At 40.6% G+C, this 72,089-nt stretch overlaps 1 long non-coding RNA gene and 1 pseudogene across 2 annotated transcripts; one reads left to right on the top strand and one right to left on the bottom strand.

The window, feature by feature from the left end:
- The first annotated feature begins 31,996 nt into the window (after window positions 1-31,996).
- Window positions 31,997-60,101, top strand: LOC309857458. The gene is made up of 5 exons (XR_014307721.1): window positions 31,997-32,090; window positions 33,257-33,394; window positions 50,640-50,784; window positions 50,923-51,143; window positions 59,342-60,101. It is a non-coding gene; the product is annotated as an uncharacterized lncRNA (long non-coding RNA).
- On the bottom strand, window positions 40,574-41,294 carry LOC309857460 (PRELI domain containing protein 3B pseudogene; annotated as a pseudogene). The gene is made up of 2 exons: window positions 41,070-41,294; window positions 40,574-40,996 (listed from the first exon to the last, which is right to left on the bottom strand). The product of its transcript is annotated as a PRELI domain containing protein 3B pseudogene (transcript).
- Window positions 60,102-72,089: the final 11,988 nt, after the last annotated feature.

Below are 72,089 nucleotides of genomic sequence, written 5' to 3'. Positions count from 1 at the left end.
ACTAAAGAGAATGAATCTCTGTGAATTGTTTGAATCCATTGCCTGTGATAACTTGTTACAACAGCAGATAGGAAACACACAAGTGAAGGAAGTGCAAAGAAGGGATCACATTTTCAGCCGGAGCAATAGAGGAGATTTTACTGAAGGAAGAAACATTTGTTGACCTTGGGTGGGACTGTGACCTTCAAGTGAGGTAGTGCCATGAACCAACGGGCAGAGCAGTGGCTGTGAGGCATGTGTTGAGGTTCTTGTGAATGGTTGCATTGGCCAACCTGGGGACGTGGGAAGAGGAGCTTGGTGACAGGACTGGTCAGGGATGGCAGGACCTGGAATTGGGAAGCTGGGCTCGAGGTGGAGTTACCCTGGAAGAGTATTTGGGAAACACATCTGCAATCGTGTCTAGTGGGAGAGGGAAGGGGGGAAGAGCATTTAAGAGGAGGAAGAGATGTGGCCATGGGCACTGAAAGGTGGGGTGGATGAAAAACTGGAGGCCTGATAATGTGTAATTGTTCATTTACTCATTACAGAGAAATCTTCTCCAATGAAGACATACAAATGGTATCAGACACATGATAAAATGTTCATCATCACTAGCCATCAGGGAGATTCAAAATAAAAATACATTGAGAAATCTGTCCCAAGTGTTTTCTGATAGTGTCTCTCTGACTGTCATACCTAGCCATCCCTCCTCCCCTTTTCACTTATGATAACCCTTGTCTAGATTCAGATCTGGGCACCTATCAGAAGCTGACACATTACAGCATGGGGAGAGGGAGACATACCAGCTAAATATTCCCACACATCCAGGTAAAGTCACCATAATAAGAAATGTCAGAAAGCGGGGGGACAGGGGGGCGGGAATGTCCTCGTGCTGCACATTACAACGGTGACAAGGTGAGTTCACTCTACCTGAGATCTTAAATCATTGGCAAGTGATTAAAAAAATAAAAAACCAACAAACCAGAGATCAAGGCCCAAATGATGCCATCTTGAGAATTTGAGAATTTGTCCTTATTAAAATGTCTTTGGGAAGCTTTCAAATGCTCCCATCCCCTCTTTCCAGGTACCAGGAGCCATATTGCAGAGCTGTGGCTGTCTGCCTGGTAACCCACTCTGAGATCTGGGGTGAAGCTGAGGGTCTTCCTGCCTCAGGGCCCAGATGGGGAGCATGAAGCCCTGCTTTCTTCATTTGAACCTTCCTTAATGAAGCTTCTAGGGAATGCTCCTTCCAGAAAGGCTCAGAAGCAACTAAAAGTAGACCACATGGGCCCCGGTCCTGCCCATCCTACCCTAAAGAGCATACCTTGAGTCCCCTCCTCCCAGGTGGAAAGGTAACTGCAATTGACTAATCGCCCTCGGGTAAAGAAAAATGCATAAATGTCAAGGAGACAGTAAGAAGCATATCTTGTAAGAATGTTTCCATGATTTTCAGGAATTTATTCTTCAAGTCATTGTCCATTATGCTCTCATTTTCTACTGTTGCATTCTATACAGATCCTTCCCTTCAAATTTAAGACAAAGAAAGCCCTTATCTCAGTTAATGTATTTTTTGTGTGGTTTTTCATTTCTAAGATAATTATTTCTAACTTTTTTCTATGTATACTTTACATTGTTAAGGAGGATGAAGGATGCAGGATTTTATGATAAAGTGTAGCACATTTTCTGCCTTGTATGAGAAGACCCAAATCTCCACTGTGCTCATGTCCTGTTGTGCCCACCCACATGTGTTGTCAGAGGGATGACTGTCTTCTGGAGAGAATCGGTTTGGAAAAAGAGTTCTTTTGGAGATGACTTCCACAGCTGAAAACAAGTAGGGAAATCTACTTTTCAGTATGAAAGAAGAGTTCAGAATGGAGACAAGTGCCTCAACTCCAGGGAACAGGGTATTTCGAGGGAAACCCCTCAGAAAATGGTAAATCATAGAGGAGTTTCAGTTAGTGTAAATGGATGAGACTTCTGGGATTACGGGATTTGCCAGAGCTCGCAAACTTGAAAGTACTGAGTCATCACACAGAATGAGGAATGATGCCGTTTGTCAGCAGAGACACGTAAGGAACGGCAGCAAAAATGCTTCCGAAAAGCCCCCCATTTGAGAGAAGACAAAGTTGTGCCTGGAAATCAAGGCTCTTGGGATGAGGTTGGTGATGCTTGGGCACACTGGCTCTCACAGACACAAAGCCCTGTCATGGGTTTGGGGGCTTTCAGAGAAGCCCAGGCACCCATCAGCTGTGTGGTTCATCTATTCTCGGGGCTTCAGGTACCTGGTCTATAAAAATAGGTTGTCACGTACAGACAAAAGGTTGATAACCAGCATCTACAAAGAACTCCTCAAACTCAACACACACAAAACAAATAATCATATCAAAGAATGGGCAGAAGACATGAACAGACACTTCTCCAATGAAGACATACAAATGGCTATCAGACACATGAAAAAATGTTCATCATCACTAGCCATCAGGGAGATTCAAATTAAAACCACATTAAGATATCACCTTATACCAGTTAGAATGGCCAAAATTAGCAAGACAGAAAACAATACGTGTTGGAGGGGATGTGGAGAAAGGGGAGCCCTCTTCCACTGTTGGTGGGAATGCAAGTTGGTGCAGCCTCTTTGGAGAACAGTGTGGAGATAACTCGAGAAATTAAAAATAGAACTTCCCTATGACCCTGCAATTGCACAAGTGGGTATTTACCCCAAAGATACAGATGTAGTGAAAAGAAGGGCCATCTGTACCCCAATGTTTATAGCAGCAATGGCCACGGTCGCCAAACTGTGGAAAGAACCAAGATGCCCTACAATGGGCGAATGGATAAGGAAGATGTGGTCCATATACACTATGGAGTATTATGCCTCCATCAGAAAAGATGAATACCCAACTTTTGTAGCAACATGGACGGGACTGAAAGAGATTATGCTGAGTGAAATAAGTCAAGCAGAGAGAGTCAATTATCATATGGTTTCACTTATTTGTGGAGCATAACAAATAGCATGGAGGACATGGGGAGTTAGAGAAGAGAAGGGAGTTGGTGTAAATTGGAAAGGGAGGTGAACCATGAGAGACTATGGACTCTGAAAAACAATCTGAGGGGTTTCAAGCAGCGGGGGGGGGGCGGGGTGGGAGGTTGGGGGAACCAGGTGGTAGGTATTAGAGAGGGCACGGATTGCATGGAGCACTGGGTGTGGTGCAAAAATAATAAATATTGTTATGCTGAAAATAAATAATAAATAAATTTAAAAAATAAAAGTTTAAAAATTAGGTTGTCACATGACCTTTAGCTAACGTTGCCTCCAGCCATGCTCCTTCTCTCCTCCTGCATCCCCATCTACCTTCTCCTGCATTAGAGGAGTCTGTACCCAGTGTCCTCCCCAGTAGCTGCCCTGACCTGCAGAGAGGGACTCATGGGAGCATGGGTGCATTAAAGAGTTAAACCCCACTCTTTGTGAGCCCCGGCTCTCTCTGTTCTGGACCAGTGTCTCTGAGCAACGTTTGTTTCTTTCCCACAAGACACACAGGTTTCCTCCCTCCCCTTGATCACCCCAATTTCCTCCTCTACTCCTGAGGACATGAGTTTCAGACTTCACTCTCTCCTGTTTCTTTTCCCCTGGAGTGACACGTGGCCATCAATGTCCTAGAAATACAGAGTTGGTACGATGTCAGACTGCTGCTGGCAGATCAGGCACTCAACAGTGCTAAGTGGGAAGATGTGTTGCTGAGCCTATACATACTCTCTCCCACCACAGCCCTTTCTTCATGGACCCTTTGAACAATGGCTGTGGTGGCTAGGGTCCACAGAACAAGTCATCCTATGTACTCACTGATTAAACGGCTCCTGTGCTGAGCATTCTCATGGACATAAATGTCTCCCCAATTTTTAGCCATCCAGAGAATTCCATCCATAGACCTTTCCCCAGTTTCCCTTGCCACCAATTTTCCAAATGTGCTCAAGTCCTTGACCATGCAGTCAAAGTGTGGACAGCAGCCCAAGAACTGGTATAGAATTCCCTGTCTTGCTGTTTTCCATTTCAGGAAAGGGAATTCCTAGGCATGCTGCTTGATGTTCTGTGCCCTGGGAGTATTTTCCTTCGTGGACGTCTTGGACAAGGGCACAGGGAGGCGACGTTCCACTTCCAGGTGGTGCCTGAGTACAAACCAGGAGCATCTCTGAACCAGGTCCAATTTTTCTCTTCTTCTGTCACCTGACCACAGGTAACTCTCCATGAGGAGGCCATAGGCACATAATGGGAAGGAAGGCAGCGGGTCAAGAGTGGGGAACCATGCACCCTTGGACAGCTTATTTGTGTAAATTACATGCCCAGGACTGCCTGGGCCCAGCCATGTTTATAGCAGTCCTGCTGCACGATGGAACGCTGCTTGAAATATTTTAGTTTGTGGCATGGTGGGTCAGATGACACCCACCTGATGGCTGAGTGTCACCATGTGTCATGCTCAGGTCACCTGTTAAGTCAGTAGCCCAAGATTAAGTAACTCTCCTAAGGCCCTCTAATGGGCCTTCAGCTGTTTCTCAAAAGGAACAATTATCCAAAGAGGATGGTGGGGCTTGGTCCCCAAACTTTAAGGTCCTGCACGCAGGTCACCTATGAGAATTGGCCAAAGCTCCAAATAGCTATCCTATCTGCACTCAGACCGAGTGGCTGAGCAGCTTGCAGAGCAGCCTAGACCTGATGCAGAGCCTTCTGTCATTCTGGGTTTTCACTCAAAATCAGCAGTTTTTTGGGTCACTCAATAAATGAATTGGAGTCCCACATCTAAATGAAGACTGTTTTGCCTCCAAAAGTCAAAGGAGGTCATGGGCATCATATCTCATTCATGGCTGTTGGAGAGGTCAGATACAATAAGTGACAAATTAGAAGGGACATCTCATCATGCTCCACAGGATGGGACCCTAGAAATTTCACCGAGGTCAAGGCCTCTGAAATTGTCTGATGTACTTCCCATCCTCTGTTGTACTAACATCTTCCCAATAACTCTACAGTGGTTGCAGCTTCTTGTTCACGAGGTCCAGTCATCAATGTCATGGGCTCATGTGAGCATGGTCTCTTGTGTGGAAGGGAAAGGCAGTCAAGATCACTGTGAATTAAACCATGGCACAGGGCTGGAGAGTTGATACACCTCTGTAGTAAAGACAAGGTATTGTTGGCCTGGCCAGCTGAAAGGAAACTGCTTCTGGTGGTTTTTACAAACAGGTTGGAGGAGAGAGCATTTTTTAGGGTGATAGCTGTAGACTCAATTGTGGGGGACATGTTAATTTGTTCAAGCAATGAGGCTACATCTGGTGCAGGGGGGTCTAGTCACCATCTGGGTAAAGTTATGAGAAGCCATAGTCATTATTCAGGATCCATCTGTTTTCTGCACAGACTTAATATGCAAGCCAGATGGAGAGGGGTTGTCCGTCACCACCCTGCACCCCTCAAGTCCTTGGTGGTGGTGTTCATGTCTGCAGTCCCTCTAGAAATGTGCCCTAACTTACAGTTTTCCACTAGAGACAGTTCTAGTGGCTTCCACTTGGCTTTCTCACCATAATAGCACTTATTAATAGGCCATGAAATCAACACAGGGCTGCTGCTGGCTGCTGGGAAGGTCTTCCCAACTATGTGGTCCAGACCTGCGAAATAACTACAGGACAAACTTAGGGATCCACTGGGTCAAATATGAGATCAGCCTTCGACTGTCTGATTTCCATATGCTCTTACTCTTATAGGACAACTGGGATGTTTCACGTCTCCTGAAATTCTTGTCAATTCAGAGCCTGTGTTCATAGTCTCTGAAAAGTCTGATTATTTTCTTTTTTGTAATGCATAGTAACCCTGCAGAGGGCTGGAGGTTCCTTTGGGGAAGTCTGGGTGAAGCATTAATAGTAAAAATTTTTGGCATTGTAGCAGAGTCACCCCTCTTGGCTTTCCATCCACTCAAGGTGTCTTAGGTTTGCGAACTGGCTCAAGACTGAGGAGCCATCGTTCTCTGTTTCCAGGACTCAAGTTAAGGTCTGTTCACTCGACTAACATTGCTCACATAGGTCGAGTATTGGACATCCCATTTCTTTCCTTTCTAGAATGCAGGGATCAAGTGCCAATTACTCTGTTGGCTCTGCTCTCCACAATGGCCTCAGGTCCACACAGCTTTGGCTGTGGGGTGCTACCCCTGGCTCATGCCACCCCCGATCCAACCAATTCTACTGCATGCCAGTTTCCTTGTTATAGCCACAGTTCCTGCTGGAGAGTCCGGCTCATGGCAAAGAACAATCACAGAACCCCTCAAGGATGCAGCCTCCACTCACTAGTGATTTCTCACAGTCCTGGTGTAAGGTCTGGGGTCTGGTCCTTCCCAGGGTGGGTCAGAATGTCTTTGTGACAACTACACTCTACTTCCCCAGCCTGCTGCAACAGATGAAGTCTTTCTGTCTGCTGAAATCCCTATGCCAGAATTCCAGTCCCTGGTGTTATGGTCTTGGTAGGAGGTCCTTGGTGAGATGATTAAATCAGGAGGGGGCAACCATCATGGATGGGATTAAGGCTCTTTGTAAAAACACTCCAGACATCTTGGGAGAAAGCTGGCAGTCTGCAACCTGGGCCCTCGCCAGAAGTTGACCATCCTGACCTCAGACCTCCAGACCCAGTGACTGTGAGAAATAAATAAGCCTGCTGTGATTACGGCCCCCAACCATGCTGCTTTGTCCACCAGCCCAAACTGCCTACCAGACCCCCTGAGCTTTGAATCCCCCCCTTTGTAGGACACCAAGGCTGGCCTGGTGCTTTAGCTTTACTGAGCAAAAGCCACCTTTTGGGTTATGTTTCCGCCAACCAACCGTTTGGACAAACCGACCCAAAGCCACCACATTAGATGCAGACTCTCTGCTTAGTGGGTCCATCTTGGCAAATGTGTCTTGATCTGCCTTCCTGTTCCTTCTATCCTCCAGCCCCAAGGCATTTGGGATTGCTTCCTTCAGGCTCAAACTTTTGGAGGAAAGTTGGCTTTCTGTCATGTTACTTTTTAATGGGACTTAACATAGCAGGTGATTGTGATCTGTGGATTCAGCTGAGTTCAGAGGAGTCTGGTTGTTTGCTAGTGAGATCAGTACTCAGTGAGATTAGTACATCGCTAATTAGCATATGCCAAATGCCTTGAGTAGGTTGGGTTACGTTCAAATACAGCTTCAAGTTTGGACGAAATGTTAATACTAATTGCCCTTTAACTCAAATATTGGTGTCAGGCTTTAAATTCCCCTATAAATTCCCCAAAATACCAATTCCCCTAAATTGGTAACCAGAAATGGATGCTGGTTTCACTTTAAATCCAAAAAACCATCTGCTCCACCCCTCTGGCTTTGCTTAACCCCTAGGAGCGGAACACTTCTCCCAGAAGTAGCCTCTGTTCGGGAGCATGGATTACGTGGCAGCCCTGCCAGGAACCGTCAGACACATCTCAATCCCATCCCATTTGAAACACAGCCAGGATCTCACTCCTGGCATTCCTGTCTGATTGTGAAGCCAGCCGGAAGCCCAGCAGAATCCCTGACAACTTTGTTTCCTGATATCCAGTCATTCTGGTCTCAACCTAAGGGTGGTTCAAATCCAGCCATTAAAGCCTTTCTCCCTGGATGTCGGCCAGATCCAAATTGCCCATTCTCTGTGAATCCTGCAGGAGACCCCTCCCTGACCCACCTACACCCACATTAGACTGATGCTATTGATTCTCCACATGGAGCATGAATAGTCTTTTCAAAATGTTCATCAAAGTTATCTATTCTTGTCATTTTTTAAAGGTTTTATTTATTTTTTTGTGTGTGTGTGAGAGAGCATGAAAGTGGGGGAGGTCAGAAGGAGAAGCAGACTCCCCACCAAGCAGGGAGCCCAACTTATGGCTGGATCCTGGGACTCCAGGATCATGACCTGAGCAGAAGGCAGATACTTAACCAATGAGCCACCCCAGGGCCCTTCTTAATACATTTTAATGGCTATCCATTAAACTGTTCCTGGGCTAAGGAAAAGGACCCTTAATGAAGCCTTAGTAAGTCTTGAGGGTAAGATACTGAACTTCACTTCTGGCAACTTTCCCTAACATGTACAAGTGTGTGCACATCTCTCTCTACACACACACACCCCACAAACACAGAACTAGAATACACTTGATAAATGATGTATAATGCATATAATTATCTACCTCATGTAAACTTATATACACTCACATGGGTAATATATAATTACATAAATATACGATATTATAATTTTATGATTATATGTATAATATATGTTTAATGCAGAAATATATATAATATATCATGCATAATAACCACATATACCTATACTACAAAAAAATTAAACATTGTTAATTATTAATGTAGTAATTCATGTCTAAGGCATTATTAAAATCCATTATTTGCTTCCTGGCCAAACTACGGATTATAAAGACTTGAGATATGCTCTGCTTCTTCTGCTCCAAACAATTGGTCTGAGAGGTGTGCTTCCCTCAGTTTTTGGGACTGAGACTTATTATTTAGTAAACTGGGATTTATGACAAGGCTGTGTCCCTTCAGAGAGAAGTCATCTGCTCTCCTCCGTGGTAACCGTGAAGATCACACTTTCATTGAAGTAGAATTCAGATAACATGTAATTTATTATTTTAAAGTCTACAACTTACTGGGATTTAGTTTAGTCACAATCTTGTGCAACAGTTACCTTTGTGTGGAGCCAAAATAATTTTGCTGCCCCCAAAGGAGATCCCAAACCCTTAGGCAGTTACTCCCTTTTCCCTCACCCCCATCTCCCCCTGGCAAGCATGGACCTGCTTCCTGTCTCTGTGGATTCACCAGCTTTAACTATTTCTTATAAATAGAAACACATAATATGTGACCCTTCACATCTGCCTTCTTGTGGTGATCACGACATGTTTGAGAGCCATCCACACTGGAGCACTTATTTTACTGGTTTTTTTTTTTTTTTTTTTTAATGGCCAAATAGTAGTCTGTTGTGTGGATAGACCACATTTTTTGTTTATCCATGTCCTGAACATAGGAACTGTGGGAGCTCTTATTTTTACCTCATTCCACTTATGCACCAGTCTCTCCTGGGCCATAGGACATGTCCAAATTATCGCTTCCTAATTAAAAAAAAATTCCATTAGTTGGATGGAGTAAGTTAGTCACCTTTCTCTGCACAGAGGCCCACAAACACTGTCCTCACAGTGCTCCCCACCCTTACCCTGTTTCTGTTCCCTTCTGCACAACACACTCCTCTTAGTATGTTTGTGTGTGTCCCTAAAGATGCTGCAGCTGTGTACAACATGGGGGCTCTGAGCATGTGCTTTTCCTTTTCCAGTTCTGCTCCAAAAATCTTATTCTCTGCTTTCTCCCTTCTCAGTGCACTCTGGGTCTACTTATGTTGTTGTCAGTCCTTCTTCCCACTTGGGGCTTTTCCGCTGCTGCAGGTTCTGTAGCAAGCACTGAGTGCTTCTGTCTCATCAGTTCACCAACAAAAAAAAAAGTAGGTTCTTTCTAATTCCCTGCCACAACACACCGAGCCTGTTTCTGTGTCTCCCTATGGACGAATTTAAGCATATCTCTAGATAGAGGCCCAGGAATGAGATAACTGGTCACAGGACACACTTTTTGTCACTGAATGCTCCCTGGACTCCTTTCCAGAATGCTCTGTGATTTGTACTCCCACAGAAGGGCTCAAAAGGCTGTTTCCTTCCACCTAGGCTGACATATGTTATTATAACCCCCTTATTAGTCACTTCATTGTATGTGAAGTGTATCTCATTATTTCAACATACATTTCCTGGCTTACTCGTGGATAGAACATCTTTTTGCCAAATGGATTTTTAGTGTTCTTCTCTGGAAATTGCCCATCATTTGTGGATTTTGTGTCTTTTGTGGATTTTTTAAGATTGGGACCCCTTAGCTATGTTGTTGCTCTCATCCTCGTAGCTCATTTGTAATAATTTTTGGATATAGGATGCCTGGGGGGGCTCAGTCAATGGAGCTCCTGCCTTTGGCTCAGGTCACAATCCCAGAGTCCTGGGATCAAGCCCTGCATTGGGGTTCCCTGATCAGTGAGAAGCCTGCTTCTCCCACTTCTTCTGACCCTCCCCCTGCTTGTGCTCAAGCTCTCTCTTTCTCTCTGTCAGATAAATAAAATCTTTAAAAAAAAGAATTTGGGGATATGGTAGACTTTGATTTATTGTATTTTAGATATGTCTCAAAAATAAAGTCTGTTTTATGTATGTAGTACCTTGCGTGAAGTCTCTCTTAACACTCTGTGGGTGTTTATTGTTGATTAGAAGTGCTTAATTGTCTTGAATGTTTTTATTGTGTTTCTGATGTTTTTCCTACCCCTTGGTTAGTTTTACATTCTCTTCTTTCTTCTTTTGATCTTTAATCTATTTGGAGTCCAACTCTCTATCCAACAGCTGAATTAATAAATAAACAATGGAAGGAGAAAATCACCCTTACAGAAAAATTCCAATTAATGAATGTAGACCAAATGAGGGGAATAGAAAATCACCATTAGCACATCACAGCGATATTGCTGCTGGAAATATCCATGAACAAATGCCAAATATTGATTAATTACTATGTTGGTTTTAACATATGTCCACAAATTATTTGATATTCCTCTTTCCAGGAGGTGAAGCTTGATTTCCTTTCTGCTGAGTGTGGGCTACAATTAATGACTCATTTCTAATAAATAGTGAACAGAAAGGGAAAAATATTAACTCTAGTGGAGAAACAGGTGGGCGCCAAATTGTTGAAGGTTCATGTGACCAGAAATAAGTCATGTGACCGAGCTAATGGAAGGACTCAGGCTTATCACCCCTGTGGCATCCTTCTAAAAATCTGTGCCTCCCAGATCTTCCCAGAAACCCCATCTGATTATGGGAGGACCCTGGACACACCCAAACCCCAGGACCCTTTATGAAAAACTTGACCTGGACTCTTCAAAACATCGGGACCAGCAAGGACAGATTGAGCTGCTGTCTCTTCGGAGAAGACCTGAGACTACATACCGTGCAAAATCGTAGGACACAAGGGGAAAAATCAGTTAAATTCCAGTCAAGTCTTCAGCTTGGATGATAATAATATGTCAATATTAATTTCTTAGAATTGGTAAATGTACAATGATTATATTAGGTAACATTATGGGGAAACTGGGTGAAGGCTCTATGGGAACTCTGTGCTCTTTGCAACTTTTCTGCCAAACTAAATAAAAAGTAAAATTCATTTCAAAATAAAAATTAAAAAAAAAAAACCACAAACACTTTACAGATGACATGATAAACTAGAGGAAATGATTTTTCATAGTAATGTGGTGTGGAATGTATATTTATGACTGACAAATTTGACTACATAATAATCTTTCAATAAAAATAGCAGAGCAAAAAAAAATACTCTAATTAAAACTAACAGTTAAAGAACAAAGTGGGGGTACTACAAGACCACACGTAGAAAGGGATCTTGGATGCAGAGTACACTGAGCATGAGGCAAACCCACAGGTAAAGAGGTACTTCCAGTGACTTTGAACCAATTTTACTTCAAAGCCACTGTAAGTGTATCTCTGCTTTACACTGTCCCTGGGTGCTGTGCCGGGTATCCCTGAGCACTGCACAGGGTGAAGATCTCCGATGTATGAGGACGTTCTTTGGGTGACATCCAGTCACAACACCTGTGTACTATTTCCTTACTAATCCATTCCTTAAAAATCCAAGTGAAATACATCTCTTCGGTGCTCAGGCAGCCTCTGCCCACAGTCTTCAATTCAAAGCCTCATGTGGTAACTTATTCACTTATGTCCTTGCTGTGAATCTCTTCAGTCCATCCAAAGCATTGCTCAACAAGTAAACATACAACATTTTGCCCTACAACATGGCTTGATCAACTTACTGCCCTTGTCCAAGCGTTGGAACACTTTCTGCTGTGGACAAGGCCACTTCAATGCTGGCCTCCAGGGTCCAGCCTGGTTTGCAAGGTCACCTAAGGGACCCACAGTAGGGAGGAAAGGGGCCCACTTATCTCAGACTTGTATGCAATTGTTAAATACTCTCACCCTCTGCTTTTTAATTCCTAAACAAAGGTTTGAAAGGATTTTCTAAAGAGACCACGTCCAAAGGAATTTAAGACTCCCCTGGCTGAGTCTACTCATTACTCCCATTAAAACTGGTCTGGTAAGTAGGACTTCAGGCAGTTACAAGTGTGGGTGCCTGAGGGCAAGTGAGGACCCCAGCAGAAGCCCTTGAGCTGCAGCATGAACTTGAGCTTGAGAAACAGACAAGCACAGGAGGGCATCCTAGGAACCTGGTGTCAGCAGATGCATAAAGTCAGAACAGCTAGCAAAGACCTGGAACATGAAAGTTCTTTTACATGATGCCCAATATCATAGACATTCCCAATGCACTGGGAGTGTTAGACAAGGAGAGTCACCAAAATAGGGGCAGAGCAAAAAGTGCAGTGAAATGCAGGGAATCATGTGATCCCCTTTAAGTAGGGAGCAACACAACTGCTTATGCATATCATTGGCCACAACTGTGACCATGCACAGAACCAGAACGGGGTATCCCTCCTCCTTCCTCCATCCCCTCTTGCCTCAGTCAGTGATTTTCAGGTTGACTCCCACAGACACTGGGGGTCCCTGTGGTTTTCCTTGGCAGTGGGATGGAATGGAGGTGATAGATGAAGGCTTGAGCAGAACCCCGACATTTCACGAGTGATTCCGTCAGAGAAATGCCTTGTTCATCTCTTGCTGTCCTGAGCTTTGGGAAGGGTTGCTTCCCAAAACCAGAGACGGAATCTCCTGCCCAGGCTGGCCCCATTTCTGTTCTCTCATTACACAGACATGTGCTGATCCCGAGGGTGAAAACTACATATCTTGCTGTAGAGAAACTTTCCCGATTCTTCTCTGGACGAGACTTCACTTAGGGACGAGCCAAAGTGCAAACCTGGAAGCAGAAGGTAAATGGAAGGATTCTAAGGGTTCTTCCCCAAATTTATGAGTGGGCAGCTTAGTGCTGGCTTCATGCTGAGGTGCTTTCCTTCCTGCACAAGTGGAATTTGTGGAGGGATTGAATTCTCCAGAATGGAGGGTAAGGACCTCATTCTCCCAAGGAGCTTGAGCGATTATGTTATTCATTTAGGACAGAGCTAATGTCCTTGGCTAAAGCTGGTGGTTTAAGACACCTCCTGGATGATTCCCCCATTAACAGGTATCTGTGAAGAGTGAGCTTTTGTTAACAGCACCCGTTATGGTATGCACTCCATGGGTTTTAACCAACGTGCACAGTCACATACCCACCAGCAAAGCCATTTCCTTTGTCGCAAAACATCCATCGTGCTTTGCTTCTGTCATGGAACCCTCCAGGCACCGGCAAGCCCTGACAGTAATGGATCTGTGCTCCATCCCTTCTGCTTCCCCTTTCCAGGATGTTGCAGATGGACTCAGAGACTGGAGATCATTTCAGGCCGGGCTTCTTCACAGTGAAATGCATTGCTGAGTCATCCACATTTTTGCCTGGGTCAGGTGTTCCTTCTGTTAATGAGTCATGTTCCATTGTATGGATGCAGCACAGTTTGTGAACTCACTCCCCTGCTGAAGGACTTCTGAACAGCGTTCACTGTTTCAGGATTAGGACAGAAGCTGTATTTACAACCCTGGACATTGGTGACCTTTATTAACTTACAAAATGAAGCCAGTAAAGGAGTTTATGTATCTCCATGCACCCCACTTTCCCAACTGGCCTTCCTGGTCACCAGTGGTCTTTGATGGAAGGAAGATATAGGGAAATGTGATTTGACACTACTTGCTTTCTGACCCCTGAGGGAAAGACCAAATAGTCCTGGAAAGCCTGAGGGAAAGAGAGAAAGGGGGAGAGAGAGAGAGTAAGAGAGAGAGAGGGGTGAGGTGGCAAAACCATTCCCTGCTCAATGCAGTGGGAGCTATAGCAAAATGTGAAGGTTGAATTCTCTTTCATGAAGGGAAGAAAAGTGCTCAGAGCGTAGAGACACAGAAAATTCAGACCTTGAAGTCATCTAGTCAGTTGGACTCTGCTGTGCTTCTCCCTTCTGGAATACCTGCCATCAAAGAAAAAAAAAAAAAACTTCCTAGATGCAGGGTAATGAGATATGCAATGTTGAAGAAGTGATATAGGTAAAAAAGCAATAATGTAAGACAACAGAGGATGATTGCATATAGGACCTTGAATGGGAAAATGATCCAAGCGCTCAACTCATTTATTCTGATGTAATTTAATGAAGGCATGAAAAGTCTTTGGAAAGTTCTAGTGAGCCGAGATACTGCAAATTAAATATAAAGTGGAAATGCTAGCACATTTCTCCGCAGGAGACTGGATGTTTGATTTTGAAAATTAAAAAATACTACTTCCTGCCTAAACTAGACACTTGGTCTTGTTCCACCTCCTGGGTGTGGCATCCACTCCCTGGAATGTGACCCAAATGACATCTCTTCTTCCTCCAGCGCTCCTGGCTGAGGCTGCTGGCCAAGCCTCCTGGTTCCCTGGGTTTAATCCCCAGGCCGCTTTTGCCCTCACTCCTCTGGTGGTCCTGCCTTTTGTTTCTTACCCACATCCCACGGCACCTTGGTCCTTACCACACTGTACCGTGAGATGTGTGAGCCATGGTTCTGCTATGTCTCCTTTCAATCTGAAAGCCTCCCCTGGCTCCCTGTTACCTAGATGATGAAGCCAAACATCTCTTGGCCCTTGGCCATACAGACACACAGCGAAAGGCTCACTGAAATTGTTCTGTAATACCGGATTGCTTCTTGATAATCTCATGCAAGAGCATGTTCTGTGTTACAGGCTCAGCTTCCTTGTCCAGGCCTGTCACCCTGGTGGCTGGATCTCCTCTCCTTGCCTGTCCTTATTCTCCACGAGGACCCCTTAGCACTCTCAGCATGTATGCCTCATTGCTGCCTGGACGGGAGGGCTTGTAAGACCTGGAGGAGCACAAGATGATCAACATAGTCTGAAATAAAGCATGGACTGTGTGGTGTTTAGAGACCAGGTGTCCCAGCAGATGGCGGGCCATTGTCCTCCCTTCCCCATCCCAATCAGATGACCGGGCCACTGTGGACAGGCTGCCAGGTTGCAATGCTCCATCTGGAATGCTACCACCCCAGGCAATCCCTTCCTAGCTGTCAGAGCATCTTCCCCAAGCTGTTTTCACTAACAACGCCTTGGACACCAAAGGTCATGGGCGTTTTGTACACCAGGAACCCAGGCTCTGACACCAGCTAGGTGTGGAACAATTCAGACCCATTCTGATGTGAACTAACCCTGAGCTGGGGCAGACCTCCCAGTCCCACCAGACTATCCCCCACTTCAGAAACCAGTCACAAGTCCTGGGCCACTCGCACTTCTGGTGGACCAGCTTTAGCCTAAACATTCTAGGACCTGCTTTTCAGATTTGAGAATTTGCTAGAATGGCTCACAGAACTCAGGAAAGGGCTCTGCTCACTACTGTCAGTTTATTGTAAAGGCTCCAACTCGAGGATAGCCAGGTGGATGAGAGGCACAGGGCGAGCCATGTGGAGAGGGACAGGGCATTGCCACACTCTCTTGGGGGACACCAACCTCCATCATCTCCATGCCTTCACCAACCCAGAAGGTCTTTTTGGAATTTTCAGGGAGGTTTCATTACATAGGCACAGTTGATTAATTTGCTGGTCATGGGTGATTGACTCAACCTCTAGCCTCTCTCCCCTCCCAGGAAGTCAGGAAGGGGGGCAGAAAATTCCAGCCCTTTAGCGACATGGGTGGTCTCCAGGCTGTCATCCTCCATCCTGGGGCCACCAGCCATGTCACCGGAAAGCAGAAGCTACTCTCATTACTCTGACGATTCCAAGGGTCTTCTGAGCCCTGTGCTAAAACACAGGGACAAAGGCCTAATACATGTTCCACATGTTCTCATGGTTTCTTGGCTCAAACCCTCCCATGGTGCCCCATCTACTCGGAGTAAAGGCAAAAGTTGCCCAGTGGCCTTCAAGGTGCAGCATGACCTAGCTCCGCTCAGATCTCATCTCCCACCGTCTTCCCCAGTCTCACTCTTTATCCACTGCCAGTTGCTGCTGATCACACATAGCTGACATTCCCTGCCTTTTGGGCCTTTGCACCTGCTCTCCTTTTGCCAGAAGTAGGCTTCCCAGTTGTGTGAGCAGCTGCCTCCCTCACCACCCAGGACCACAGCTCGATCATCCCCTTGTCGAGAAGGTTTCCTTGGAAGGAGACAGCAGCCTTCTCCTGGGCACTCTCTTCCCTCTCCTCTAAGTTTCTCCCTGCTGCTCACCATTTATGACACTCTGAGTCCCCTTGCTATCCATTGCCTGTCTCGCCTCTGCTCCCAGCATTGAGAGCCCGGAGAAGCCCCCTCTGCTGGTCTCTGGGTCTCCCATGCTCTTGCATGTAGTGGTTCTTTCCACTTCTGTTGGCTGGAGAGTGTTACCCCCCGACCACCACCGTTTGCTGGGTGGGTGTCTGTGAGCATCTGTGCTGCAAAGAAGGCAGGAGGGAAGGAGCGAGGCTGCCTGGGCTCAGCCCACCATGACCAAGTGAAAGCCGGCTGATACCCAGTGATGTGGGGTGGGCCTGAGAGAGGAACCCCAGGTCTTCTGGCTCCCAGTCCCATTCAGTGGACTCCACCGTGGTCAAGGTACCAGCACCAGCCACGCTCAGGACTGAAACTTGGACCCCATCCTCAGACTCCAGATTCAACCTGGTAGGTTTTCCCGAGTCAGTATTCATGTCCTGAACTGAGTACGTCTTACTTGTCAGTGGGGACAGACACGTCAGCCACCCCTCACAGGGGCCAGGCCTGCAGACGGTTCTGGCCCAAAAACAGTGGATGGAAAGGGTGCTGGTGTCACACGAGAGCACAAAGGGTAAGGGAGCTAGTCTGTGGGGACACAGCCCATCTTTTGTGCGAGTGCTGCGATGTAGACTCAACTCGGTTCCCTCATGCCCTGTGGCTGGCTCCCTGGTTCCAGCCAGGACCGTTCCTCGGTGAGCAGGTGGCCTTGCAACTGCTGCCGGTTCAAGTGATGAGCACGAAATATGTCGTGTATCCCTATGCTCAAGGTTTTACAATCTTTCTTGCAGTAAATACAAAACTCCTAATTTTTTTTAGACCTCAAAACATAAGAAATAATAATATGCCTATTCCAGTAGACAGCAAGATCTTGGTATTATTGATCCCAGTTTCTGTTATTTATGATGCTTGCTGTTAAGTTGGCCAGTGGTTTACCAAGTGATGTCTATGATACATTAAGCACATGAACTATTTTAGGCCACACCATTCTTGCTCTCACACTAATAGAGAGGTCAGAGAGGTGAGCATCTCATATTTTGCTGTTAACAACCTGCTATCACCCCCTCAAATAATATGATTTTTAGTTGTCCAGCACTTTATAAAGAGAATGTCTGTCATCTTTCAAATTCATCTACAAGTGTCTACTAACCACTTTCTCCACCAGATAGTGTACTGAACAGCCCCTGGTCAGTGGTCCTTGGAGTGCTTACTCTAAGAGTGATCAATATTGACATATCTGTAGACAAATCAATCAATAAATGAATTCAAAAGGGGACAGGTTCACCCAAAATTGACTTCTGACTTATGCACCACGTATTGTTTTCTTTTTACTTCAGTGTGTTTGTGTGTGCGTGTGTGTGTGTGTGAGAGAGAGAGAGAGAGAGACTTTAGATCTGTTCTTCATTTAATCCACCCATATGATTCTAACTCATTAATTAAATATTAAACTTTCTAAGCTGTTATATGCCATGCACTGAATATGCATTCCCTGTAAATTTAGAATACAAATGTAACAAGCCAGATAAATTAAGGAGTCATCACTCACATAAAATCATTTGTTTCTTTTGCTACAAAAGAAAGCAATCCTGCTTTGGGGCCTGGGAGGCTCAGTGGGTTAAGTGTCCGACTCTGGTTTCAGTTCAGGTCGTTGTTTCAGGGTGGTGAGATCAAGCCCCGAGTTGGGCTCTGTGCTCAGTGTGGTATCTGCTTGAGATTCTGCCTCTTCCTCTCCCTCTGTCTCTCCCCTACTTGCTTTCTCTCCCTTTATCTCAAATAAATAAATAAGGTTTAAAAAAAAGCAATTCTGCTTTCTTCACACCTCATCAGAAGATACTAATAACTGAATAACTTGTAACCAGGAACATCTCGGACCAAAAAGCTAAGAGGAAGCCAATGCGGGCAGACTGGTGAAATGATGCCCCCATGCCTGGGACAGAGGTTCCGTCATTTGAGAAAAAATATCAGAGGTCAAGAAAGTGAAACAAAATAGAAATGCACATGGGCATTTAAAATAAAAAAAAAAGGAGGACTTAGGATTAGTTTTTGATTTTTAAGAATTGGTTGCTACCAACTGTGGAGAAATGTGGATCCCTTACTTATCTACTTATTTTAATAAGAGCACAGGCTCAGGGTTTCATCCCAGAAGCAAAGCCTCAGAGAGTGGTCCAGAGGGAACCTTTTGCCCCACCCAATCCCTGTAGGCACGGAACCATCCCCCTTACAACAAAGGCATGCACTGCAGAGATTGTATTGGGAATGGCACTGGGGGGTCATGGGAACCACAAGGTCTGGCTGAAATGCCATTCCTAACAGGGGATGGCCATTCCAGGCACCCCAAGAGCTGGCTGTTCCCCCCTCCCCCAAATTCATGTCTGCCAGCTCCAGGCACTGGCTGAAGTACAGGGGTTGGCCAAGGCCAACAACTACCTACCTCTGGAGACAAAAGAAACCAGCAGAGCTCTGGCACTCATCCAGAGTCAGACCACGGGAGGCTTCCTGAACATGAGACACAGAGTGGTTTTCTTCAGAAGACATCTGTTGAATTTTGTGTGGAAGGAGCCTGTGATGCCAAAGCTTCTGAAAAGCAGAGTAAGATCTCCTATAGGCTCAGGGTCTTCAGGAAAGAAAGACCTGTGGCAGTAGGTGCCTGAGATAAGACCTCTATGGGGAGGAGAAAGTAGACACTGATGGTCTACACTTGACCTTAGCCTGAGGGTTTCTGCTGCATTTGGTGGGAGACCTCTGGTATGGACATTTGCATGAGATTAGAGTGACAAATTTAGAGACATTGAGTGGGGGGAGTGTTGAAGCGATTTCTTCACTGAAGACTTTTGAGAGATTTTGAAGCTGTTGTCTTTTTGGCTCAAAGGAAGGTGGAAAAAGGAAGTGGATCTTCTCAACCCAACCAGATCCACCATGGGTTCTCAACTGAAAGGACTAGAGGGGAACTGAAGGTTCACTGAATCTCACTGATGGTTACCCAAACTGCCACCCAGTTCTGATCGAGTGTAACTCTGACTGGTGTAAGGCTAAATACCCATCTGAGAAAAAAAAAAAAAAGAAATGTAAGATGTTCCCTGGTGCATAAAGGAAGGAGAACTCTGTCCTCCTAATGTCTCTGTATCATTTTGTTTAGGAAATTTGAAGTTGTAAGTGCTCTGTCCACCTCTACAAGGTGTGCAAAAGCTAAATTGGGACTCTTGGCATCCCAAGAATGTCCTTCTTGAAGATCTTGGAGGTATCTCTTCAAAATACAAACACCAAGGAGTATGACACCCCATCTTTCTGTTTCAGGGGGGTTCAAGTTTCAACCCTTAGCTCCAAGTGGTAACTTCCTGTTTGTGTAAAAGACACCGCAAGTTCTAATTTTCTTTTTGATAGTTAGGACAATGTACAAGGATGAGTATCCCTGGCTGTTGCAAAGGGTGGGATTCTATTCTGCCTTTGCAATATCTTTAGTAGATTGTCTAATGGTTATACAATATCAGTTTAATGCTTACTCAATAACAAAACTATTCTCTTGCTTTTTATAAAAATAAATTGGGGAAATATTTTCTGGGTTGGCAGCAGGCTTTATTTTGGTGTTTTCCCAAAACTCGATGTGGGGAACCAGCCCCCACACATCCTCTGACATTGAAGAACCCCTCCAATAGTGGGGAACACCCCTAGGTCCTCTAAGGATGTAACTGGAACACTCTCAGCATAGAGCCATGCAAAGAGGCAAGATGATGGAGCTGCTAAACAAGAGAGACAAGGGATGATAGAAACAGAATCACAGATGACCTAGCTGTTAGCAGTGGCAGACAAGGGCTTTTAAATAACTGACTGATGTATTCAAGAGACAGATGGAGAAGATGGAAAATGGAGGGTTTTATCAGAGAATTGGAATGTATGAAAGTCAAATAAGCATTCTAGAACTGAAACCATACAGTATCTTAAATTATGATATCAGTGGATGAAAACAAGAGTAGATTGGACAGGATTGTTGCACCTGAAGACAAATCAATAGAAAATACCCAAAGTAAGTAGGCAAGAAAATAAGCATGAGGCAAAATAAAATTATAAGAGACATGTAGAACATGTTCAAACTTTCTACGGGATGTGTAATTGGAGTCTCAACAGAGAGAAGAAACAGAATAAAGCAGAAGCAAAACTCACAACATTTAAAGAAATACTGGCCAAGGACTTTCCAGAACTAATGAAAAAATATTAACCCAGAGGTATTTGGTGAGTCAAAATGAAAGCAACAAAACAAGACAAAACACCAGACCTTGGTCTTTTTAAAGACCATTTAAAATCAATGACAAAGTGAGGCACCTGCCTGGCTCAGTTGGAAGACTGTGCAACTCTTGATTTCAGGGTTGTGAGTTCAAGCCCTGTGCTGGCTATAAAGTTTCCTCAACAAATAAACAAACAAACAAACAAAAAAACCCTGTGAAAAAAAAAAAGAAATCTTTAAGACAGCTAAAAAAGAGCCAGAACACTGAAATATTCCTTTCCTTCCTAACTACTTCATCAAACCATTTAAAATATAAATACAAATGGAACCACCACACTGAAAAACTCTTACTACTGTAGCAGAGGTTATATATACATGCTTGTAGAAGACTGTTCCTGTGGAGTGAGGTTTGTTATTTAATTTGTGAGTATATTTTACTCTTATGAATATGGTTCTGAAAGCAGGACCTTTGGATGAGAAGGCAAAATCTTAAAGCAAAGAGGCACTCAGCTGGAAAGTCATAGACATCAACCTCCAAGGGGAAAAGTTCAGAAGAGAAATAAGTCTGGTGCCGAGGAGACAGCAAGAAGAAGCTGGGAGTCCAGATGCCTGAGAGCACTGGAACTAAGAATGGTTACATTTGTAAACACACTGACAAGGAAACGTGTATGGTAAGAAGGGTGTGGTGTTTTGGTTTTTTCCAAATGAATAGCCAATTGATCTTTCACCTTTTGATTCATTCACCCCTATTTCACCGATTTGAAAGCACATTTTTATTGTATACAGATGTATCCTTTGGTGTGGCTGTTACATTTTTAGGCCCTGTATTCCTGTCCCCACTATTCTACTGGTGGTACACAATGTGGATGGGCATACCATAGGACACCACCCTACTACCCCACACTGATGATTTGATTGTTCTTCACTTTCTGCTTTCTGCTGCTGTGTATAAACTCCTTGTGAATTGCAGTGGTTCTAGTAACATTTTGTCATGTCACGCTTTGCGCCTTATCCTGAGCACTATTCCTTTATTAAAACCAGCAAAATGGGGGCACCTGGGTGGCTCAGTGGGTTAAAGCCTCTGCCTTCGGCTCAGGTCATGATCCCAGGGTCCTGGGATAAAGCCCCGCATCGGGCTCTCTGCTCCGCAGGAAGCCTGCTTTCTCCCCTGTCTCGGCCTGCCTCTCTGCCTACTTGTGATCCATCTGTCAAATAAATAAATAAAATCTTAAAAAAAAAAAAAAACCCGGCAAAATGGTTTTGGGTTACATCCATGTTTATATATGTAGCTCTGACTACTTTTTAGTATCTTATATTCCATTCTATTAAAATAACTTAATTCTGTTGAAAGGCCTCTTGTTTCTAATTTTTCACAATTATGGAACAATACTATTTTGGACTTTGAGTATTTCATACAGAGTAGAGCTGAATCCTCAACCCACAGTGAGAAATAAGGTTTTAGTGACTGTAAATACAAACATTTGTTGATTCGATCAGTATTTATTAGTCACTTACTAAGTAGAGGGCATTGTACAGCAGTAAATAAAACAAAAGTTCTCTTCCTGAGATTCAGTTCCAGTGAGACATATCAGGGTTGTCAGAAGACAGAAAACATAGCAGTGATTTGAACAAAAACAATATGATAGAGAGCATTGTTAACTTGATGTACAGTTGTTAACTAGGGATCTGAAAGGGTAAAAAAACCACTGTGTATTATGAAGATGGCAGGAATCTGAAAGGGAAGAATAAAAGTCAAGTGTACCACTAAAGTAGCAACTGCCAGCAGAAGCCACCAGCTCTAGACTGGTCAAATGGAGGGAATGGGAGGATCCCTCAGAGCTGAAGTGCAGGCCTCCGAAAGGAAAATGTTCCACTGATGTGGGTGTCCGAGCCCAGAGCAGGCACCTTATGGGATTAGGGCCCATACTGGCTGAGGAGAGAGTGCTGGCTCGCTGGCACTGGTTTCTCTGATGGCGCATGATGACAGCAGTATCCACATGTTACCAAAACCACAAATTGAATTTAGCTGCTGCTCTCAGAAGACCCTGTGCATGACTGGCATGATACAGTATTGCTAAGGTGCTGACAGCTCAGGATGCTGATAGGTAGCCCACAGGAGACAAAAGGGAAGAAGCATGTCCCTTTGCCCCCCTCCATCCTTGCAGCCCTCAAGGGAATGCTGTTGGCCAGCATGACAGCCAGTAAAACCCAAGTGTGGTTACAGTAGAAAAAGGCGGCAGGCCCAACCTAGTCAAGTGATTGAAATTAACATGAATAATATTGATGTTTGGTGTCACTCAGTAGTATTGAATTTGTGTGCCATCTAATAGGAGACAATGAGAATACAGCCAAAAGTGTCTAACCTGAGTCTAAGCAGGAGGGACCATCAAACAAACTCATAGTGAGGTGCACTCTTTAAAATAGTGGCTCATAATCTCCAAACATGTCAAGTTCATGCAAGTCAAGAAAACTGAGAAAGTGTTCCAGGTTGAAGACTGAAGAGAGATGAAATCACAACGTGTGATCCTGGATTAATCATTTGGCTGTAAAGGAAATGATTCAAAGAATGGGTGAAAAGTGAATGGTGTACAAGGATTAGGTGGTAGGTGTTAGTGTTAGTTTCCTGATTTTGATGTTTGAAATGTGTATATATGCTTGTTACTAAAGTATCTGGAGCATGTCGACAATGTGCTCTCAGTAATTTGGAGAATAAAAGGTTATTTGCACTACTGTTGCAAACTTTTCCTAAGTTTAAGATTATTTTCAAAGAATAATATAATTTGTGCTTGATAGATAATTCACCTAATCTTTGTTTCTTTAACTTCATTAATAATGTTATGCTATAAGTTAAAATTGGTTAATTTTAGGCTTGGTTAAAAATTAAACTGGTTCTAAGAGGCTTCTCTAGAGGAAGCTCACATATCCTGAGCAGAAGAGCCTGGACTCTGAGCTGTTTACTGTGTACTTAGAACTCATATCTCTTCCATGTGTTATTCCTCACACATGGGTCTTTGGGTCACTTTTTTAAAAAAGTAAAGGGAGGGGCACCTGGGTGGCTCAGTGGGTTAAAGTCTCTGCATTCAGCTCAGGTCATGATCCCAGGGTCCTGGGATTGAGCCCCACATCAGGCTCTCTGCTCAGTGGGGAGCCTGCTTCCTCCTCTCTCTCTCTCTCTCTCTCTCTCTCTGCCTGCCTCTCTGCCTACTTGTGATCTCTGTCAAATAAATAAACAAAATCTTTAAAAAAAAAAGTAAAGGAAATTGGAGGGCATTGGCAGCTGTGACTGGTACCCATGTTTACTCCTGTGTTGGGGGTCTCTAGGCTCAAGCATTTTGTTCCTGGGCTGGCACCAGCCATTGTATTAGGAGGAAGAGGCATTGTGAATGTCCTGTGTGGATGAAGGGAGTGGATGGGTTATCTATGGTAACTGTCCCTCTCTGAGCCCTCTGTATAGTGACTAAACATACGTTACTGAACACTTACTTCGTGTCAGGTCTTGAGCTAGAAATAGTCAAATTTAACTCATAGTGATCCAGTGAATGAATGACTGTAGTAATGACAATGAGAATGTGAATCAGGGAGGAGAAACCACTGTCAGAAGCCTGTGGAATGTAGGAGCTAAGGGTGGGAACCTCCTAGAATCCTTAAGGTGACCAAAAACTCTAGATCCATGTTGTATAATTGTACATCTTAGTTCATTCAGGCTGCTATGACAAAGCCCATAGACTAGGTGGTTTATAAGCAACAGATATTTATTTCTCCCACTTCTGGATTCTGGGAAGTCTAAGATCATGGCACTGGCAGAATTTGGGTCTGCTGAGGGCCTACTTCCTGATTCATAGAAGCCCCTTTTGTCCCTGTGTTCTCACAAGGCAGACCTGGTAAGGGATCTCTCAGGTTTTTTCTTTTTTAAAGATTTTATTTATTTATTGAACAGTGATCACAAGTAGGCAGAGAGGCAGGAAGAGAGAGGAGGAAGCAGGCTCCCCACTGAGAAAAGAGCCCAATGTGGGGCTCAATCCCAGGACCCTGGGATTATGACCTGAGCCAAAGGCAGAGGCTATAACCCACTGAGATACCCAGGCACCCCTGGGGTTTCTTATATAGGGGCACTAAACCCATTCGTTGAGGGTTCTACTCTCATGAACTAATCATTCTCCAAAGGCCCCACCTCTAAATATTAATACATTGGAATTAGTTTTGCCACATGATTTGTTTTAGAGGGAACAGCTGATATGGGACATAAACAATCAATAGTGTCATTTCTTCATTTTTATTATTTCTACTTTACAGATAATACTGGAGTGGGTTCTTTTTTAAAATTACATCTATTCCTTTCTTTTCCCTTCCCTTCCCAGCACAGGGACAGCAGTCCCATTGGAGGTCAGTGAGGTAAAGACCTCTCTTGAGGTCTATGAAGAGAGAATGTCCACACAGAGGAGCCGAGTAATACAATTGTTCCTATCATAGATACATGGGACACTGGGAGTTGGTGGCTAAGGAGACTGTAGAGGAAATTATTGGCATTGTTGGAGATGGATCACATTGAGGGGAAGATGAATGCATTGAAAAGAGGAGCCAAGTTTCTTCCTGTTGAAAGTATTTATAAATATAGAAAGGCAGAAGACTGAACAGAACCCCTAGTTGTTGAATCAGAATTGGAGGTATTGGTAGGAACTGATCATTTTGTAAATATACATGCACTGTTAGATCCATTTATGGGTGTATGTGTACATATGTGTGTAGACACATGCACATGTACATGCAGGTATACGTGTGTGTGTGTGTGTGTGTGTGTGTGTGTGTGTGTGTGAATGTCCTCCTTACAGAGGTTTCCTAGCTCTTTATGCTGAGATTGCTTAGGAGCAACTCCATCCCAGTAGCAATGAGGCCTGGCTTTTAGAGTTTGGTTTCTAGATACTATTTTCCACTTGAAGGAAGCAGAACCCCTTTGTAAATATCTGATTCCAGGCCTGGAATTGGAAAAGCCGATGAGCCTAAAACATATTCCTGTGAGAGAAGGCAAGGAATGGCTCAAGGAAAAAGGGGGGGGCATAGCAAAAGTACATAAAAGCCATCTTGAAGATGCTTCTATTGGCCAAATATGGAACAACTTGATCATAAAAATGAATAGTAACTTTGGAATATAACCTGCATTATAAAATGGAAAGCTATGAATCCATATTGATACAGAAAAAAGTGGGGAGAAGGGAAATTTCTTCCTTACTAGTAAATGTATGAGGAATAATGGAAATGGAAAACCAGTATTTGGTAACCATCATAGTGATTGACTCAGGTGAGATTATTAATAGATACTTAGATTGGTGAGTGGATGAGGAACAGGTTATTGGCATAATCTCAGAATATATATCTCCACAATTAGCAATTTCAAAGGACTTAATGGTGCTATAATGGCAGGGAATCCTGGCAGATACCAAAATGACAAGATGATCCAGGCTAATGACACCATGGTCATCAGCACTGTGTGGCCCCTGACATGGTACTGACTGGTCCATCTTTTCTGCGGTGACTACCGAAAAAGCATGACCTAAGTCTGATAATGAAGAAACAACAGGACAGATACAGACTGCTGAGATCCAGGACTAGAAAGGAAACACTTTGTTGAGACAATTGTTGAGATTGGAATGGGGTTTGTGGATTTGACAATGGTGTTCTGTCAAGGTTGATTTTCTGACTTGCTTATTTGGTTGGTGGTTCTGTAAGAAAGTGTCTTTGCTTTAGGAGCATGCCTAGTGGAGCCCTTCGGAAATGTGGTGTATGACGTTTGCAGCTCTAACTAATATACTCAGGAAGAGAATAATGCTGATAGAATAGTTGATCAGACAGATATGAAACAAATGCAGGGAAATGTTAACACTTGGAGAAGGTAGGAATGGGGGATATGGGAATTTTTTGCACTGTTCTTGCAACTTTCCTAAAGTTTGAGATTATTTCAAAATAAACCATTAAATAATTAGTTTCTCTGGACTCCCCTTATACATCAGTAGTCTTCTTTGCTGTAACCATTGCTTTTAGTACAGTGTGTAACCTTTTACATATTCCTTTCCTGTATATTTAAAAGCCACATATATGTACATAGAAAGAATATATGATAAGAATACCATGTCTAAGATTATTTTTGTTGTGCCAATTTTAAATAGTATAGCAACATTCATGAAGTCTGGTATTTATTATTAGAAATGTTAAAATAATACAATTGCTGAATTATCAATTGTTATTAATTAATTATTAATAATTATTATAAAATGTTAAACTAACTTCCCAAATGAAACTGTGCCTCTGGTTGCCATGTGGTAATGATATTTTAGCTAGTAAGCCTAAATTTTATAATTGTTGGTATCCCGTGAATGAGCCCCACTCTTACATAAGTGCATAGGAGGTTTTATGGGTGATTTAATGATTTGGGCTTCTTTTACAGTACAAATTAAAATTGAAAATATTTCTTAAAAATCTTTAAAAGTCATCTAAATGAACCCCTGGGGATAAAAATATATGTTTATAAAAAATAAAAAATTAAAAAAAAATAAAATAATAAAAAAAAAGAAAGCCATCATAAGGCAAACCACACATCAATGATTACTGCAGACAGATGCTCATATTGAGATATTAGTTAGGTTTACAATGGGAAACATAGTAACTTTACAGCAGAGGACCCTGGCAGACATGACTTTAACAGAGTGGTTAACATACTTGTTATATGACATGGCAACATGATGAAATCCCTGATAGGATTCTCTGACAAGCACACATCTCTCAAGTGGTATATTGTCCCACACATACATCATCCCAAACACGAAAAAACATCAGGCAAACATAATGGGGGACATTCTACAAAGTAATCAGGAACTATTCATCAAAATGTCAAGGTTGTGAAAGACCAGGAAGATTGAGGAGCTGTCCCTTCAGTCAAGTGACATATCTCACACAGACTTCTGGTGTCACGTCCTGCAGCTCCAGCGGGTCCTCCCTTCTGAACCTGGGATCATAGTTTTTGATGGCTTCTGAGAATGGTGACATCCTGCAGGTTTTGACCACTTCTTGGGAGATAAATAACAAATTCTGATCACAGAAATGCAAGGTAATCTCTTTTGGGGGGTTCTGTCTGTGTGATTTAACTCAAGAGAGAGAGAGAGAAAAAGCTCAGGTAAGAGAGTTTGGATTACTGTTCATTGTGCTGGGACCTGAGTCTGTAGGAAAAATTCATTTGGCACAGAACCTTTATCCAGGTTCAAGATCCACTCAAGATCTACTCTCTTCACACCTTTCAAAAGACAATGCAGTATTGTTAACTATGATTACCATGCCAGACATTATGTCCCACAGCCTTATTTATCTTGTAATTGGCAGTTTATACCCTTTCAGCCCCTTTGCCCATTATACCCACTCCCCACACCCTGCCTCCGGCAACCCCTCATCTGTACTATGATTTTGGTTGTTTTTGTTTCTGTTTAAAGATTCCACATATAAGTGAGATCATACAACATTTTTCTGTTACTGTCTGACTTATCTCATTTGGCATAATGCCCTCAATGTGTAGCCAATATTGCAAATTAAAGATTTCCCTTTTCCTGGCTGAATAATATTGGTGTGTGTGTTTGTTTATGAATGTATTTATATATTTTCTTTGCCACCCATCTGTCCTAAGTGAGCACTCTTCAAGTTTTTTTCCCAAGGCAAAAGGGACTGAGGCAGGTTTGCTGGCTCTGCTGGTTCTGCAGTTCTTAACAAGGTCTGCCTGCCTATTAATAATTGTACACAGGTAGAGGAGACTCATTCTGGGTCTCTTAGCATATAGTGTTGGGTTCTACAACTACCACCAAGGCATTTTTGTTCAGGGATGGATGTCAAATTAGTTTTTAAAAAGAGAGAGAAAAAGGAGGAATCAACGTCTTATACTACAGCATCATGTTGATGTCACTCTCTAGAACATTTTTGTTTTCCACTTTTGTTTTACATAATCTTTATGCCCAGTGTGGGGCTCAAACTGGATGATTCTGGTATCAAGAGTTGCCTGTCAAGCAGCCAAAACAAGCCAAGCACACCTCTCTATGTTTTATTTTTAATGTGATCTTGTCTTAAATATTCTTATAGAAACCAAATTCTTAATTTCAAGGTATTTTGTAATCAACCCCCCTGTGTAAGTTAGTATACCTCTGCATTACACAGTTTCTTTTTGTTGGACATCATAGCATCTTAGCATTCCACTATATGGTCTTAATTTTATTTTACTTACACAAACTAAAGGACATTTTGTTTCTAGTATTTGTTTTTATAAATTAAGTTTTACAGAATCCTCTTAGTTATAGCTATGTTGTTATAGCATAGTTGCACTAAATGTAGAATTCTCTACTGTGCATTGGGATATTGGTGCTTGGACTGTGTAAACCACATTTTATACTTACCCTGATTCCTGTTAGGCTTTTCCCTAGGAGATCCTACAGGAAGTTTGGAGGACAGGGTTACTGGAGGACCAACTTCCTTCTTCCTGTTTGCAGAATAGTTCCTTAATAGCACCCCAGCAGTGGCTCTTCACCTTGGTCCCTAGTGGTACACTACAGCTTCTTTTATTGAATTATTTAAAAATTGAGATATAATTCACAAGTCCTTAAATTCACTCCCTTAAGAGCAGAAAATTCAGTGGTTTCAAATATATTCACAAAGTTGTGCCACCAACACTAGTATCTAATCCCAGCAGGTTCTCTCACTCTCCAGCTTCTTTTAGCTCTCTCACACATGTAGCCATATTGGTCCCTCTCTGACAGGCAGCACCAGCTGAGCAGGCCCCCCCTCAGAGGCATTATCCTCCCCCACCATACATTTCTGACAGGCCTGCAGGAACTGGATGGCCCCACTCTGAAGGTCTGCATTCCAGTTCTGCTGGGTTCTTCTCTCCCTATGTACGATAACATGCCCCAGGCACCTCCCCTGCTTCAGGTGTGGAATCCTCTCTTGAGGGCTAAGTTTGGATTCTTCAACTTCTTCCATCATGTTACCCTGGGGCGGTAGCTGCCATCTGCCATTATCCCTGTTACCCCGGTGTTCACTTTTGCCTTTAAAATACCTGCTTTATGGGCGCCTGCGTGGCTCAGTGGGTTAAAGCCTCTGCCTTCGGCTCAGGTCATGATCCCAGGGTGCTGGGATCGGGCGCTCTGCTTGGGTGGGGAGCCTGCTTCCCCCTCTCTCTCTGCCTGCCTCTCTGCCTGCTTGTAATCTATGCCTGTCAAATAAATAAATAAATAAATAAATAAATCAATCTTTGAAATTCCTTCAGAATTTGATAAAAATGAACCTCCAGTGAGTTTACCCTCCAGTGAATTAAACCCTCAGTAAAAGTGAGTAGGAATATGTATTTTCTCAAGCACACACCCTAACTCTTTATTACTCTTTTTTAAGAAAATGAGTCTTATACTTCAAAATGGAATTTTACTTATTCATAATTTCCCCAGATTGGAAGTTCAGGTCGCTTGGCTGGGGAATAAATAAGTGAAGTGTGGTGAATTCATACCATGGAGTAGGACCTGGGAAATAAAAGCCAAAAGTGTATTGGTACACAAAACAACATTGATGAATCTTAAATGTATTGTACTAAGTGAAAGATAAGATTCATAAGATTACACATGGTAAGATTCTATATATGTGACTTTCCAGAAAAGGCAAACTGTAGGCATGAAGAAGAGATAGTAGCTGACAAAGGAGAAGAGTGGTGAGGAAGTTTGATTTCAAAAGGGTAGCATGAAGGATTTGGGGGGGCTGTGATGAAACAGTTCTGTATTTTGACTGTGGTAGTGGTTGCACAGACTTATGCCTTTGTCAAAATTATAAAACTACAGAATGAATTTTTGTGTACAAAAATTTTAAAAAATTAAATCTCAATGATATCTTACATGTTTTTATTTAAGCATTTGCATTGTTTCAATTCTGATAATGGACTTTTATATCCATTTGTCATTCATTTTCACTTTATATATTGTCATTCATTATATTAGTGCTTAGTTCTGTACCCTATTATAAAATTTTCGTTCTGTTGATTTAAAGATCTCTCTTTAAATTAATACATCTTTTCTCTCAAATAGTAAAAATGGACTTTCCTGGTTTATTTGTTTTTAGCTTTTAAGAAAAATAGAACTGAGTTGTTATTTTTCTAATGTATCAGATACTTAATTTATGGTTTCTAATTTTGGTGACACAACGTGTCACCTGTAGTTTTATTAACTTAGTGTTTTATTTTAAATCTTGAATCCATGTGAACTGTACCATGTATGATCTATGTATATAACTTTACACCAAATTGTTAGGAAGGGATTGCTGTTTGGAATATTCCATTGTTTCCTCAGTACTTTGAAGTGCTACATTTATTATACTGCATTCAAAACATACACCTAATCATGGCTTTGTTTCCATGAAGTAGATGGCAAACTATCTTTAGTCGAGTAAAATTATGCGCATTGATACTTATTAGGAATTCTTTTCGAAATGTTTTCTGTTCCTTTGGATTTTTGCTTATTCCAGATGAAGTTGAGAGTGCTTTTGTGAAGTACACTTAGGGTATACAAAAATCAAAGAGAAAAAGATGTATATAAAAGTTTATGAGATTCATAGTGGAATGTTTTCAAAGAATATTGATTCTCTGAAAGGGATCTTTCATTTATTCAATAACCTTAATGTCGCAGAGGAAAGAATATGTTTATGTAAATGAATATATATATTTTGGACTGTTTTATGATTTATCTACAATTTTCGTTTCTTGCTTTCATGACTTTTGATGAACTAGTTTTCTTGACCTCACCCTTGTCCCCTGGCTTTTCATTTTCTGAGAGAATCGCTGATGGTGTCAGATACAATTTTTTTAAGCATTCTTTTATGGTTTTTTTAAAAAAATATTTTATTTATTTATTTGACAGACAGACATCACAAGTAGTCAGAGAGGCAGACAGAGAGGGTGGGGGAAGCAGGCTCCCTGCCAAGCAGAGAGCCCGATGTGGGGCTGGATCTCAGGACCCTGAGACCATGACCTGAGCGGAAGGTAGAGAGGCTTTAACCCACTGAGCCACCCAGGCGCCCATAAGCATTCTTTTACTGTATTGGTGGAATCTACTTCCTAGCATTTGAAAAAGTGAAGGTTACATGCAGGTTCCTGTTCCCTGACAGCTCTAAACTGCACACTTGCAGAGAACTCAGCTGTAATCTGTAAGCTGTGGGGAGTCCCGGGCTCTAACTGCTTGGAGAGCTATCTCAAGCGCCCCAACCTTTCTCGGGCTCGATAGAAGATTGCACTCTCAGCCAATCTCGCACCAGGGGTAGCGGGGAAAGGTAGTTCAATTGGTAGCACTGATTGCCGGGACTGCCAGGTTCTGAGCAAGCCTGTTTCTGCGCATGCCTAGTTCCGCCCTCTGCCTCTGTGCTCCCTTCCACCGCTCCTTTCCCCGTTCTATTCAGGTCTCACGTGGGAGGCGATTCCTGCGCCGCTGAACATCCGCGCTTTTCCGGGGCCAGTCCCTCCCAACGAGGAAGCGACAGGTGAGCCCGGAACAGCTGGACAAAGGCTGAGGTTTGGCGCCGCGCTGCCCGGGGTCGCGGCTCTGGCGTAGGGGGTCTGTGCCCAGTAGTGTGGAGGAAACCTGCGGCCCGCCCACGGCAGGATGGGGACCTCCGCATCAGGACTAGGGGTCGGAGACCCCACGTGATCGGCCCCTGCGCGGAGCGTGCGGGGCTGTTCGTGGAGCCCCTTTTGGGAGGCCAGAGGAAGAGGGCGTGTGCGCGTGCACCGTGGGCGTGCGGACCCCTTGGGTGGGGGACGGCGCTGCGGGGAGGACGTCAACGCGTGCGCGGTGGGTGCTTACGTGCGGCGGTCGGGAAGCGGGGCGCGCCCACCCGGGCTGTGCGGTAACCGCCGTGGCTGTGCGGTTACCGCCCGGCCTAGGGGAGACCCTTCCTTCGCTCTCCCTTTATTCTTCCTGGAGGCTGAGCTGCCCACTAGCCGTGCCCATCACTGCATCCCGATGTGCGCTGTTAATCAGTCCTGACTTGCCCTGGCGTTCACGAAGCGTCTTCAAGAATTCTCTGCTTTTGTCTTATTTAACTGCCAAATAATAATAATAATAATAATAATAATTTTTTAAATTAAAAAAAAAATAATTCCCCTCTTGAAGGTTAGCGACTTGTTCAGAATCCCCTTGTTAGTGGCGAAGACTGAAAGTCGTGTCTCCTGACTCGTGAGAGAGAACTGTCTGCTTTTACAGGCAAGGAAAAGCAAATTACATTTAAAAGGTCCTTTTGAAAAATGGCAACAAACATACAGAAATTGAAACCTAGACCTTTCCTTAAAGCACTGCTTTTTATAGCTTTCTGCGGAATCACTAACCAAGGGTTTAGTAACAGTAGGGAAATTGATAAACGGGTTAGTCGGAGTATTTTTTGAATAGTTTTGGTGAAGAGTTCATGTTATTTCACTGGGTGTATTGTTTGGTCTGAACTGGTTTATTTAAAAATTTGTGTGTGTGTGAGCATCAGGGGAGGTTTAAACTGTTAAATCCTCAGGGAGCAAATATTTACATTTACCCAGTGAAAAACGTTATGTCCGGGAGCTGCTACATGATAATATCAGAGTCATGTTATATAAGGGGTGTTTCAGCATCCGAAGGTCGGAGGTACCGACGTTCTTCCTGTCTGTTGGGTGTGTGTAGTTTCTAGGGCAGGAGGATTCTGGAGCTGCTAGGCACGCCAGATCTTCCATGGCCCCTTCCCTCTTGTAACCCAGAGTTGTCTGCATTTTCAGAGTTGTCTGCGTTTATCCAAGACAGCGGAAAATGAACAAGTCCCAGGTAAGTTATTTGTTCATTCCCCACCTTTTTTTTTTTTTTTTTTTTACAGTGGACTTTGTGAGATTTGTAGGAGTCCATATGTTAAGATGGGGAAAATTAGTAATTGATAAAAATCTAACTTTACAGAAAAATATAAAGTAACATCAGGAGCAAGGGCAGGTTGGCTTAGAGATACATACTGATCATTATATATCTTAGAGTTTCTAAGGTAATCCACAAATACATCTCTGCTGTTTCTGATATCCACGGAAAAAGGAAGACACTGTATTTGGATACAGACAGACCCTTTCTTTTTTTTTTTTTTTAAACACAAAAAGTTCTTGAAAGGTATAATTTTTGGTCTTAACATGGGGACACATAGTGGGTAACCTTCCAGTGACCGCCCTGAAAGGAGTGCCTAAAGCCATTCCTCACTGAGAGTAATAGGGTCCAAGAGATAGTTAAAGTAGTGCATTTATAATGGTCTTATTTGGTCCTGCTATAAAAGCTGGTATGTTCAGAGGAATGAATGGCCTGCATGCCTGTTAGAAAAACTCTCCGTGAGGACTTTAGCCAGCTTATGTATTTAAGTTGCACAGCCAATGGTTCAGAGGTAAATTCTCTGGTAAGTATGTCTGAGCTTCCCAGTCAAATTCTTCCCATAGAATTCTGTCCTGGTCTTTCCCCTCTGCTATTGGGATCTACCCAGGTAAAGGTGGCCAAAGATTTAATTGTAATTGCTTTCCTTGAAGAACTGCTGCATTACTCTACTGCAGCTCCTGGATCAAGTCTTCTTGTATCAGTCTTCTGATGGCTCGCTTGTGGAGTCTTCCTCATTGAGCTGTATGGTTCGATTCCAATTTTTTATCCTTTGTCTACTAGCTTTATCATCATATCAATACGCAAACATTGAAAAGATAGGTAGAGAGTTGAATAGTACTGTTCATTGTTTTGAATACTTCTAGAAATGTATAAATTATCTTCATGTATATGCAATGGACATTTTCCCCCTCAATTGACCAGTAATTTGGGATCTATTCACATGTAGTTTAGCCCTTTTAATGCTCTATTTTTCACACTGTATGGTACACTATATTCTAAATACTATATTTTATTGATAGGCATTTAGGTAATTTCCACTTTTCATTAATATAAATGCTGCTGTGAATATACTTGTTCTCTCTGCATAGATGCAAGTGTGTCTCCAGACTCTGGAGCAGTGCTTCTCAAAGTTAGGTTCTTTGACCAGAAATGGCAGTATCACCTTGAAACTTGTCAGAAATGCAGATTTTTATGTATGTTCCCAGACCTTCTGGAAGAAAAATTTGGGGGCGAGGCCCAGCAATCCATATATTTTTTAAAGATTTTATTTATTTATTTGACAGACAGAGATCACAAATAGGCAGAGATGCAGGCAGAAAGAGAAGGAAGCAGGCTCCCCGCTGAGCAGAGAGCCTGATGGCAGGGCTCCATCCAAGGACCCTGAGATTATGGCCTGAGCTGAAGGCAGAGGCTTTAACCCACAGACACACCCAGGCACCCCAGCAGTCCATATTTTTAACAAGGTGTGCATATGATGCTCATACACATCAAGTTTAAGAATTACTGCCCTATAGTCCAATCATTAGTATTTTTGAGTTACAGGATATGAGCATTTCTAATTTTTCTAGGTAAACTTATTCATTAGAAGACTACTTTCCCTCTCTTCTTTCCAGATATAAAAAGTATTTGTACACTAAGGGGTGAAAACTTTAATTTCCATTTTTCTGGTTGAATTTTTTTGACTTTCATAAATCTGGCTTTTTAAGTTCTTTCAGGCTATGGAGTTTTGTAAGAATTCTTACGTATTTTAGGTGGTAATCTTGTTTTTTCTTTTAAGATTTTTTAAAAATTTATTTGACAGAGATCACAAATGGGCAGAGAGGCAGCCAGGCAATGAGAGAGGGGAAAGCAGGCTCCCTGCTGGGCAGAGAGCCCAATGGTGAAGCTCATTCCCAGGACCCTGGGATCATGACCTGAGCCGAAGGCAGAGTCTTTAACTCACTGAGCCACCCCGGCGCCCCTAGGTGGTAATCTTTCATGATAATTTTTATCAATTTTCTTCTCTCCATATGCTTTGTCTTTTAATATAGTAGTATTATTTCTGGAAATTTTACATTGTGATACAACCCTTTTGCCTCTTCTATTTTTTATTATTGTTTTCCTGACCCTGGGGGCCTGATGACATTTTTCTGTTTTCTGTCTTTTTTCTAATAAGACTTTTTAAAAATATTTAGTACCTTAATCTAGAATTTTTTAGTATAATGTGATAAGGGATCTGATTTTATATTTGAGCATCTCTAAAAAATAAGCAGAACAATAAAAGGACTAACACAATACACGTGAGTGGGAGTGCCTGCTATGTTTCTTCTCCATTATGCACGTTGCTGACTTTGGACTGGGTTTTTTTTGTCATGTTCACAAAGTATCCTTGGAGTCTTATTTTATTGAAAATTAGAATAATTTTTCCAAATGCTTTCTTAACATTTAATGGGAATGATGATATATTTTTTCTTTTTAGATCTATTATATTTCCATATTTCTTAAAAACTAATCTTTATTTTTTTAAAAGAAGCCCTACTTGGTCAAAGAGTGTTACTCTTTTGATGATAACTGTAATTCTGTTTGTCAGTATTTTTTTCCATAACCTTGTCACTTAAAAAACATTTAATTTGATTTCACTCATATGTATAATTTAAGAAACAAAAGGGATGAATATATGGGAGGGGGGAAAGGAGAGGGAAACAAGCCATAAGCGACTCTTAAGGACAGGAAAAACAGGGCTGGTGGAGGGAGGTGGTGGGGATAGACTATATGGGTGATGGTATTAAAGAAGGCACTTGTGATGAGCACTGGGTTTTGTATGCAAGTGATGAATCACTTAATTCTGCTCCTGAAACCAGTATTGCACCGTATGTTAACTGACTAGAATTTAAATAAAAATTTGGAAAAAGTATTTAATTTGTTCCTTATTATTCCTAGTGGCTTTTCTAATTTGTTTGGACTAATATTTATCACAGATAGTATTTTATTCTTCATGGAGCCAGCTTTTGGTTTTATTGATTTTCACTCTGTTTTTTTCCCTTTGAAAAAAAAAAAAAGATTTGGGGTTCCTGGGTGGCTCAGTGGGTTAGGCCTCTGCCTCCTGCTCAGGTCGTGATCTCGGGGTCCTGGGATCAAGCCCCACATTGGGCTCTCTGCTCAGCAGGGAGCCTGCTTCCTCCTCTTTCTCTCTCTGCCTGCCTCTCTGCCTCCTTGTGATCTCTCTCTCTGTCAAATACATCAATAAAATCTTAAAAAAATTATTTATTTGAGAGATTGAGCACGGGCATGCATGAGCCCAGGAAGCCGAGCACAGAGAGAGGAAGAGGGTGTATTATGCAGATTCCACGCTGAGCCTGGAGCCCAATGTGGGGATCAGCCTCACAACCCTGAGATCATGACTTGAACATAAATCCAGAGACCGATGCTTAACTTACTCTAGCACCCAGGCACCCCTCCACTGTTATTTTTTTTTAAGATTTTATTTATTCATTTGAGAGATCACATGTAGGTGGTGGGTGGCGGTGGGGGTGGAAACAGACCCCCCGTCAAGCAGAGAGCCCAATGTGGGGCTCAATCCCAAGACCCTGAGATCACGACCTGAGCCGAAGGCAGAGGCTTAACCCACTGAGCCAACCAGGCACCCTTCCACTGTTATTTTTATTAACTTCTGCTTTTACCTTTATTCTTTCCTTCAGTTATCTTTGGTTATAGGATGTTTTTTGTAACTTTTTGTTGAAGATGAGTTTATTGTAAAGCTCTTTATTATGCCCATGTAAGGATATAATTTCCCTCTACTACTACTTTGGCTGCAGAATCAGTATCATGTATCAATATGTGGTGCTTTTTTTTTTTTTTTCTACACAGGCTGCCATTTCCTTTCTGATACCTTCTTTGATCACTTACTTAAAATGTATTTTATTTTTTAATCTTATTTTTTAATAAAGATTTTTATTTATTTATTTGACAGACAGAGATCACAAGTATGCAGAGAGGCAGACAGAGAGAGAGGAGGGAGCAGGCTCCCCACCAAGCAGAGAGCCAGATGGGGGGCTTGATCCCAGGACCCGGAGACCACAACCCAAGCCGAAGGCAGAGGCTCAACCCACTGAGCCACCAGGTGCCCCTTTAATCTTATTTTTATACATACAACAAATGTTTTTAAAAAATCCACAGATTGTAAGTGTAGAGCCCAGTGAATTACCACAAATCTAATGCCCGCATAACTAATACATAGGTCAGAGCAAACACTGGCAGCGCTTCTAAAGCCTCCCTTGTGCTCCTCTCACAATCCGTACCTGTTACTATGCTGGTCATTCATTTGTGTGTAATCAATGGCTTCAAGGGTAGCATTAAGTAGTGAAATGATGAAGACCATCTGGCCCTAAAGGCCTAAAGTATTTGCTCTCTGGCTCTTTACAAGGAAGACTTGCCAGATCCTTGGATTAGTTTATTAAAGTTATTAATGTTGCTGTCATTTGTATCCTGTTTAAAATTAATTTTCCTACTCTAAGGCCAGATAGATAATCTCCTCTGTTATTATCTATTTATTTATTTATTTATTTAGGCTTTCACATTTATGCCTGTTTTAATGGACTTGGTATTTACTTTTGTTTGTTTAGAAATTTTTTTTAAGATTTTATTTATTTTTTTGACAGAGATCACAAGTAGGCAGAGAAGCAGGCAGAGAGAGCAGGGGGAAGTAGGCTCCCTGCTGAGCAGAGAGCCCAATATGGACCTCGATCCCAGGACCCTGAGATCATGACATGAGCCAAAGGCAGAGGCTTAACCCACTGAGCCATGCAGGCACCCTGTTGAGAAATCTTTTTATCATTAGGACATTGCATCTTTTTCAGAACAAGTATAATTTACAGAAATTATAGAAGGCAGCTTTTTATCAAATATCAATGTTTAGCAATGTTTTGTTTTGCCAGAATATTATTTCAGTTGTAAAAACCATCTTCAGTTGCAAAAGGTAATCACAAACCTTACTAGAGGGTGCTTAGGTGGTGCATCCGGTTAGGTGTCTGACTCTTGTTTTTCGCTCAGGTCATGGTGTTGAGGTGGTGAGATTGAGCCTCACATTGGGCTCTGTGCTTAGCCTCTGCCCCTCCTGCTTGTGTGCTAGCTCTCTCTAAAATAAATAAGTAAATCAAGGGGTGCCTGGGTGGCTCAGTGGGTTAAAGCCTGTGCCTTCAGCTCTGGTCATGATCTCAGGGTCCTGGGATAGAGTCCCACATTAGGCTCTCTGCTCAGCAGGGAGCCTGCTTCCTCCTCTCTCTCTCTGCCTGCCTCTCTGCCTACTTGTGATCTCTCTTTGTCAAATAAATAAATAAAATATTTAAAAAAATAAAATAAGTAAGTAAATCTTAAAACACAAAAAACTCTTTGGATTTAACTTGGTTTTATCCTAAGAAGTCTTAAGCTAAACAATATTTTAAGTAGGAAAACATGCACTTTTAAATAGTTTGGTATACTGTTTCTGTAGTTATAAACATATATCAACTGGTTTCTTTTATAGGAAATCTGAATGAGTTTATCACATCAAGCATTACGTAATCCAAGACAAGAGCTAATTACCTTCTAACTATAGTACTCTGTGTAACAATTGCAAATATCAAAGGTATTAGTGGTTAATAATTGCTATAAAATTTAAAACAAAATTTGTTTACTGGATTGTTTTTCAGATTGCAGCTGCTCCTTAGGGATTTCCTGTAAATAAAAGCTCCAAAGCAATTCATGTAGGGCTTAGTTTAGATCAGTACTTTTTTTCTCGTTATCACTCCCCCTCCCACAACCCACCCCCCTGCAGTTGCACCATATTATTAAAAACACTAAGTGCCTGGGATATATGCTTCAGAAGACAGTGATTGAGTAATTTCAATAACGTGAAGTTCTTCATGTAAAAAAGATGTTTTTTTTTAATTTTTAATTTTTTATTATCATAGAATGTATTATTAGCCCTAGGGGTACAGGTCTGTGAATCACCAGGTTTACACACTACAGCACTCATCATAGCACATACCTTCCCCAGTGTCTGTAACCCAAACACCCTTTCCCTAACCGCCCCACCCCCCGCAACCCTCAGTTTGTTTTATAAGATTAAGAGTCTCTTATGGTTTGTTTCCCTCCCGATCGCATAAAAAAGATGTTTTGTAGTCACAATTACTTCAAAAAGTAATTATATCCAAATAACCTGGCATGTTATGCTTTAGCAATTAGAGAACCATGGCTTTGACACCTGACAGTTTATAAGTTATTGAAATGTGAAATGCTAAACGATGTGAACAGCTCTTCTCTCTTTGGAGTGCTGCAAAGTTCCAGGTTGACTTTATTTTTCAGATAACATCTTAAGCCCACTTTATAGCATATTAAGTCATAAAGGACAAATCCAGGGAAGGTAATACCTTTCCTAAGTTACAAAACTGTAGCAAATTAGTACAGTACTCTTTAATACAATAAAATTCTTTGTTGTTGTTGTTGGAGTTATGTATTACTTTAATAATAATTTTCACTCCAAAAATGTCATTTAAGTACCAAACAAAACACTGTGGTTTTTAATGGTGCTTTATAACAGAGCAAGTTATTTTATACAAATCAGTATCTTTTAAAACTGTAAAATTTTTCCTTTTTTAAAGATTTTACTTAGAGAGTGCAAATGAGTGTTCACACAAGCAGGGGGAAGAGGCAAAGGCAGAGGGAGAAGCAGACTTCCTGCTCAGTGGGGAACCTGATGTGGGGCTTGAACCAAAGACCCTGAGATCATGATCTGAGCCAAAGACTGATGCCTAACCAACTGAGCCACCTTGTTGCCCCTATAATTACTCTCTCTCTCTCTCTCTCTTTTTTAAGGATTTCCTAATGCAAGCTCTTTAGGTTTACCGTAGCAAGATAATTATATGTATTTAGGTGGCTCAGCTTTGTTTTGGGGTTAGTCCAAAGCCGGGAAGAGTACTAATGCATGAAAAGCTTTACAGTTCTACATTAAAGGAGATGTAATATGCCAATATGATTTTCTAGGTCCTTTTCAGAAATTGCTAAATTTTCACATAACTGCTAGAATCCTCAGGAATTAGATGGACATTTCATACAATACTACTTTTGGATGATCCCTTTTATTTAGAAATCTGCCACCTCTTTGTTTTGATAAAAAATCATACAGTTTTTCTTCAGCTTATTAAAAAATATCCTACCTAAAATATATTTCTGATTTTTAAATAACAAGTATATTGCCAGCTTGCAGAGATGTGGGGAGTGGGTGTTTCGTGTAACAGCTTTCATCCTCATTTCTCTTACAAACCCTGCCACTGCATTTGGTGTCTTCATGCTCCCTCTTGCCGAAGCTGCCAAGTCTTCAGTCTCAGCATTTAATTGATATATTACCCATTCCATTGTTTCCTGGCCTTTATTGGCATTTGAAGATACCATGCTTGCCGTCAGTCCTTCAAGGTAACTGCTAAGACTGACTCCTTCCATAGTGATCGCAGCTTCTTGAGTCAAAATATTTTTTTCTGGGTCCTGAAGGTGTGCTTTGTGTATAAACTGCAGAAACCGTATTTGTAAGTGAAATATTAGTAGATTTAAGTTCCATCATTTTCTCTGCAGGATCAAGTACAGAGTGTTCTTGCACAAATGTGTTAGTTTTTGCTGCAATATGAGATTTCACAATGGAAGGCAGCCCCCACTCTGTGCTGAGAAGTCTTTGGCTGTACAGCTTTCCAGAGTGATCTGTATGTCTGTCCAGTACATCACCTCCAACCACATTTGGGTCTTCCTGCGTTGCAGCTGTAATAGTTTCCAATGGGTGGTCAAAGGCGTGGTCTGAAGACCAGATCTTCATGGTGCCGGCCACTTGCACAATGTCCCTGGTGTTCACTTTTATTCTTTCTTTTAAAGATTTATTTTATTTATCTGAGAGACAGAAAGAACACGAGTGAGAGGATGGAAGGAGGGAAAGAATCTCAAGCAGAACCACTGAACACAGACCCCAACGTGGACCTGATCCCACAACCCCGAGATCATGACCTTAGCCGAAACCAGGAGTCAGACGCCTAACCAGCTCTGCCACCCAGGCGCCCCTTATTTCTCATTTCTTACCACACCAAGGATGTCCCCTTCTATCCCTTCTTATCTAAAGTTTTTCTTGTTTCTGTGAGTGTCTATTAAATTTTATTCAGTGGTTTTGAACATCTATTGAAATCATATGATTTATCTCCTCTATTTTCTTAGTTGGTAAATTACATTAATTTTTAAATGTAAAACAAACTAGATATTCTTGAAACTGAGCTGGGCCATGGTATTCTTTCTATATATTCCTGGCTTTAGTTTGATAATACTTTGTTTTGGATTTTTATATTTGTGTCCTTCATGAGAAAGACAGACCAGTAAGTGTTTTGGGATAGAGAGGGGGCAGAATATGTTCTTGTTACAATTTAGTATTTAATATCAGGAATATGTTGAATATATAACATGAATTTGGAGTATTTCCTCTTGCTTTCTCTACAGGATCTTTTCGTTTGTTGCTACTTCTTAGGTTTTTCATTCATATGTGAGGACATCTGTGACTGGAGTTGCCTTCATGGGAAGATTTCTTTCTTCCTGTCTCTCTTTTGTTAAGGAAGCTCTTTCCGAACTTGGGGCTTGAACTCACAACCTTGAGATTGAGAGTCAAGTGTTCCATCAATTGAGCCAGCCAGGCACCGACATAGGAAGAGTTTAAATTATAGATGCAATTTCCTTAACAGACATGTGGCATTAGATTTGATTTTCTTTCCTTTCCTTTCCTTTTCTTTCTTTCTTTCTTTCTTTCTTTCTTTCTTTCTGCATGTTTTTGTAGACTACATGTCCACAGTGGAGCCCAGCGCAGGGCTCAAACTCATGACCCTTCGACTGAGACTTGAGCCAGGATCAAGAGTCAAACACTCGGGGCACCTGAGTGGCTCAGTGGGTTAAGCCTCTTCCTTCAGCTCAGGTCATGATCCCAGGGTCCTGGGATCAAGCCCCACATCTGGCTCTCTGCTCAGCAGGGAGTCTGCTCCCTACCCACTCCCACAACCTCTGCCTGCCTCTCTGCCTACTTGAGATCTCTGTCTGTCAAATAAGTAAATAAATAAAATCTTAAAAAAAAAGTTGGACACTCAACCAACTTAGCTACCCAGGTGACCCTAGATTTTCTTTTTTAAAAAGTAAGTTTTGATAAGTAGTTTCTTTCTTTGAAAGTAAACGTTCCCGTCACATTTTCAAAATTATTGGCCCTTAATTTCTTCACTATATTTTCATAGACCACAGAAACTGTATAGAGATGTTGTTTTCATGCCAGATATTGGAGAGTGAACCTTTCTTCTTTATAACTTGATCAGCTTTGGCAAAGAATTGTCAAGGTACAAACTTGGTTTTGTCCTCTCTCTTTATACTATATGTAGATTTTTTAAATTTGTTAATGTCTGATCTGTAACATGTCTTTGTGCATATATTAGCTGTAACTTCCTCTTTTGCTTTAAAAAAAGGTAGATACTTACTGATTTTTTTAACTTCTCTAATATATACTACTAAGGATTTTTTTTTAAAGCGTAACTTCTTAGATGTGTCTTACAGGTTTTGGTATGTTGTATTTTGATAATTCACTTAAAAATGTTCTCTAATCTAGGGGTACAAGAATGTTTCAGTCGGTTAAGTGTCCAACTCCTTGGTCTTGGCTCAGGTCGTGGTCTTGGGGTTGTAGGACTGCGCTGTATGGAGGGCTGCATGCTCAGTGGGGAGTCTGCTTGATATTCTCCCTCTGTCCCTCCCTACCCACTTGCAGGCACATGGGTGTGTTCTCTCTCTCAAATAATAAAGAAATAAATAACCTCTAATCTCTATTTAGAAATATATTTCTTAAATAAATATAACACCACATGTATCTTAATCTGTAAACGTTGTGATGTTTTCTGGTTAATCTTTTTCTTACTGATATATTAAACACTGTAAAAAGAATGTTCTCTGTATGATATCAAATCTTTGAAGTTGTAGAAATCTGCTTTGTGTCCCAAACTGGTCAATTTAAGTACAGAGTATGTGTGGATCTGAAAAGTGTGTGTGTGTATGTGTGTAAATATATTTTGCAGTTTGGGACTACATTTTCCCTGAAGGTAATTACTGTTTCATTTCTCTCTGGCTGCTTTTAAGGTTTGCCATTTATATTCAGTTTTTCTCATAGTTTTTATATCTCTTCTGAAAACTCTCAATCTGTCCATCTTTTTCACTTTATCATTTTTTAAAAAGATTTTATTTATTTATTTGATAGAAATCACAAGTAGGCAGAGAGGCAGGCAGAGAGAGGGAAAAGCAGACTCCCTGCTGAGCAGAGAGCCTGATGCAGGGCTCGATCCCAGGACCCTGGAATCATGACCTGAGTCTAAGGCAGAGGCTTTAACCCACTGAGACACCCAGGTGACCCTTCCCTTTATCATTTTTTTTTAAATTATAGTTGACACACAATGTTACGTTAGTTTCAGGCATACAATATGGTAATTCAACAAGTCTTTTTCTTTATCATTTTAACCATAGTCATTAAATATGTCAGATAATTCCAATATCTGGAGCTCCCTGTGTCCTAAGCTTAAATTTTTATTTATTTATTTATTTATTTATTTTTTTAAAGATTTTATTTATTTATTTGTCAGAGAGAGAGGAGCGAGAGTGAGCACAGGCAGACAGAGTGGCAGGCAGAGGCAGAGGGAGAAGCAGGCTCCCTGCCAAGCAAGGAGCCCGATGTGGGACTCGATCCCAGGACGCTGGGATCATGACCTGAGCTGAAGGCAGCGGCTTAACCAACTGAGCCACCCAGGCGTCCCCTAAGCTTAAATTTTTAGAAGAAATATATTAGACCATTCATTCGGCAAATATTTTTGGAACACCTTTCATGGACTGTTTTAAGTGTTTGGAATATATACTATAAACAAAATAACCTGCTTTTCTGAACCTGTTTGGAACCTGGAGAGTTCTACATGGACATGCTGAATTACTTTTTGCTTTTTTTTTTTTCCTGAATTACTCTTAATAGACTGCTATGAATTGAGTTTGCAAGTGTTTTATTTAGAATATATGTATCAAAATTAAATAGGAATTGTTTTTGAACAATATTTTGTTACTAAATTTATAATGTTCCACAGATTTTTTTATGGTATAGAATGTTTAAATTATATGGGTTGTTGGGGGTTGCCTAGTGGCTCCATCAGTTAAGCGTTTGCTTTTGGCTCAGTTCCTGATCTCGGGGTCCTGGGATCGAGCCCTTCATTGGGCTCCCTGCTCAACAGGAAGTCTGCTTCTCCCTCTGCCCCTTCACCTGCCCGTGTGTGCTCTCTCTCTTGGATAAATAAATCTTTTTTTTTAAATTTTTTTATTTTTTATAAACATATATTTTTATCCCCAGGGGTACAGGTCTGTGAATCACCAGGCTTACACACTTCACAGCACTCACCAAAGCACATACCCTCCCCAATGTCCATAATCCCACCCCGTTCTCCCAAACCCCATCCCCCCAGCAACCCTCAGTATGTTTTGTGAGATTAAGAGTCCCTTTGGTTTGTCTCCCTCCCAATCCCATCTTGTTTCATTGATTCTTCGCGTACCCACTTAAGACCCCATGTTGCATCACCACTTCCTCATATCAGGGAGATCATATGATACTTGTCTTTCTCTGCTTGACTTATTTCACTAAGCATGATACGCTCTAGTTCCATCCATGTTGTCGCAAATGGCAAGATTTCATTTCTTTTGATGGCTGCATAGTATTCCATTGTGTATATATACCACATCTTCTTGATCCATTCATCTGTTGATGTACATCTAGGTTCTTTCCATAGTTTGGCTATTGTGGACATTGCTGCTATAAACATTCAGGTGCACGTGCCCCTTTGGATCACTACGTTTGTATCTTTAGGGTAAATACCCAATAGTGCAATTGCTGGGTCATAGCGCAGTTCTATTTTCAACATTTTGAGGAACCTCCATTCTGTTTTCCAGAGTGGCTGCACCAGCTTGCATTCCCACCAACAGTGTAGGAGGGTTCCCCTTTCTCCGCATCCTCACCAGCATCTGTCATTTCCTGACTTGTTGATTTTAGCCATTCTGACTGGTGTGAGGTGGTATCTCATTGTGGTTTTGATTTGTATTTCCCTGATGCCGAGTGATATGGAGCACTTTTTCATGTGTCTGTTGGCCATCTGGATGTCTTCTTTTCAGAAATGTCTGTTCATGTCCTCTGCCCATTTCTTGATTGGATTATTTGTTCTTTGGGTGTTGAGTTTGCTAAATTCTTTATAGATTCTAAACACTAGTCCTTTATCTGATATGTCGTTTGCAAATATCTTCTCCCATTCTGTCAGTTGTCTTTTGATTTTGTTAACTGTCTTTTAATATAAATAAATAAATAAATAAATAAGCATGGGTTGTCACTTAGTGTTGGCTAGATTTTAATCCTGAAAAATATCTGAAATTGTTTTTTTTTTTTTTCCCATGGTAGATCTTCAAAATCTTCAATTGATTTTTAAATATTTTTAAGTCCTATTTTTGGTTATTGGACTATACACTGATTTTCTACCTTTCTCTTAAATCTATTTTGGTAGTTCCTTAATGTTTCAGCCCAAAGCATTGGTTTCTTTTGGGATATCATATACAATATTTTCTTTAGGAAAACAAAATATATTTCATGGAGATTTGAGTGTATCTCCTATATTTTCATAGATATATGACTGCGTCTTAAAAGTGTCCTCATGGGGTGCCTGGGTGACTTAGAGGGTTAAGCCTCTGCCTTCAGCTCAGGTCATGATTCCACGGTCTTGGGATCAAGCCCCACATCAAGCTCTCTGCTCAGCAGGGAGCCTGCTTCCCCTTTCTCTGCCTGCCTCTCTGCCTACTTGTGATGTCCTCTCTGCCTACTTGTGATCTCTCTCTCTCTCTCTCTTGCTTTGTTAAATAAATAAATATAATATATTTTTAAAAAGTGTCCTCGTATTTATAGTTGTATTTTCTTCTTTTTTTTTTTAAATTTATTGATTTCACAGAGAGAGTGCAAGCAGGGGGAGCAGCAGAGGGAGAGGGAGAAGCAGGTTCCCCACTGACCAGGGAGCCCAATGTGGGGCTCGATCCTAGGACCCTGGAATCATGACCCGAGCTGATGCTTGATGTACTGAGCCACCCAGGCACCCCTATAGTTGTATTTTCTTTAAGTGATTGTCTTTTCAGATATTTGGTGCCAAAAAAGATAAATGATTTCTTTCTCTTCTTGAAGAATCATCATTGCTCATTTCATTCTTTTAGCCTTCAGTGTTACCTTATCTGCTGTGAATTACGTTAAACTACTTTAATATTGCTTATCTATTTTTTAACGTTTTTTTATTCATTTGAGAGTGAAAGAAGAGTGGGGGAAGGGCAAAGGGAGAGGAAGAAGAAGACCCTACTGAGCAGGGAACCTAACATGGGGCTTGATCCCAGGACCCTGAGATCATGACCTGATCCCAAGGCAGATGCTTAAGTGATTGAGTCACCCAGGTGCCCCTATTTTGCATATATATTTTTTGCAGTATATTTGATATTTGCCCTTTATTTTGTTTTCAAATTTTTTTGATATTGCAAATAATTGGTTTTGTTTTCAAATCAGTTATGTCACCCATTGGTAAGAAATTTAGCATATTCATATACCATTTTATAGTTTAGGTTTTTTGTTTTACAGTCTTGTTTACTGTATATCCTAGTATAACATCATTAATGTTTTGTGTGTTCTGTGTCGTTTTAATTTTTGTCATACACTCAGTTTCTCATTGCACTGCTGGTCAAATTTACTTTCTTTTTTTTTTTTCCTAATTTGATAAATTGTTGGTTTCTAGTTTTGATTATGAAGACATTAATGTTATAATAGTCTATATTTCTCTGTTAACACATCTTTATTGAGTAATGTTTTATTATCAGGTTCTTTTGATTGTCCATTTCTTCCCTTTCATCCAAACTAGAAAAGAATGTCAGAATGATATTGCATTTCCACATCACTTCTAAATAAGTGCCTTGGTTTTGCTATTGTATTTCAGAATCTTTTGTTTTAGTCTATTGGTTTTATGAATAGTATATCATCAGTTTTATGCCAGGAACTTACTGTGTATTATAAGTTCCAAAAAGTATTTTTTTGTCAGTTAATTGAGGTAAGCTGTATATAACTTAAGTGTCAAGCTTGATGAATTTTTATATGTGTGTGTATGTGTGCACACGCATGCACACACACCCCTGTGTAATTGCCACCCAGTACCCAAGAAGTTTCTCTGGTCCTTGAGGTTCATCTTACCTTGACATCTCTTATCATTGATTAGTGTTGCTTGTATATCTGGATTCCACTCAGTATCGTATATGTGAGATTCATCCATTTTGCCGAGTGTATCAGTTTTTCTTTTATCTTCGTTATGTATTCCACTAATAGCCATACTGCAGTTTTATTTCTCCATTCTGTTGATGGGCTTTTGGACTGTTTCCAGGTTTTGGCTAATAAATCAAACTGCTCTGATTATTTCCTATAGACCCTTTGGTTGACAAAGGGTATATAACTAGGAGAGGAATTAATACAATAGCTTTAAATAGAAATTCCTTAATATTTCCCCAAGGTATATGTACTTGCTTATCCTCCCACTGGCAAGGTATGAATGTTCCAGTTGTTTTCACATTTTTGCCAGTATCTCTATTTGGTATTTTCTGAGTTTTTCATTTCAGACATCCCGGTGTGTATGTCATTGTGGTTATCATGTGAGAGTTAGGTTCGGGGTAGGTGGTAGGTACTAGATGGGATATGAAGGAGCTTCTGTTTCACTAATGTTTTATTTATTGATCTAAATGCTAGTTTTATGCATGTGTTCACTGTGTGAAACTACATGGAGCCTTTGTACTCCAAGGTTCACTTTTGTGTTATTTTTAAGTATATTCATACTTCAACAAATTTACAAAAATCAGAGTTGACAATGACAAATTGTTAATCTAAAGAAGTCTCGGGGCGCCTGGGTGGCTCAGTGGGTTAAGCCGCTGCCTTCAGCTCGGGTCGTGATCTCAGGGTCCTGGGATCAAGTCCCACATCGGGCTCTCTGCTCAGCAGGGAGCCTGCTTCCTCCTCTCTCTCTGCCTGCCTCTCTGCCTACTTGTGATCTCTCTCTGTCAAATAAATTAAAAAAAAAAAAGATTTTAAAGAAGTCTCAAGGATATCATTAAGCTAAAACCAAGAGTCAGAATAACGTTAATTTTTTCATATACAGAGGTCAGAATTCTTCAGCATGTTTCCTTCCTTTTTTTTTTTTTTTTTTTTTGCTTAGGAGAGAAAGAGACTACACACATAAGCACATGCATGATTAGGGGATAGAGAATCTCCAGTGGACTCCCCATTCAGCATGGAGCCTGATGCGGGGCTTGATCTCACGACCTGAGATCATGACATGAGCCAAAATCAAGAGTCAAATGCTTAACAGACCCATCCACCCAGGCTCCCCTAAATTGAACACTTGTATATTTCACCATTAAGTGTAATATTTGTTGTAGGTATATATGAAAGTCCATTATCACACTAGGGAAATTTCTAGTTTGTCACTAGTTGTTTTTTGTTTTGTTTTGTTTTTTAATTACGGTTTTGGGTATATACTCAGATGATCATATTGTCATCTCTTAGTTCTTAAGACTATTCATTCTTATTTTTATTTCCACCTTCAGAAAATTCCTTCATGGCCTGTTCTTCTGTTTTCCATTTACAAAGTGATTTTTTCACACCTTGCATTCTTGATTATTGTCAGTCTCTTACTTCTCTGAGAGCTTTCTGATTCATTGTTGGTGATATCAAATGCTACCAAATTATGTTTGTCAAATCTTTATTTTCATTCTATACCTATAGTATTATATTTCACATTTAAGATGTATCTTGTTAAAATACAGTGTCCAGTTTATTTTTTTCCTTGCTTATTTTGTGATACTTGTGTTTATGCAGCTGTTTGGGCATATTCTCTGAGGAAATTTCTTTCTGCCCATGATTGGTGGCCATGTTCTCTCACTCTCTGTCCACTTATCAATTCCCTATTTGTTTCACAGCTTTTGCAGTAGTAGTTTATCTAAGCGGTGTTCTTTGTCCTTTAGCTTTCCTTTTACTTTTTTGGGAGAATTGGTCTATAAATAAAAACCTAGTTACATAATTTTTATATACTCTCAGATCTCTTCTCTGGCTCCCCTTTCTTTGAAACAGTGAGTCGTAAAGTAGAGACATGCACTCTAGATGACATCCCAAACAATCCAGTTGGTATCTTTTCTGTGTTCTACAGGTATTTCAAGTGTAACAGTTCCAAAATCTTCCCTTCTTATTTTCTACACATCCTAATTGTGGGCTCAAAATTGAAGACTTCGAAACTGGAATGTGTACTGCAGTGGATAAAATATTAATAAATATTAATAAATTAATACAATTTTAAGCTGTCTCTTTACTTTTTAAAGTTGAAGAAGAATAAAGCTTGTCACAAAATATATTGATAATTTATTTCCATAATTCATAAATACAAACTTGTGTAATACTCAGAAATACTCTCTAAGGTTGGTGGTGGTCACATATGTTGGAGACTTGGTGTGAAACTACTCTGTAATCCATTCCATGGCTTGCTTTCTTCGTGGCCCTGTCTGTCCTCACAGCTCCAGCTGCTTCTCAACATTTCCTGTGCTGTTTGCCCTCTGCTCATTTCCCAAATGTGCTAGAGGAGCAGAGGAGCCCTGCCTTCGCATGTACCATGGAGTTGCATGAACAACACAGCATGACCGTTTGTCCCGTAGCTGTTCTTCTGTGAAGCTCAAAATAGAACTAATTTTCTTCCTCATTTATTTTAGTCTGTCTGCTGTGTACTCTCACCTTAGCAATTGTAACATACTACTGTGTGTTTTATTACCATATTATTGCTACTTGAATCCAAGAACAATTTTAATAATTTAGCATTTCTAAGAACTAGAATGGTTCCAGATACAGTGTGTAATTTGATCATTTTTTGCATGAATAATATCTTAAGCAATGGCATAGTATTTCCATTATGGTTTCTCATCTTCCCACAAAGTATAAAGTCAAATGTTTTGCAAACTATTTGGTAATCCTGGTGAGGATTGGTTCCCATACAGCTTTTACCATGTTACCCAATTCTGAACATTTCAGATTGAACAGAAATTCCAGGGGTCAGTGTCATTTAAGGATGTGACTGTGGGCTTCACCCAGGAAGAGTGGTAGCACCTGGATTCAGCTCAGAGGTCCCTGTCTAGAGACATGATGCTGGAGAACTACAGTAACCTTGTCTCAGTGGGTAAGGTCTGGTTTTTTGTAATTCTAAGTAGCATGTTCTCAATCTTTTAACTGTGAAGCATATAGACACTGTAGAGTTGGATGATTTTTAATATTGGAACTGAGTAATCAGTGTTGATTGATCTCTTTTGGGTACCAGGAAGATATTTGTGTTTACCTCTTCAGTGAAATGTTCAATAGCATCTTCATCGAGCAGCTCCAGAAGCTTGCTGCTCTTTCAGAGACCCTGAAAGCCAGGCCTTCTGGTCTGAATCCTGAACACAAAGTATTGTGTTACCAAACCAGAAGTGATCTTCAGGCTAGAGCGAGGAGAGGAGTCATGGATACTGGAGGAAGAATTCCCAAGCCAGAGCTTCCCAGGTGAGTTAATGGACTCTGCACAGATGAACATCAGGGCATTTAGTATTTTCCCATGATTAACCCAGAGGTTGACAATTTCAAGAATATCTCTTTAGATGTCTTAATCCTGGGAACTGACTGGGAATACTGGTTTTTTAACAAATCTCCAGAAACCACTCTTAAAATAACATTTTTTTGATTCACTTTTTTAGTATTTACCATTCTTATATCTGTCAAAAAACCAGTCCTTGCCTACTTTATTTTTACTGTTGTTTTTTTCATTCCTTTGTTTCCCAAAGCAGTTTCAGTTGCCTGCCTTACTGTCATCAGGCATTCTTTCATATGCTCATTTTTTGACTCCAAATAATTTTTGAGTAATTGCTATTATCTATGTGTCAATGAGCTTATACAAATAGCAGTACAGCCAACAAATACATGAAAAGATGGTCAGCATTACTAAACATCAGGGAAATGCAAATTGGAACCACACACCACACCATTTAGAATGGCTAGTACCAAGAAGAGAAGGGATAACTAGTTCTGGGAAGGATGCAGAGAAAAAGGAACGCTTGTGCACTGCTGACTGTGTTGTAAATTGGATCAGCTACAATAGAAAATGGTATAAAGATTGCTCAGAAAGTAAAATATAGACCTATCTTGTATTATCCAGTAGTACCACTTGGGAAGACACCCAGAGGAAATGAAAACAGGCTGTGAAAGAGAGAATATGCATGCTGGTGTTTATCACAGTATGATTCACAATAGCCAGATACGGAAATGACCTTAGGTTCCTGTCAGTGGATGAATAGCTAAATAAGGTAGGTATGTGTGAGTAATGGAATACTATTCAGCCATGAGAAAGGACATTCTGCCCCTTGCAAAACGGGTGAACCTTGAATGCTTTATATCAAGTGAGATAAGTCTGACAGAGAAAGGCAAGTACTGCATGTTGTCACTTGTGTCTGGAATCTAGAAAAGCTGAATTTGTTATAAACATGAGTAATGTGGTGGTTACCCAGAGGAGAGGGAGAGATAGAAGAGATGTTGTTTAAGTGTATAAAAAGTATAATGAGTAGTAAAAAAGCCCTAGAGAGGTGCCTGGGTGGCTCAGTCATTAAGCATCTGCCTTTGGCTGGGGTCATGATCCCAGGGTGCTGGGATCGAGCCCCACATTGGGCTCTCTGCTCAGTGGGAAGCCTGCTTCTCCCACTTCTACTTTCCCTGCTTGTGTTCCCTCTACTGCTGTGTCTCTGTCAAGTGAATGAATACCATTAAAAAAAAGATAAATAAATAATCCCTAGAGATGTTATATATCATATAATGAAAACAGTATTTTGTTACAATAATCAAACTGAGACATTAGAACTTAATTATTCTAATTACTAATAAGAAATGGTAATGATGTAACATAACAGGGTTGCTAATTATTGGTACAGTGGCAATTACACAACATAAAAATGTATCAAATTAACAGATTCTACACTGAAAATTTTTTTTTTTTTAAAGATTTTATTTATTTATTTGACAGAGAGAGATTACAAGTAGGCAGAGAGAGAGAGGAGGAAGCAGGCTCCCCGCTGAGCAGAAAGCCTGATGCGGGACTCGATCCCAGGACCCTGAGATCATGACCTGAGCCGAAGGCAGCGGCTTAACCCACTGAGCCACCCAGGCGCCCTACACTGAAAATTTATGCAGTTTTTTGTCAAATGTAAATTTAAAAGGTGACACTAAAATCATATACTTATGTGTATTAAAGCTCTGTAGTGGTAAAAATTATCCTAGAATTAGAGCAAAGTTAAGTTGACTGTGCTACTCTAAGAAGAGTCTTAGGGAAAACCTTAAGGAGATCTCCATCAAAGCAGCATTTGATTTTTCCCCTCCATAATCCCAAAGGAAAATAAACATCTCGGGGCACCTGGGTGGCTCAGTGGGTTAAGCCTCTGCCTTCGGCTCAGGTTTACTTTGGCTCTCTGCTCAGCGAGAAGCCTGCTTCCACCTCTATGCCTACTTTCGATCTCTCTCTCTCTGTCAAATAAATAAATAAAAGCTTTTTTTTTTTTTTAAAGCAGAATTTGAATGAGATGATTGTGTGAACTGTGAGGATCCTGCTTCTTCACAGAAGGGATAATAGCAGCTACTAAGCCAATGAGGAGGAATGTGTTTGGTGTTTCTTGGGAAACAGGAAAAATAGTCACAATGGCCAAGGGGAATGTTTGATGGGAAGTGGCGCAGGAAATGGTGTCAGGCAGCTGTGGTCCAAAAGAAGAATATCATAAGTCTTACTGAAGTTTTTAATTTTATTCTTACTAGTGTATTTTGGGAAACAAACAATGTCTTACTTATAAGATCTCTCTCACCTCTGTAGAGAAAACGTTGGAAAGAACGTAAGCACTTAAGAGAGTTCACTAGTGGAACCTTTTAAGTTTTCCTGAAGGGTGATTATGGTCATTTAGTCAAAATTGGAGAGGAATGGAGGTAATGAGAAGAGGCTGGATTTTCTCTGTATTTGGAATAACTGAAGAATTAACATTTGTATTGGGGTACCTGGGTGGCTCAGTTGGTTAAGTGTTTGCCTTTGGCTCAAGTCATGATTCCAGGGTCCTGGGATCAAGCCCTGCTTTGGGCTCCCTGTTAAGTGGGGAGTCTGCTTCTTACCCTTCTTCTCCCTCTGCCCCTCTCGCCCTGCTTATGTTCTCTCTGTCTCTGTCTCAAATAAATAAATAAATAAATAAATAAATAAATAAAACTTTAAAAAGAAAAAAAAAAAAGAACTACAAAAGGAAGAGATGATGGCACTTGAAGTATTTAAAGAAATAATGATGAAAAATTCCCAAATTTGGCAAAAAAGATATTCATACCAATGGCATGTCATGATTAAATTTCTGAAACCAAAAGAGAAAAAAATTCTGAGAGTAGAGAGAAACAACTCATTTCCTTTGGAAATGATAGTGAATTCGTCATCTGAAACCATGGAGGCTAGAAGGCAATAATACATTTTTTTTCCGAGTATTGAAAGAAAAGAACTTTCAAACAAAACAGAACTTTGGCTTGTGAAAATACATTCATGAAAGGATAACTGAAGGTATCCTACAATGGAAAAAAAAAGGGAAAATGTTGTTAGCAAACTTATCTTTTAATAATGGCTAGAGGGGGACGCCTGGGTGGCTCAGTTGGTTAAGCAGCTGCCTTCGGCTCAGGTCATGATCCCAGCATCCTGGGATCGAGTCCCACATCGGGCTCCTTGCTTGGCAGGGAGCCTGCTTCTCCCTCTGCCTCTGCCTGCCATTCTGCCTGTGCTTGCTCTCCCCACCCCCTCTCTGATAAATAAATAAAATCTTAAAAAAAATGGCTAGAGGAAGTTCTTTAAATAGAAAGGAAATATCACAAGAAACTGTGGAGCTTTAAAAAAGAAAGAACATTGGAAGTGGCAAAAAAAAAAGGGTAAATATAATAGAGTTCCCATCTAAGGAGTTTCTGAAATCATATTTGATTGTTGATACAAAATTTAGAATATCATGATTTGATGCTCTGTGTGTGGAGGATATGATGTATTTACAAGATAGAATACAGGAATTTAATTGGAATTAAAGTGTTATATTTCCTTGAAGTGGTAAAATGTTCATCCAGGAAGACTGTAATAAATTATATATGTACATTTTACCTAGAAATGGACTTGGAATACTTAGAACAACCACTAAAAAAACAAGGTGGTAAACTTAGAAATACTGTAAGTAAATGAAGACGGAATCTTTTAAGAAGATGTTCAAGTAACCAGTAAGAAAATAAATTAGGAACAGATGAATGAGAAACTGAGAAAACAATAGAAAAATAAAACAACAGACTTAAACATTGACATAGCAGTGTCTACTGTAAATGTAAATGATCTAAACACACCAATTCAGGGCACCTGAGCAGCTCAATTGGTCAAGCGACTGCTTTTGGCTCAGATCGTGATCCCGGAGTACCCGGATGGAGTCCCACATTGGGTTCCAGGCTCCATGGGGAGTCTACCTTTCCCACTGAACTTCTCTCTCATGCTCTCTCTCAAATAAATAAATAAAATCTTTAAAAAATTTTTTAAAAACACACCAATTCAGGTATAGACTGGCAGACTGGATAAAACAAAAAACAAAAGGCAGAAATATGTTATCTACAAAGAAATTCATTTCAAATACAACATAGTGAGTTTGATGGGAAATAGAAAAAGATACAGTGGGGTACCTGGGTGGCTCAGTCATTAAGTGTCTGCCTTCAGTTCAGGTCATAATCCCAGGATCTGGGATCCAACCCTGCGTCAGGCTCCCTGCTTGTTGGGAAGTCTGCTTCTCCCTCTTTCACTCCTCCTGCTTAGGTTCCCTCTCTTTGTGTCTCTCGTTGTTAAATTAATAAGTAAAATCTCTTAAAAAATGAGAAAGAGGAAAATACACTATGCAAACATTAATAAAAAAAACAAGTCTGACTCTATTAATATTAGATAAAGAAGTCTTGAGAGCAAAGGAAATTATTGGAGAAAAAGCAGTATTCCAATGAAAAAGACTGTGATCCAAAATGTGACCCCACCAAACAACAGAAAGAACCTCATAGTACACACATCAAAACTGATTGAGCTGAAAGGAGAAATAAACACATTTTCAATTATATTTGGGGAATTCAGCACCTTACTCTCAGCAATTGGTAGAACTTTCAGACAGCAGATATAAATCAATGGCAGATGTGGAAGAACTGAATGGTACCATCAACCAGTGGGATTGAATGAATATTTGTAGATAGTACCTAGAAGCAGCAGGATATGCATTCTTCTCAAGTGCCTGTGGAGCACTCAGTAAGATACAACATATCCTAGGCCATAAACAAACCTTAGTAAATTTAGCAGAACCCAAATTGTGCTATGTTCTCTTATCATAAGGAAATCAAACTGCAAATCAGTAATAGAAAGGCAGTAGAGGACCCCCCCGGGTGGCTCAGTTTGTTAAAGCCTCTGCCTTCGGCTCGGGGCATGATCTCAGGGTCCTGGGATTGAGCCCGGAGTCAGGCTCTCTCTACAGCGGTGAGTCTGCTTCCCTTCCTCTCTCTCTCTGACTACTTGTGATCTGTATCTGTGAAATAAATAAATAAAATCTTTTTAAAAAGGCAATAGGAAAATACCTAAACATTTCAGAATTAAACAAGACACATGTAAGTAAAGCATGAATGAAAGACATCCCAGAGGAAAATTTAAAAAATAACGCACAGAAATGTCAGGTATTAGTCTCACTGGAGTTCCTTATATGTGATGAGTTCTATTTCTCTTGATATGTAAGTTTTCTTTTTTTGATTCTTTTTTAGTATTTTTACTATGATGCATCTTGGCATGGATCTCTGTTTATCTCACGTGGAGTTTATCTTCTTGAATTTGCATATTATTTTTCTCTTAAGTTTCCAGGGTTTTGCCATCATTCTATTGAATGATTTTTCTCCTCTCACTCTTCCTTCTGTTCTTTTGATATTCCCATTATGAATATGTTGGTGCAGGTAGCACTGTCTTTCATTTGTTTGAGGCTTTCTTTGGTTTTATTCATTATTATTTCTTTTGTATAAATTATATCTATTGATGTATCTTCAAGTTTACTAATTCATCTTCTTTAAGCTTGAATCAACGAATTTATAATTCCTGTCTAATGAATTTACATGCAGATATTATAATTTTCATATTGAGAATTTTTGTTTCATTCTTTGCAGTTTTTTGATGTTCTCTATGTGATGAGGGTGCCATCATTACCTGCCTTTACTTCCTTGAACATGGTTGTCTTTTGGGTGTGTTTGTAAAAGCTGCTTTGAGAAGTGCTAAGTCTGATATCTGGACTCTTTCAAGGGCAGTTAGTTGCCTGCTCTTTCCCCCATATATGTGAAATTTTCCTCTTTGTCTTATGAATCACAAGACAAAGCTTCTTTCTTTCTTTCTTTCTTTCTTTCTTTCTTTCTTTCTTTCTTTCTTTCTTCTTTTTCTTTTTGTTTTCTTTTTTTTTTTTTTGGACAAAAGGGATATTTTAGATATTTTGTACCTAGCCTTATACTGATTCCTTCTTTCTCTGAAAGGATCTGTTGTTATTTTTCCTTGCTTATTTATTTGTTTAATGACTGGGTTGGATTATTTAAAGTCCTTTCCTTCCACAGTGTACATCTCTAATGACTCTTGTCAGAGGGCTCTGGCTTGGGGGCGCCTAGTGTTACTAGGATGACAGATAAGTTTTTCAAAGTGTTAGAAAGGAAAACCTGATGGAACTTGAATGAGAAAAAGATGCACAGTTACAGTCTGTTTCAATATCTCTCTCCTGATAAATAGAAGAACACCGAGTAACCAAATTGACTTAATTGACATTTATAAAATATCCCCCACCCCTACATACAAATAAACCAGTGGAATACACATTCTTTTCAGGAACACGTGAACATAAACCAAGGTAGATCGCATTCTCAGATCTAAAAAAAAATCTCAATTAATTTAAAAGGAGTCAAGTCATATAAAATACTTTTTCTTACCAGAGTTGAGTTAGATCTAGCCGAATTAAAAATCAATAACAGAAATTCCTAAATAGTTAGAAACTTAATGGCACATTTTTACATAACTTGATGGTTCAGAGAAGAATTTGAAGGGTAAATTAGAAACTATTTTAATCTGAAGGTTCATGAAAACAGAATTTGTAGGAAATCAACATATAGGAAATTTTTCTATTGTTAATGAAGTATGTGTATAGTATTTCATTGATTTCATTATTTTCCATATGATCTTTATTCCTTACTTCTCTTACTGTGTTTGGGTTTATTCCTTACTTCTCTTACTTCTTTTGGTTTAATTTTCTCTTTTCTTGGGGTTTTCCTCTATAGAAACTATAATCCTACATATATGCATATGATTTTATTTTAAAATTTTTATTTATTTTGCAGACTACCTTCTTTAGCCGGGGCCTTCCTTGTGATCCATTTCTTCTTTCTTTAGTTTTATTGTCATTTTTTCTGCTCTGTCATCACTGAGCCTTTTTCAATGCTATTTATTAAAATTCCAGTGAAGTCTCTTTTCTCTCTGGGCTCTCTGTCAGTCTTCCTGGACTACTACAACAAAACACCACAGTCTGGGTGACTTAAATAACAGAAATTTGTTTTCTCACACTTCTGGAGTTTGTAAAGCCAAGGTGAAGGTGCCAGCAGTGTTGCTTTCTGGTGAGCCCTATCTCTTCAGCTTGCAGACAGCACCTTCTTGCTGTAGCCTCACATCGCTTTTTTGTGTGTGCACATGGTGGGAGCAAGGATGTTGGTGTCTCTTCAACTTCAAATAAGGGTGCTGTTCCTATCAGATTAGCCCAACACCCTGATGACCTAATTCAACCTTAATTGCCTCCTTAAAGGCACTGTCTCCAGATACAGTCACCTTGGGAATTAGGGCTGCAGCATATGAATTTGGGAGAGGGACAATTCAGTTCATATCTGGCTCCTTGTAATTTAAGTCTGTTCCAAGGTCACATTGTCCTTTTTACAATATTATTCCTCACCTAGATCACTAAGCATTGTGTCCTTAGTTCCCATATACTCTTGGAGTTCCCAGTGGTCTGAATTGTCATGTATCAGAAATGAGATGTCATCTCAGTATTGCCCCACTCATAGTGAGACTTCCCCTTTCTGGGAATGATTCTGTTTACATTTAATCATCTCTTAGTTCCCTGTCTCTTCTTTATGTGTGGTTGCTACAGTATGTAGCTGACTCTTTCAAAGGATGTGGGCTCATTATCAGTTTCTTCTGTATTTAAATGTTTCTTTCCTTAGTGGTGATTTGAATTTAGTAGTACTTTGTATCTCCTAGTTATGCCAAAGTCATGGCTTGTTGGAGGTAATTTTATTTTCTCTCCTTATATTGATCCATACATTTGTTTAGAGGGGAGATGGAGACATTCAGATTTTAACAGGTGCTGTTATTTTTTAGACATCAGAATGCAGATGTTCACGTTGTAATAGGCAGTTTCTGCTCCCTTTTTGTACTGTGCCAGGCTTTTGTTTCTTGTTTTCATTTCTGTGGTTCATATCAAACTCAAGAATAGAAAAAAAAATATGTGCTTAAAATTATTTTCTTCTCTGGAGACTAAAAAAGAAATCCAAGTCAGCTATAATATAGGGCATTTGTATATATATTGCATTCCATAAAAAATGTGTTAATATTTCCATGTAAGGTTAATTTTTCTTATTTTTAGAAATCTGGAAAACTGATCACAAGAAAGAAAGAAGCCACCAAAACCAGCCTAAACATGTATGGGAAGTTGCATTCATCAATAATAAAACACTAGCTAAAGAAAAAGGTAATGTAGTAGAAAAACCACTTAACTTGGACACAAAGTCTTTTTCTTCCAGAAGAACCCTCTGTCAGTGGGACTCATGTGGAGTGAATTTTAGCTGTATTTCAGAATTGCTTATCAATAAGAAAAACTGTTTAGGAAAAAAGACTGATGAATTTAATGCCTGTGGGAAATTGCTACTCAGTATTAAACGTGAGAAAACTCATACTAGAGAGAAAAGTGAATTTTTTTAAAATGGGAAAATGTTGAGTCATGATGAGGACCCTATTCATCCTGAGAAGATCCAAATGTTAGAGCAAAATTTTGATTATAATATTTACCTGTTGGGGATCGCCTCCGGCCGGGAAACTCCCCGCCATTACAAGATGGTGCTTGGCTCACTGCCAGCAAAATATGGTGCAAGTAAACAATGAACTTTCTGGTGAAGCCCGCCTAAAGGAGGATATAGTCATTGGCTGTTTCAAATTTAATCAGCATAGTAACAAGACTCTCATTGGCTCTCCCTATTGCTTGGCCCCTTATTGGTCACCCTGCCACATATAAGCTAAGGAAGTTGACGAAATAAAGGGGAATGAAGCATTAACACCGAACCAGGCTTCTTGTCGTCCTTGCGGGTCGAGGGCGATATTTATCAAGAAACCTTCCTTGAAAAGGCAATATTTAGTACGTACGAGAGAGATTGCAGAAGGTAATGATTGTGAGTGTAATGAATATGGGAGAACCTTGTTTGATAACTCCTTCTTAGTCCATCGGATAAATTCCTCAGAGGAAAATCACTGTGGATTTAGTGGTTGTGGAAAATCCTTATGTATAAAGTCAACCCTTTTGAAACATCATGGGGCACATATGAAACACTATGAATGTAATCAAAGTGGGAATGATTTCGGGAGGAATTTATGCCTTTCACAACTTCAGAAACCTCATAAAGGAGAAAAACACTTTGAATGTAATGAATGTGGGAAAGCGTTTTGGGAGAAATCCCACCTCATTTGACATCAGAGGATACACACAGGAAAGAAACGCTTTCAGTGTAATGAATGTGGAAAAACTTTTTGGGAGAAGTCAAACCTCACTAAACATCAGAGCTCACACACAGGAGAGAAGCCCTATGTGTGCAGTGAATGTGGGAAAGCCTTCAGCCACAAGTCAGCCCTCACATTACACCAGAGAACACATACAGGTGAGAAGCCCTATCAGTGTAATGCATGTGGGAAAACTTTTTGTCAGAAGTCAGACCTCACTAAACACCAGAGAACACACACAGGACTGAAAGCCTATGAATGCTATGAATGCGGGAATTCCTTCTGTATGGATTCACACCTTACAGTACACCAGAGAGCTCATACAAGTGAAAAACCCTTTGAATGTCCTGACTGTGGGAAATCTTTCTGTCAGAAGTCACACCTTAGACAACATCCAAGAACTCACATAGGGGATAAACCCTATGAATGTAATGCATGTGGGAAAACATTCTACTACAAGTCAGTTCTCACTGGCATCAGATAATTCATACAGGGTTGAAACCTCATGAATGATTTGAATGTGGGAAAACCTTCTGCTTGAAGTCTGACCTCACAGTACATCAGAGAACTCACACAGGGGAGAAGCCTTTTGCATGTCCTGAATGTGGGAAATTCTTCAGCCATAAGTCTACCCTCTCTCAACATTATAGGACACATACAGGGGAGAAACACTTTGAATGTCACGAATGTGGGAAAATCTTCTATAATAAATCATACCTAACTAAACATAATAGAACACACACAGGGGAGAAGCCCTATGAATGTAACAAATGTGGGAAAACCTTCTGTCAGAAGTCTCAGCTCACACAGCACCAGAGAATTCAGATAGGTGAGAAACCTTATGAGTTTAATGAATGTGGAAAGGCTTTCTATCATAAGTCCACCTTAATTGTCTTCCAGAGAACTCATACAAAAGAAAAGCCCTATAAATGTAATGAATGTGGGGAATCTTTCTGTGTGAAGTCAGGACTTCTTTTACATCACAGAAAACACACAGGGGAGAAACCCTATGAATGTAATGAATGTGGGAAATCCTTCAGTCACAAATCATCCCTCACAGTACCTCACAGGGCTCACCCAGGAGAGAGATCTTGTCAGTGTAATGAATGTGGGAAAATTTTTTACCGTAAGTCAGACCTTGCTAAACATCAGAGATCACACATGGTGGAGAAGCCTTATGAATGTAACACATGTGGAAAAACCTCTCAGAAGTCAAACCTCATTGTACATCAGAGAACACACACAGGAGAAAAATCTTACAATTGAAGTGGATGTTAGGAGTGTCGAGCTGCACTTCAGCAGCCATTACACAAGAATTCACACTGGCAGAAGCTCTGTTGACATCCTGAATGTTTGGAAACCTTCTTCCACACAAACTGGCCTTATTTTACTCCAAAGTAGACTGCGAAAAATGCAGGACAGTCTTGTTAAGTAATATTCCATTGAATGTTACCAAGCAAATACTGGTATAAAGAGTGACAGATTTTTTTTTTTTTTATTTTGTGAGAAACCTTTCAATTTTGGGGTATATAGCTTGAAGATTATTTTTAGAAGTAACACATTAGAAGTTGAGTTTTGGGTTTTGATGCCATATTTATCTTTGGGAAACATAAGAAATTGTAATTTATAGAAGTATATTTTGTCATGTAAAGCTTTAAAACCCAAATAAACAAACAAATAAATAAATAAAATGAAAAAAATAGATTCACAAGAAGTTGCAGTCGTACATAGAATTCTCACATGCCCTCCAGCAAGCTTCCTTTGTGGCTAATTTCCACAACCATTGTATATTGTCAAGCAGAGGGAGTTGATGGTACCACAGTACTAAGTCACATACAGTCCTTATTCTCACTTCAGTTTTTACATGCAGTTTGTGTGTATGTGTAGTTCTGTGAAATTTTATCACTTAATAGTTTGAGTAACCATCAACACAGCTTACAAAATTGAAAAGGAATCTGGAGTTTCTGTTGCATTAGAATTACAAGGGAATCATGATTTCATCACGAGAAGTTCCCTCGTGTTAATCGTACTGCAGCCTCATTCTGGCAATCATGTGAATATGAAGCTTTTTAAAAGCAGAAATAAACTGAGTAATTAGGGCCACAGCCTTAAATCCTTATGTGAAGCATTCCTCAAGTGTGCAGGATTTGTATATCCACATAGGGTATCTTATATAAACTATATGTGCTTCATATGCACCATGAAACTTAATCTAGTTGTGAACACAGAACAGCCACTGCTAATTTGGCAGTTGTTACCATATCAGGCACATTGCCCATGTGTGTAAGGGCTGACCAGTTTGTAAAAGGAGGCCCACAGAGCTCATTTGTAACACTTTAGAATGTATAAGTCAAAATAGTGAAGTGGCAAATAGAATGTATTCAGTATAGAGGGATATCTAGTTCCTAGTCTCATTTTTCCCATTCACTCATGGTTCATGCCAAACCAGGAGGTGCCTTGAGTGTACATATGTGAGTCCTCTAGTCCTCAGCCCAAACTTTATACAAACCCTCTGCAAGTAGCTGCCCTCTAAGGCAGAGGCCAGTGTAGCCAGAGTCAGATCTGAGCCCTTGGAGATTTTTGGCTCTGTGAGAAGGTGGGTTGAGACTGGAGCAGGTGGGGCTGGAGTGGGGCATTTATTGACTGACAGGGTATAAATGTGGTATAATAAATCTCACCACAGTGAGATTACACAAACCTGGTTACAGAAACAAATGATCTTAACTTTCACAAAGAGTCTAAGCTTACATCTTAGGAAACTAGGAAAAGGAGCTGATTAAATCCAGCATAAACTTTCTTCGAGCAGAAATCAGTAGAACCAAAAGTTAGTTATTTGAAAAGGTCAATGAAACGGATAAACATCTTTGCTAAATTAACTAAGAAAAAGAGAAGATACAAGGTGCTGACAAGAGAATGAGGGAAAGCCATAACAACTGATTCCATGGACATTAAAAGGATAATAATACTATGGACTGCTTCTGTCCTCAAATTTCATAACCTAGATAAAATTAAATAGACCAGTTCCTTGAAGGACACAATCTTCCAAAACTCACCAAAAGATCTAACTAGGCATATAGCTGTTAAAGAAATTGAGTTAATACTTGATCTTCCAAATCAGTGTCAGGCCCAAATGTGTTCATAAGTGAATTCTACTGAACACTTCAGGAAGAAGTGATACCATTTCTCTACAATCTCTTTCAAAAAGTAAAAGCGGAACAACTTCTTAACTCATTCTGTGAAGCCAGGAGTGCTGTAGTAGCAAAACGAGGTGGACATTACAAGAAAAGGAAACTGCAGACAGAAGTCTATGTCTTGGAACATAGATGCAGAAATCCTCAACAAGTCATTAGCAAATTGAATCCAACAGTATACATTTTCACACCATGACCGAGTGGGGTTTATTTCAGGTATGCAGTCCTGGTTCAACATTTGATAATCAGTTCATGTAACCCATCACATCAACAGGCAAAAGAAGAAATTACCATATGATCATACCAATAGGTGCAGAAAAGCATTTCACAAAATCTTAACCCACATTCACAATAAGAAATCTCAGAATACTAGGAATACAGGGAATTTCTTTAACTCGGTAAAACATGTCTTCAACAGCCCTATAGCTAACATTGTACTTAATGGTGAGAATAGATGCTTTTCCGGTAATGTAAGGAGGAAGGGGGCCCCTTTGACCACTCTTTTTCAGCCTCCTTCTGGAAGTCTTTGCTAACATAGTATTACAAAGAAAATAAACTTGGATTTGGAAGGAAGAGATAATAAAACTGTCTATATTCACACATGACATGATTCTGTAGGTAGAAAATTCCAAGGAGTCAACAATAGAATACCTTGACACTAGTAAGCAATTATAACAAGGTTATAAGGTACAGTGATTGAGTGAGTGTAAAAAGAAATGAACTCTCAGGAAGAGAAGACATGGAGGAAACTCACTTACATGTTGCTAAATGAAAGCCAATCTGAAAAGACTTTACACGTTGGTTTCCATCTATAGTGCATTCTGATAACAGCAGAAGCATATGGAGACAATAAAAAGATGAGTGATAGCCAGGGTTTCGAGGCAAGGCAGGGAAGTTTGAATAGGTGGATTTTAGAGGATTTTTAAGACAGTGAAACGATGCTGTAAGATATTATAATAGTAGATATATGTCATTTACTTGTCAATGCCCATAAAGTATAAAACACAAAGGGTAAACCATGAGGTAAACTGTGGACTTTAGTTAGTAATAATGTATCAATATTGGCTCACCAGTTGTAACAAATGTACCACACTAATACAAAATTCAAATACGGGACTGTAGCAGTGGGTAGAAGTGAAGGGTGTACATAGGAACTCTGTACTTTCTGCTCAATTTTTTGTAACTCTAAAACTACTCTAAAAAATAAAGTGTATTAAACAACCCTGCCTGCATATAGCAGTGTAGATGAATCTGTGAAGCTGCTTTCTTCTATACTTAAAAAATTAAGAACTCACATTATTCAGTACCAGTTTTCCCATGGTGGGAGGCAGAATGCATTCTCAGAAATTGCATATTTACAGCCACTAAACCTATTTTCAGTTATAGCTTTTCTGCTCTTGAAAGCCGTATTATCTTTCTTGGAAGTATCTTAAATTTCTTACCTCTCTTCATAACATCTTGTTTCTGTATTACGGTTTTTGTCATAGATTTCTGCACTGAAAATATAATCAACATTAATGAACATTTGAGATGTTTTTATAGTCTTTGGAATATTTTAAATTATAGTAACTTAAGGCCTAGTATAATGGACTCTTTTGCATCTGAAACCAAGATGGAATCCCACCACCCACCGAGTGAATAGGAGGCAGTTAATACACTTATCATAATGAACCCGATGGTCCATCCAAGATGAAGGTCACCATCTAAGATGTAATTCATCTAGTTATCATTAACTAATTGTTCTTGACTGACTGACTGGTTCTGTGATATGACAAAGGCCCCTTGGGACAGAGCTGCTAGTTGCTGCCAGTCCTGTCTTTTGACCGACACTGTAGTGCCACCTTTTTGGGGTGTCACTGTGTCTTACCACCCTAAAAAGCTCTTGTCCCTAAGAGAGAATTGTTAATTGGCCATATCCCAGGTGACTTCCCTTTGGGTTCAGTGTGGCTGTGAATCTCCTTCCTGTAAAGGCAGTGACAACACTGTTCCCTAACTGCATTTGCACCCCACCTACCAAAGATCTGGCTAGAACTCTGTGGTTACTGCATAGTCTGGTGACCATCCTTGACGGCTCAGGGTATGCATGCATAGCATGGTTTGTTACTGCGTACTGCTGGGATGACATGCAGCTGTCCTTTGTGAAATTTTGGAAAGTTAAGACAACCAGCTCCGGTAGGATGACCGTGGCATTCCAGTTGTCTAAGAAGCTGTTGCTCAGGTAAGGGCAGGAGCCTTCCCTTCCCTCTTTCCTCTGCTACTTCTTAGCTTGCTGCCGTTGTGCACACATCTGATGTCCGATGGTGTTGAGGTGCACATTTATGGTATCCTGTGGCTCAGTTGGTGATAAGAAAAGAGATCCCTTCCAAATCGCCAGAGAAAGTAGCTCAAATGCTCTTCTGATGCAAAATCTTTAGCCAGTGAACCTAAGTTCTGCTTAGCACTGCTGTTTTATCACTACCCCAAGGGTCTAATCTTGGAATTATGGAGCTTAATGGCTTTTACCAGGGCTATAGACAAATGACCTTACTGTTTGTGAACCCTGACCCCCTGGAGATTGACTGATATTCCCAGGAGGAAGCAACAACTGCCAAAGAGGTCAACTGCTGGGCTCTGGTGCTTTCCTTTCTGACCACCCGGGTCCATGCTACAGGTGACAAAAACATAAACTTGTGACTTTACATGGCTAGAAGTCCAAAATATTCAGAGGGAATTTGTACAGAGAGAAAGGAGAGAGAGAAGATGATGGGCATGGTAGTAAAAAAGAGACAACCATACAGAAGATGATCCATCAACCACAGAGTAATGGGCTAAGCACACTCCTGCTGCTCCAGTCTTCTCCCTGTGCCTGTGTTGGAAAGAATTCTCATCCTCTTGTTTAGGGGGGAAAAGAAGCACTCTGTGCCTCAGCAAAGGGGATTATTCAAATGTGACTTAAGCCCAGGATCTTTAATCTGTAAGAAGCGACAATTACCATGGAGCAGGCCCATGGCCCTGAAGATCCGGCCTGGGGGATCTCTGGGGAAGGAAATTTGTAAATTTGATCAGAGTAAAGAAAAAAAACCCTGAGGTCTGTCTAGTGACAACAAAAAGGAAAGATGCAGCAAGAAAGAATGAGGGGGTGCCTGGGTGGCTCAGTGGGTTAAAGCCTCTGCCTTCCGCACAAGTCATGATCCCATGGTCCTGGGATTGAGCCCCGCATCAGGCTCTCTGCTCAGCAGGGGGCCTGCTTCCCCACCCCCCACCCCTGCCTGCCTCTCTGCCTACTTGTGATCTCTCTCTGTGTCAAATAAATCTTAGGGAAAAAAAAAAAAAAAGAATGAGGAAGGGGAGGGACTTGGATACAGGAAGAGGAGACTATAAAATGATGAAAATGAAGGTCCACAGATTGGCCCAACTGGGGGAACATACTTAAATAATTTGTACAACAAAGACAAAAGGGCATTGATTGGCTTTTGTACCTCTACTATTTACTTTCTGAATTGACTTAAATATCTGCTGAAATGCACCATTGGCAAATTTCCATGGCCTTAAAACAGGGCTCAGATTACGGCTATATCTGGGCATTCCACTCAATTTAATAATGTTACTCCTTCAAATCTTGGAGGAGTTACTTAATATAAAATAGAATTTCCATAGACTAAATATTGGTGTTTTCCTTAAAATTCACTTGTTGATATCTAAACCCCAGTGTGATGGTATCTGGATAAGGTTTGGTTATGAGGATGGAACTCTCATGAGTGGAAGTAGTGCCCTAATAAGACTCCAGAGAACTCCCTTGGCTTTTTGCCTGTGTGAGGACAACCCAGAAAGACAGTTGTCTGTGAACCTGGAAGCAGGCCCCCACCAGACCCCGATACTGCAGGGCGCCTTGGTCTTGGACTTGCCAGCCTGCGGAACTGTGAGAAATCTCTGTTGTTTATAAGCCACCTGGTCTCTGATATTTTGTTTTAACAACCTGAAAAATCTGAGACATTCAGGATAAATAGGTTCATTTTACCTTAACCAACAGAACTGTAGCCAAAGTTCTCCATGGTATAGCACCCTTTGACTTAAAGCACCATCCCACAGTAGGTTCTGATCCCGTGAATATAAACTTTGGGCACTTAAACAATCAGTTTGACAAAATGGGACCCCTCATGTACCGTACACCTTTAGTTGAAATCATTGTAAAGTCCTGTTCAGAGAAGTGATTATCACTACTGCTTCTCCACTTAATAGTCCAGCATAGTCTCTTCTTAAACCTGGAAATGCTGATGGCACGTCACAGAGGTAACCTCGGTGCTATGGCCCATCTGTTCAGGACCCAACACCATTTTACTGAAATTACTCCTTCTATCCCAATAGCCACCACTACAGATTTTGTTCTCAGAGATTTGGGTACTATATTCGGTTCAGTGCCCTCTTCAACAGCCTCAGCCACAATTTGCCTTCACCTCCGAAGTGGCACAGTACACCTTTCTCAGGCTACCAGTGGGATATCTCAGCACCTCTGCCTCTGCACATGGTCTTTGCAGGCAGTATCTTAACTGCATCCACATTTCTTTAGGAGCACAGGTATGACATTATACTGATGACATCCTCTTCTGAGGAGCTATTTCACACATTCATTGTCAACATACACATACAAAAGAATCACAAAAGTGAATAATTTATTTCCCATACATATTTGCAAAGATCTGGCTCAGTATTGGTAAACCAAGGGCTGCTCCATCCCTGTCACTATCAAGAAATAGCTATTGACTGACTATTCTTCCTGTTGTGTGTTCTTTGCACACAGAATGTTAATGCAAATACATCATTTAGTCGTTTGGGGGTTCTGCAAGCAACTTGTTCTCCACTTACAAGGTTCACTTAATTCACTAATGCTGTTACTTTCAAATTGACTCAACTTGTATAGGACCTTCTCCAAAAATAGACTCTAGAATCAATCCAGATTGAAATCAACAGGCACTCCTGTCAATGCCCTTCCTTCTCTCTAGAGACCTTTGCAATGTCCTCTCATGCCTCCTGGAGTTTGTAGACCATCCATCATCTCCATTAATTGCCTGTGAGCTTCTGGCATGAGAAACTACCTTCTTCGGCCCTGCTGTATACACCACTGGAGCATCAGTTGTTGGTCATGTACTGGGCACTCAGTACATAGAGCCTGAGCTTTTTCTTTCTCAGTCAGCTGGTCATAAACTTCTCATGAGACTATAGCTGTGAACTGAAGACAGTAAGAGGGTAGAATATAGGATTTAGTAGAGGTCATGCGCATACTTGAGTTTTCAGAACCTGCTGGAGACTAATCTTGTATATGCTGTTTCATTAAATGATGAAGGGCAGCTTGAGTAGTCAGTTGTATGGCTTGGTGGATCATACAACACCTAGTTCTTGAAGGGCAGTTCAGGATACATGGTAACTTGGTAGCCTGGGGTTAAGTGTTCAGTCTTAACACTGTGGCCCACCAGGCATGCCAAAAGCTGTTTCTCAAAAGCATAGTTGTTTACAGAGGATGCATGGCTTTGCTTAAAGAATCCTAAGGGTATGCACTGTGATTCACATATAGTTGCCTTCCAAAAACTCTAAGCAGGACCCTCCACTACCAATACTTCAAGCAATGTTAGATCTCCTGATTAATAGAGCCCAAATGGCACAGCAGTGTGCTTGGCAGCTCGGATCTGTTGCACAACAGTCTCCTGTTCTGGACCCTACTCAAAATTGGTAGCTTCTCTGTTCACTTAGTAAATGGCTTGGAATAGCAGGCCCAAATGTGGTGTATACTGTCTTCAAAATCCAAGGTGGCCCGATAATGGTTGTACCTCTTTCCTATTGGTAGGAGGATCAACTCATTTTTTTTTTAAGATTTTATTTATTTATTTGACAGAGATCACAAATAGGCAGAGACGGAGGCAGAGAGAGAGAGAGGAGGAAGCAGGCTCCCTGCTGAGCAGAGAGCCTGATGTGGGACTCAATCCCAGAACCCTGAGATCATGACCTGAGCCGAAGGCAGCGGCTTAACCCACTGATCCACCCAGGCGCCTCGGATCAACTCATTCTTTACCTTAGAAGGAATACTTTGGCATGCACTACAACACTGGACCCTTAGAAATTTTACCATGGTGGCATTCCCTTGCCTTTCTGTGGGATTAGATCCCACCCTGAAGCAGACAAGTGTCTTACCAATGTGTCTTGAGTATTTATTACTTCCCTAGCACAGTAGGTTAAACCAGCATAATGAATCAGCAAGACATCAGTTGGAAGATAAGGACAATCTTGCTGTCTGTAGACTAGACTGTGATATAGGGCTGAAGAGTCGATAAGCCCCTGAGGTAGGACACTGAAGGTGTATTGATGGCCTTGCCAGCAGAAAGCAAACAGTTTATGATGGTATTTACTAATAACCATAAAGGGGGAATAAAGCATTTGCTGCTAAATAGCTTCACACCGGCTGACAAGGAAAGTGTCGATTTGTAGTTTTATCTTGTCTCCATAGTTTTTCCTTTACTGTAAACTGTTCCCTTTCCTACTGTAACTTTTTACAGAGGTATTTATTTAGCATATGAAATGTCTTGCTTATTTTCTTTATATCCCCTCACTAGAAAGTAAATACCATCAAAACTGGTAGTTTTCTCTATTTTAGTTAGTACTCTAAATACTGTGCCTAGGTTATGGCACATTGTAAATATTCAATGGATAAATGTCAAATGAATATTTGTGTTTATATTGGATCATGAATTAAAGTATTTCTTACTATAAATGGAGGTTAAAATATTTGCAAACTTTAGCAGGTTTTTACAAAGTTAAACATAGTCTGGTATAATCCAAGCACTGCACTCCAAGGTAATTACTCAACTTATTTGAAAACTTAACATTTACACAAAAGCCTGCATATGAATACTTATACCAACTTTATTCATAATGTCCCAAGATACCCTTCAGTAGAAGAGAGGATAAAAAAACTGGCATATACATACAGTGAAATACTATTCAGTGATTTAAAAATATGGTATGTTAAGACACTAAAAGTCATAAAGCAATATTAAATGCATATTAGTTAAGGAAGCCAGTCTGAAAGAGCTATTTGATGTATGATTGATTTTTATTTTTATTTTTTTAAAGATTATATTTATTTATTTGACAGAGAGAGCGATCACAGGCAGAGAGGCAGTCAGAGAGCGGGGGGGGGAGGGAGCAGGCTCCCTACTGAGAAGAGAGCCCGATGTGGGGCTCAATCCCAGCACCCCGAGACCATGACCTTAGCCGAAGGCAGAGGCTTAACCCACCCAGGCATTTTTAAATGACATTGGAAGAACCAGAGTTATAGAGACCAACATTTAGAAGGCTTAAAGGGGAGGTTGAGAGGGCTGAACAGATGATTCACAGGAAATTTTTTCAGTGGTGAAGCTATTATTCTGTAGGATACCATTATGGTGGATGCATGACTTTATGCATTTGTTCAGACCTGAAGAACTTTACAGTATAAATAAGGAAACTTAATGTAGGCAGATTTAAAAAGCCATTGGGGGTTCCAAGGATGCCAGGACGGATTGTAAACTAATTATGGAACCACCTCATTGAAGGAGGTGGAGGGTGATGTGTGCTGATTTAAGTAACTATGGAAATGTGTGGAGACTATAAGCCTCAAGACAAAGAACTGCACATAAGCATTTTACCCTAGTTGATAATGTTGTTTTCCATGGGGTACAGGTTAACAATTCTGGTACTGCTATACATTTACACTGGGATGGAACAGTTAAGTAAATGTGTAGCAGATGGGAAGAGCTAGGTTTACACTGTTGCATTGAGACGTTACAAATGGGCAAGAAAAGGACGCTAGAGTGATCTATGTGGTAATGGGTGAGAGTTGGAAAAATCAATGTAAACTCATATTTAACTGAATATAGATACATATGCTTGCATATATGTTTTTATGTTTATATACACAGTGCATTATTAAATGCATTATACACAATATATATCTTTTTCTCTGTCAGCTAAGGATATAAGTGCACCAATGTTTTAGAAGCAGTATGTACATGCAGTGCCCAGATCTTAGTTTCTAATACCATATTCCATATTTAATCTCCAAATAAGGACAATAACAAAGTCATACTTCCTCCATCTAACATTATACAACTATCCAGGGTAGAGCTGGAAAAAAGTCTTACACTCCTTCTGTTAAATTCATTACTGAAAACTTTGTTTTTGGATTGCTCAATGCTAACATATGCAAATTCATTTGATATTAACTTATTGATCATGTACCCTACAAATTCATTGTGATCATTTATTCTAATGTTTTTGTCAGGTTCCTAAGAAATTTCTAAATAATAAGGTCACATCATCTGCAGACAGATAGTTTTACCACTTTATTTCCGCTGTGGATCACTTTTCTTCTATTTTATTGCCTAATTGCCCTGCCTAGGCCCTTAGTACAATATCATAGTACAA

This window comes from Mustela nivalis (assembly GCF_964662115.1).
Source record: "Mustela nivalis genome assembly, contig: HAP1_SCAFFOLD_738, whole genome shotgun sequence".
Lineage (NCBI taxonomy): Eukaryota > Metazoa > Chordata > Mammalia > Carnivora > Mustelidae > Mustela > Mustela nivalis.
This window is presented reverse-complemented; position numbering and strand designations above follow the sequence as displayed.